The sequence below is a fragment of the Medicago sativa genome, chromosome 7 (genome assembly GCF_051527215.1).
Source record: "Medicago sativa cultivar Bolivia chromosome 7, Bolivia_mono, whole genome shotgun sequence".
In the NCBI taxonomy this organism is placed as follows: Eukaryota; Viridiplantae; Streptophyta; class Magnoliopsida; order Fabales; family Fabaceae; genus Medicago; species Medicago sativa.
In genome coordinates, this window is record NC_140755.1 from 95,571,941 (window position 1) to 95,629,314 (window position 57,374).

The following is a 57,374-nucleotide window of genomic DNA, read 5'->3' on the forward strand; positions in this document are numbered from 1 at the left end:
ACACATTTGCATTTGCTGCAAAAGAATATGGTCATTACTGAAAAATAGCTTCAAAGACAAAAAAAAAAAAAAAAAAAAAATATTGTATTTTTTGCCGGGCTGGCGGGCTGCCCGGAGCCCGAACGGGCCGGCCCTAACGGGCTGCGGGCTTTTTCGGGCCGGGCTAAAAAGCCCTGAAAAAATTCGGGCTGCAATTTTTCGGCCCAGGCCCTACATTTTATTCGGGCTTTTGGGCCGGCCCGTACGGCCCGGCCCATTTTGACAGCTCTACTTGGGTTGGCTATATGAATAATTTGCTTGGTTTGGCTATATGAATAATTAGACGTCATAAAATTTGGTCATGCATTAGGTACAGAAACCATCTACCACCGAGCCTCAGGTTTTATTGCTTGAACTTGCACTTACAGACTCGTTCACAATTTACTCCTCTTCACGATTGATTAAGTTGTAAAGACAGATGCGTTGTGGTTGCACATTATAAGCTGAAAAGAGAACTGTATTGTGGATGCACAATTTGACATCAGACACCGTATAAAATATGTGGTTGGGTGTTTAGGTTTTTTTTTTTCTTTCTCTTATTTGATACGATAAACAAATTAGATTTGGTACGATGTTAGATTTGTTGTATTTTGTGTGTCCTAATAACACAGTTCAGTTGAAATCATCCATTTGGTACTATACTTTTTTAGTAAATGCAATCCTAAAGTACACTCTTCAAAAACTTTTTAACAAGTTTCGTGAGTTTTTTTATTTTTATTTCCATTGTTTCATATTTTAAATACAGTTCACACACTTTCTCATACAATATTAGTAAATGAATATGAAAATGGGGATGTGTAGCTGGCTTGGTTGAGCTAAGAGATTATAGAAGTTAATTTTGGTAAGAGGGAGAATGCTAACATGACAATTCCAACTTGGTTTCAATTGGTTTTCTGAAAACTATAGCTCTCGTGATTAATCAATCCATGGCGGAGAACTTTTAGGGATCATGGGGATGAGAAAAGAAACCTAAAAAAGACTACTCGTGATTGCTACAATCGGATGAGCTCATTTTGCCTATTCTAAAAAAGACTTTTAGGTTCTTTTAAACATGTCTAAATTATTTTAGATGGTATTCTACAATATTCTTCACCATGTTTTTCTAAGCCAATATCTTCAGTCCTTTTTCACTTAAATGACTATATCAACAATGACATAGATGAGCATTATCTTCATTGCAGCTTTGAAACAAAAAGCCATTATCACACTTGAAATTATTGCAAACATTCTGTTATTTGACATTTTTTACTACAAGATTAAGCCTTTCTCCACATGATACACTTTGCACTCATCAGTTTGAAAAATGAAGGTTAGCTCATTTTCTTGTAACTGTCCAATACTTAGAATATTGCTCTCTAGTGTTCTGGAATGTGATAAACTACAGTGATCACTTGCACAATACCCCAAATTTCGAGCTTGATACTACACTTTCCCATAGCCATCATTCTTAAATTACTTCCTTCGTCCCGCAATAGATGACCCATTTGAAAATGTGCAATTTTGACCTAACTTACTTTGACCGTGTTTTTCTACTAATATACAAAGATAAATAATATCATATAAGATGCCGTTAGATTCGTCTCGATGAGTATTTTCAAAATATCAAATTTTCATAATTTTTTCTAATATATTACTCAAGATATTTAAGCTCAAAGTTATACATTGACATGCGTAATAAGGTCAATTGTGTCAAGTATTATGGGACGGAGGGAGTATCTCCTAATTTTACAGACACTATAGATTCCTAGTTTAGATCAAAGAACCATTAAGTATATCAACACATATGATTGCTACAACTTGGATCTAGGAACAATACCTTATTGGAAATAAATGATTCCTCTTGAGTGATAGTCAACAATAAGAGCTTGTCATAATTTGCTTTTTCATCTAAACTGGGACCTTCGTTTTCTGAGATTTTTTTTTAAATTATTCCTTGTTCAACTTTTTTGCCTTGCATATTCATCTAATTCATAATGGATAAGGTTCTTGAGAAATACTCATAAATTGATTCTCCATCTTTCATACCCAACAGTTCAAATTTTCCACTTAAGGCTGGCTTGTAATTATGCTCTCTTCACCTTCAAAAATCATTTGTGCTTCTGCTTTATAGAATCCCATATGTGTTTTGAACTTTGAAGTGGTTTTGTCGAGGATTGTTTCCAAGATCGTTGGATCCATCACTTAAAAGATCGTTCTTTGTCTATAGATTCTTCAATTTGCTTTCTTAAGTCTTAACACCTCTTCATCTCTTACAGCGTTGCTCCGGCTGGAGGAATCAATGCAAACTCCGACTTTGATCCAGTTCCAATGCTCCTTGGAATGAAGAAGATTCTCCATTAAGATCGACTAATGATTGTGTAATGTCCATCAAACTTAGGGATGGTTGCAAAAGAAAATCACTCGATTCCGCCATTGAGACACTTTTTGTAACCTTTCATCTCTTTTCACTTACTTTTCTTCTATCATGCCTCAGTTGGAGCTCTAATACCAATCGTTATCAAGAATTATGTTTAAAGTTTTGATTGTTATTCATTGATCAATTATGCTCAACTCTACAAAGCCAAATAGGTCCATCCCAAACAAATAAGTGCAATGAGTCTTCAACAAGTTTGGCTATGAGTTGCTCTTTTTTTTTTTTTTTTGCCATACACAGCATAATAGTTAGGATTTACACAAGTGATTTCTACATATCTTTAATTTTTCTATTATACTTTTTTATTTTGGGATTTCGTCGGTGCAGTATTGATTTAACATTTTCTTGACCGAATGCTTTGGCTGTTCCTTCAAATTTTATTGACAATTTTCATAACATGGCAAATCTCAATGTGCAATAAAGTAATTTTGTAACATCTCCAAGTCAAGCACGTTTAACTGTGGAGTTCTTATGGAATGAGCTACCAAAAAGAAGATGCATCTTGTTGGTATAGGTAGTACCAAACATTTCTTATAAGTCTTCATTCAACCATGCAGTCCCATACCTGCATGGCCTCGGAATCCCTCTCATTCCAGTGTGATTCGGTTCGTCTAGAATATGTCGGGAGTCGCTCATTGTCGTGCCTTGTGCACCGGCGACCGCTCCCCGTCCTCGTCAACCTTGGGTGTTACAAAATTTCTACATTCGGAACGAGTTTGGGTATGGGTTCAGGGTACTAGATACATATATTCATGTTACTCATCCCGTACATGAGTTTTAAAATCGGAGAAAACCCAAACCCATACCCAAACACAATCAAATCAGGAAAAATCCGTCAACTCAGCATGAATTCGGGCGGGTAGCTGCGGTTACGGATTTCGCTGCCATGCCTATTTTTAATATTGTGATGAAATAGTTATTTATAAATTAAGCTTGAATTTAAAAACAACATGAAAAAATGTGTGTAAGTAATCATATTTGATGTTATGAGCACTTTTAGAGCTGCCACTTCAATGTTAGACGATCCACAATCATTTTTTAATGAAGTTGGTTGAAAATATAGATGATCATGTAAATATTTCAGAACTTAAAAACCAATTTTAAACAATTTTTTTTTGTGAAATAAACAGCTTTTTTTTTAAAAGGACCAATCGTTATAAAAATCTAACTTTAAATATCACAGAAGAAATTTGACATTTTATTTTTAGCCACTTTACATTGTGTTACATCGAAATATTTTATCGATTTAAACGAATGATACGGTTTATTTTTAGTAAAAAAAAAAAAAAAACTAAAATACATGACTTTGCATATGATTATACACATAGCCAAAAATACCCTTAATATAAAAAGGTGAAAAATAATGGTAGAGGGAAACATAATAACAACATAAATAAATCTCGAAAGGGGTTCGTGAGAGAGTGGCGAAACCCTAATAATCGATGGCGGAGCATTTAGCATCGATATTCGGAACAGAGAAAGACAGAGTTAACTGTCCATTCTACTTCAAGATCGGAGCTTGTAGACATGGTGACCGCTGTTCTCGTCTTCATACCAAACCCACCATTAGTCCTACTCTTGTTCTCTCCAACATGTATCAACGTCCTGATATGAACCTTAACTTTATCAATCCTACTCCTAATCAACCTCAACAACCTCAACCTCCTCAACCACCTCAACCTGAATCTCTTGACCCTGATAAACTCCAAGAACACTTCGATGTATGTATTATTATTATTATTATTTCCCCTTCAATTTTTTATTTTGATTTTTTTTAATTTTTTGATTTTTTTTTTTTTTTTTTTTTAGGATTTTTATGAAGATCTATTTGAGGAGCTGAGCAAGTATGGTCAAATTCAGAGCTTGAATATTTGTGACAATTTGGCTGATCATATGGTTTGTATTTTAATTCCTTTCTCTTTTTGATTTATGAATCTGTTTTTTATTTTATTTTGTAACCCTAATTTTTATGATTTTTGTTTTTTTATAGGTTGGCAATGTATATGTTCAGTATAAAGAGGAAGACCATGCTGCTAATGCTCTTATGAATCTCACTGGAAGATTTTATTCAGGTTCTGAATTTTGTAGTTAGGGTTTTAGTCACAATATATATATATATATATATATATATATATATATATATATATATATATATATATATATGATGATTTGGTTGTGGTGCGCTGTTGTTGTTATTCAATTGTTTGTGCTTTGGTTTTAATTCTGTTGATGCATGATCTGATAATGATGGTGCCATGTTTCAATATATGTCATGTGTGTGTGCACTCGCCACTCGTGTTTCAACGTATATATATATTGAAGAACCAACACAAAAATAAATCAAGTGTAGCAAAGACGAGGGTGTTAGCATTTGATGTATGGTAAGACTAGAGAGGATATGATTAGGCATGCCAACTTTAGAGAGATAGTTAGGGTAGCACTTACAGTAGAAAAGATGGAGCAAACTAGGCTTAGGTGGTTTGGACATGTAGAGAGAAGACATGAGGATTAATTAGTGAGGAGAGTCAATCAGATGGAAGGTAGTCAAATCACTAGAGGCGGAGGAAGACTTTTTCTAAGACAAACTATTAGGAAAGATCCAGAGACTAATGAGTTGGATCGAAATTTGGTACATGATAGAACATTATGGTGTTATTTCATCCATTTAGCCAACCCCATTTGGTGGGGTAAGGTTTGGTTGTTGTTTGTTGTGTGTGTTTCTTTGAATCCTTTGTGTAACTAAAGGCAATATTCATATTGGTTTTAGTTCATTAGAATTTAGATTGAGATATTCAATTGGTTTGGCATTAGTTCTCTATGTTTACCTTATTGTACCCACTTTTATTGGCCCTTCTTACTCATTTTGGGAGTCCTTGAGCTTTATCTGATGGAATGATTTTTGGATAGGTACCTTGTGCTCTGTCACACATGGTAGTTCTTATTTTCTTCCAGTACATCTGCTACTGTCCAATGTTGTCCTTACTGCTTGTGTTGTTTGCATTTAGTTTTTTTTTTTTTTTTTTTTCCTTCCTGGTACCCACAATTGTAATTTTCTTTTTCTATAGCAATTAACATTGCTACCGAGTTCAGTATTGTTTGGCTGAGATGAGGCTATTGTGTTATTCATACTTGCAAGTACACAAATATTAATGATTATTTCAGGTAGGACACTGATATATGTTCAAAACTTGTTGTGTCATGTAACACATACGAAAATCCGTGCATTGTCTATCATTGCTTGTTTCTCCTCGCTCATTGCTACTGACATTGTGATTTGGCTGTCATTCTTCTAGGCCGACCAATCATTGTTGACTTCTCTCCTGTTACGGATTTTCGAGAAGCTACTTGTAGGCAGTACGAAGAGAATGTATGCAATCGAGGTGGCTACTGCAACTTTATGCATCTAAAGAAGATTAGCAGGTTGACTTATCCACATAGCCTATTCATGCTTTTCAATTTTTTTACTGTTGCATTTATACTGTTCTTGTGTTAAATCCTTACCTTTGATTTCAGAGATTTGAGGAAGCGATTATTTGGAAGAAGTAGTAGGCGTTGGAATGACCGTAGTGGAAGCAGAAGCCGGAGCCCCCCGAGAAATCGTAACTATGAGGGGCGTTCGTATTCTGGCCGTGGTTCTGGTAGAAGGGATTTGGACAGGTCTCATGGCTCCCATGGTAGAAGGCCAAGAAGCCGTAGTCCTCGGCATAGAGGAAGGCGGAGTAGAAGTCCAATGGGAAGAGACAGGAGTCCGAATCCTATCAGAGGAGAAAGAGAAAGTAGTGTAGAAAGGAGAGCTAGAATAGAACAATGGAACAGGGAGAAGGAAGTTGGAGATTCTGGTAACAAGGACAATAAGAGTAACAATGATTATGAAGAGGCGGGCCTAAAAAATGGCAGCGAGTCTGGCAATCATCAGACATAGTAAAATCAGTGCAATTTGACCCAAAGTGAGAAGACCCTGTAATAATTTCTGCAAGTAATCTGGTTTGTTTAGTTTGCACCTATTGAGTTGGCTGTAGTTTTTTTATATAATTTTATTCTGATTTCTGAATTTTTTATTTAGATGAAATATTAGTTTTGATATAGTTCAGCAGTGGATATTTCATTTCTGTATTTGGATGAATGTTCGATGGTAAACTCTGTTGGAGATTACCTGGGTGAAATAGAGGGAGCCGTGTTTGAATTTCAACTATGCAAATTGTAAGAGATGTGAAACAATTTTGGATCGAATCATGGTGAGTTTTTTTTTCCTTCCTTTGTTCTGTTGCAAATCACTATAAAATAGTTAACGGAAGAAGTGAGGAGGTGAAGAAAATCTGACCCATTATGTGGATCTTCTGAATGAAATTTGGGTTGTGGAATGGATCATGAGGAGTTTGTTTTCTCTTTTCAGCATCTTCTATTGTACGGTTGGTGGTAGTTTTTAGGAGGCCTTTAGTGGGAGTTTATTCACTTTCATGATTTTTTTTTTTAAACTATTTACAATCTAAATTTTTAATTATGAGATTTGAAATGATTATAGATTTTTAGCAAAACTTCAAAGTTAATCGGACAAGGAACTTGTTGATTTTGCCAAAATGAAAATAGTCAGCATAATTAAATTTCAAGCCAATGCTAGTAAATGATATGAGCATTTTATCAAGTCTCCACACATTAGTCCACGTGAGCTTACAAACTATCAATCTGTATAGCAGATCCAACCACACACATCCCATGTAAGTTGCTGCAGATCCAACAGTACATCCCATACAAGTTGCTGCCATCATTGTACACAAGTATTAGCCTCTTCACTCTTCAATATACTTTATGTCAAATTGAAACACTTTTTTATGCTTAACGTCGCCTTGCGATCGAAGCTACCAAAGTTTATAGCTTGAAAGGAGCTTTGAAAATTGCACCATATGCCATGTTTATATACTTCTGCGAGAGTACCCAGACAAAAATGAGCCCCAGTTCGATACTATCCCCTTAAAAAGCCTCACTACATAATAAATAGAAAATGAAAAGATAAATAGCTTGAAATGAAGGATGACAGGACAAAAAAGTTGGGAGAGTACGAGAGTCTCAACCAACTCTCAGGGGTTTGGTTGTTTTAACTTAAAATCTCACAAAATCCGCTTCACTAAAACAATCTTTCAAAATCTAGTTATTTTTAAATACAGATATTTTATAAGTCGTAAAAAATCTCAATTGAATGTCATCGAATTTCGTCATCCTCAATAAAAGGATCATGATAATCTTGATTGAATACCACAAAACATTTCTACATTTTATAAGTCTTTATTGAATACCACGAGATACTTTTATTATCAAAAGGTCTTAAAATCTCTTGAAATCCCAATCCAATACACCACCCAAATTAGTGGCTTTGATGATTCATTTTGATGTGGGACTTACTCCCAAGCATTGGAAGCATACAAGCTGTGAGGTTCTTTTCAAAGAAAAACCAGGGCTCCACCTGAGGATCACCCAAACGCACGAGCAGAATGGCGTACACTCTGCACAACGCGAGACTTAGGCCTTTGCATGCAGCACCTGTCTTCCGCAGCTAAACCTTCTTTTCGGCAATACGCGCCCGGGAGAGAGAGAGAGAGAGAGAGAGAGAGAGAGAGAGAGAGAGAGAGAGAGAGAGAGAGAGAGAGAGAGAGAGAGAGAGAGATACATCTCTCGTTATTGCTGCCTTTCGTACTGCTTTGACACAGGCAGGAGAGAATGTTTGAGGCTAGGAGTCATCACAGTCCATAAAAAAATTCACCACTTGACATAGGCGGTATTGTTGAGTTGAAAGTTGAAACTGCTCCATTTCTTAGGATCTCGTTGGATTATTCAACCCGAGTGTGGTTCTATTAAAATTTGTCTAAAAAAACAGCTCATTTAAGGACCACCAAAAAAGAATCTACAAAGAATTTAAAGCCACTGTATAAGGGACAAGTTCGAATTTATGTTGTTGGTCCAAACATTAGTCATTTCGTAGTGTTCTTGGTATTAGAACTGAAAATATGTTTATTATATCATATTATGTGGTGAGAATGTACATTTATATAGGTAGTAGGAGTCTCCTAGTTAACCCCTAATTAATAAGGAAGATTAATCAACACAATCAATACAATAACTACTGGAGTTAAAACTAAATAGTCACAATCTTTTCAATATCTCCACTAAGTACTTGATTAATTATTCTAACAGTCCCCCTTCAAACCGAGGGTGTCACAAACCCTCAGTTTGTCTCTAAGATAAATGAATCTAGCAGTGGACAAAGGTTTAGTGAGAACATTTGCCCACTGATCTTGAGCAGGCACATGAGAGACCACCAACTCCTTTTTGATAACCTTTTCTCTGACAAAGAAAATATCAAGTTCCATGTGCTTTGTTCTTGAATGAAGCACAGGATTGTGAGCTAAAGAGACTGCACTCAGATTGTCACAAAAGATTTGAGGGACTTTACTTTTTACTTGTAGTTCCTAAGTAAAGACTGTATCCAGATTATTTCAGCAGAAGCTTGTGCAAGACTTCTGTACTCAGCTTCTGCATTGGATCTAGCAACAAGTGTTTGTTTCTTTGCCCACCAAGATACCAGATTAGGAACCAAAAAGATGCATGCCGCAGAAGTACTTCTTCTGTCATCAGGGTCTGAAGCCCAATCAGCAATCACAACAAGGGGCTCAGTAGTACTGGCAGGTGTGAGAAGCAGGCCATGATGCAGAGTTCCTTGTAAGTATCTAAGAATTCTTTTTACTGCTTTCCAGTGCTCCTCCTGAGGTGCAGATAGAAACTGACACACCTTGTTCACAGAGAAGAAGATTTCAGGCCTTGTAATAGTGGCATACTGTAGAGCACCAACTATAGACCTGAAGTAGGAAGGATCAGAAACATTGTTGGAACCAAACTTTGATAATTTTGTGTTGGATGCCATAGGTGAGGCCATACTGTTGGCATTTATCATGTTGGCTCTTTGAAGCAGATCTTTGATATATTTTGATTGGGACAAGAGTAGAGAACCTGATGGTGAATGGTGAACCTCTATGCCAAGAAAATAGTCCAGTTTTCCCAAATCCTTGAGAGAAAATTCTGAGTTAAGCTTATGCACCAGTTGTTGAATGGCAGTGGTAGAATTCCCTGTGATGATAATATCATCCACATATACTAAAATAAAAATACATTGAGTTTTAGTATGTAGGGTAAACAATGAAGGGTCACATCTGCTTGACTTAAAACCAAAGGTAAGAAGAGTTGCTTTGAGTCTTTCAAACCAAGCTCTAGGTGCCTGTTTCAATCCATAGAGTGCCTTATTTAGCTTACATACCAGGTTCTTGTCAGAATCTTCAAAACCAGGAGGCTGCTCCATGTATACCTCTTCAGTAAGTAAGCCATTGAGAAAGGCATTGTTTACATCAAGCTGTTGGAGAGGCCAATGTTGAGTAATGGCTAGAGTTAAAACTGTTCTCACTGTGACTGGCTTAACAACTGGTGAAAAAGTCTCTGTAAAATCAAACCCAGCTTGCTGATGAAACCCTTTTGCAACCAGGCGTGCCTTATACCTATTGACAGTACCATCAGGGTTCTCTTTGACTCTGAACACCCACTTGCACTCTATAGCATGTCTGTTTGCAGGAAGAGATACAAGTGTCCATGTTTGGTTATTCATCAGGGCATTAAACTCATCTTTCATAGCCAGATGCCACTTAGGATCTTTTAGAGCAGTTTTGTATGATGTAGGTTCAACATGGGTGAGTAAGAGAGTAGGATGAAGTGTGGGTTGGACAATACCAAGCTTACCTCTTGATCTCATAGAATGAGTGTTGTTAGGATGAATTCTATGAGGAACAGGAGGAGGAGACACAAGACTAGCAGAGTGAGAGTCAATAGTGGCAGCAGAAGACTCAAGAGAGGAGTTTTGTGAAGGAGAAGGAGATAAAACAGTAATAGGAGTGGGATTTAGCACACTCATAGGCGTGGATGAAAAAGTAAGACTATGAGATGTAGCTGATGAGTTGACAGGAGTATGAGTAATAGGGGATGCAGGTTCAGATTCAATAGATGGAGGGTGGTGAGCAGACAACCCTGAACCAACAGATGAAGAAGAATGAGAGTTTGAACTAACAGTTGAGACAGGTGTAGGTAAGAAGGTAGACAAAGTTGGACCATCTGGTTTAACATGGTAATCTGATTGAGAAGGAAACAGTTCATGGAAAGGAAATTTTGCCTTATTAAACACCACATCTTTGGAAACAAATATTCTACCAGAAGCATCTAGACATTTATAACCTTTGTGATGACTGGAATACCCTAAGAACACACACTCCTTGGAATGAAAATCAAGCTTGTGAGAGTTATAGGGTCTTAAAAATGGGAAACAAGCACACCCAAAACTCTTAAGAAACTTATAATCTGGAAATTGGAAATTGAGTAAAAAGAAAGGTGACTTGTTAGCTAAAGTTGGTGTAGGCAGTCTATTAATGAGGTAAGTGGCTGTGAGAAAAACATGATCCCAGAATTTGAGGGGCATTTGAGCATGGGATAAAAGGGTGAGGCCTGTTTCTACTATATGCCTATGTTTCCTTTCAACAGACCCATTTTGATGGTGAGTATGAGGACAGGTGAATCTGTGTGTGATTCCAAGATCATTAAGATATTTGGTGAAGGGTAAAAACTCACCACCTCCATCAGTTTGAACAGATATGATTTTGTGGTTTAATTGAAGCTCAATCATAGTCTTAAAGTTCTGAAATGTGTGGAGTGTGTGGGATTTAAGTTTCAAGGGAAATATCCAAGTGTATCTAGAGTAGGCAGAAATCTACACAAGTAAGAAAATATGTACATCCACATGAGGACTCAACAGGTGTAGGACCCCATAAATCACAGAAAATTAACTCAAGTGGTTTAGTATATGTCATTTTAGATGCATAGGAAGGAAGTCTATGAACTTTACCAAGACAGCAAGCATTGCAAAAATCTGAAATATTTTTATTTGGTAATTTGACATTACAAAGTTTGATAATGCTTTGAAGCACCTCATGATGAGGGTGTCCAAGCCTACTATGCCAAATGCTATACAAAGAAGGAAAGGACTTAACAGAACTGCTAGTTGAACCATTTGATAAGTGTTCAACATTATTACACTGAACATTACTAGAGCTGAAACTGTGATTGATTCTAAAGGAGTAAAAGTTGAAGAAGTATATTGAGCTGAAACTTTATTGCTGACTCTAGGAGTATGGCAGATAGGAGCAGGAACCTTGAATGACTTGGTGTCCTCAAACTGATAGAGGCCATCAGGTCCAAGAACACCTCTTAGGAGCACCTTAGAAGAGTCCTGTGATTTTACAAAACAATGATTAGCATGGAATTCAAAGTAAACATTATTGTCTTTTGCAAACTGACTGACACTAACAAGATTCTTTGTTATAGAAGGAACAAGCAACAGATTATTGAGTTTTAAAGTAGTAGTAGGGTGTAAGGGAGAAGGAAACTGTAATGAACCAATAGAGGTGATGGCCAAACCTTGACAATTTCCAATATGGACCTGATTAGAACCTGAAAGAGACATGGAATCCATGAGGTTGGATGCATCAGGAGTGACATGATGGGTAGCACCTGAGTCAGGGTACCAGACATTGTTGAATGAATTGTGTGGATCTGAGCCAGTTAAGAAGGCCTGGGGAGCTTGACCTCTCTGATTCCCAACCTGAGACTGTGTAGGAGGCCTAAGAAACTGTCCAGAATGCTGAGGACGTGACATGTTTTGCATCCATACATTTGGAGGTGCACCATAGCCTCCTAGTGAGCCATAGGGACTGTAGTAATCATAATGTGGGGCAGAGAAACGGTAGTGACAATAGCTTGCATCATGACCAGTTTTTGAACATATTTGGCACTGAACATTGGATCTTCCACCAAAACGGCCACCTCGTCCTCTGAATATACCACCAAAACGGCCACCACGTCCTCTGAACTGGCCATTTCTTCCTCCAAAATTAGGGTTAGAGTTAGGAAACTGATTGTTTCCAGTGCCATCGGTATAATTGTGGTTTTGAGAATTAGGACCATGAGATTGGGATTCTGAATTTGCAGTTTCAGTGAGATTAACTGAAACAGGTTCAGCGATAACAGCTTTCTTGAACTTCTCATTTCTAGATTCTTGTGTGAGAAGCTGAGATTCAAGTTCATCTAAAGAAACAACCTCAGATTTCGCATTCACACTAGCAACAATAGGGTCAAACTCTTCAGGAAGTGCTTCAAGAACAACTTCAATTAGGTCCCTGTGAGAGACTGGATCTCCAATTGAAGCAAGGGACTCTGAAATTGCGCGAATTCGAGCAATGAATTCAGCGACAGTGCGTGAACCTTTCGTAATGGATCTAAGCTCAGATCGAAGTTGACGCGAACGCGTCTTCATCTGCGTGAAGCAGTAACTATGAATCTCATCCCAAACCTGCCACGAGTGGCGAAGGAGAACGAATCGTGAAAGTAACGAAGGCGAAATCGTTGAAAGAATCCAGGTGCAGAGCAATGAATCTTGTTCTTGCCATTCAGTGTAAGCAGGATTCTCCGTTTCTGCTTCGCGTGCTGCATCTGTGAGATAAACCGGTGGAATCTCAGGTGAAATCACAAATTTCACCATCTTCGTTCCGCGAAGAACACCTTCGACTTGTTGCTTCCATTGAAGGTAGTTTGTATCATCAAGCTTAACAGAAACTACTTGTTTGAAGGTTTTGGATGCTGCAGCAGTTACGCGTTGCGCATCAGAGGGAGTAGGAGAAGGCGTAGCAGAAGACATGGCTCTGGATCAAGAAGCTCTAGATACCATATTAGAACTAAAAATATGTTTATTATATCATATTATGTGGTGAGAATGTACATTTATATAGGTAGTAGGAGTCTCCTAGTTAACCCCTAATTAATAAGGAAGATTAATCAACACAGTCAATACAATAACTAGTGGAGTTAAAACTAAATAGTCACAATCTTTTCAATATCTCCACTAAGTACTTGATTAATTATTCTAACACTTGGCAGATCGGACAAAATCTATCAACTGAGTTAAACCATGGCTCTCTTTCAGGTCATTTATTTCCATTTCAAGAACAATTTTGCATTCCAACATTCCAACAAGGTTGAGAACGTCTAAGCAGCAGTACCGAAACTTTACTAGACATAGTTTGTTGCATGCACGACTTATTACACCTAAAGATCATGTTCTACAGGACATAGACACCTTAAAGCCTTAATCATGAGACATTGTGCACATGGCAATGACTTGTAATAGCACCCCAAATAAAAGCCACTCACTTTCGATTAATTTCATCACAAAGGGATCTAAGGAAATGGGTTGACTACATTGCATAACTAGGTAAGACGTGTTTAACTGACTTTGCAAGAGTCAAACACTCTGCAACCCAACAAGTTACTCGTCTTGAGTTGCTAAGGGTTGTTTTCAACTCCCAGTAAGGGAATTCCAAGATACTTTACCAAGGTCACCAGTTATTGGGATTTCTATAGCATCACTTATTTTCTTTCACAACATGCCACATTCTTAAAAAAGAAGACCATTGACTGATCTAAGTGCATTTTATTCTGAGTTCTCAAAAACAATATTCTGAGTTCTCAAAAACAATAAAAGAATGAATAAACAGTCAATTTGATCCATAAATTATCATCCTCTCTCACCAATTTAGTCTTCAACTATTAAAATCATGAAAACAACCAATTTGGTTAACTAAGGACGGGCTAGTTTGGATGGAAGAATAGTTTAGTAACCTTTCAGTTAAACATCTAAGATCATCTTGCAAAACGACTCCCCCACCAAATCCCAATAACAATGCTTGAAAACTACTTGAAAGTCATAATCTCAGAGCTTTGTAGCAACACGTTTTAAAGAAGAAAAAAATTACTCATTTTATAAACTATTATTCCTTTTTTTATTAAGAAAAAGCTATTTTTTTGATGGAAAAACTATAAAATTATTATTCTTTAAACATTCATATGGTAATCCTATTCAGTTTTTGCTTCTGGTCTTAAAATTTAAAATTAAAGAGCCAACACATCCATTCTAATATGCCTCAAACACCTAACCATAACCAAACCACCAGTAACACATGACCATATAACCAAAGTCAGGATTCGATCTTAAGTTGATAATCCAAGTTGAATAATACTCTAAACAATAAAAACATCAGCCAGTTTTCCTAAATCAACAACTGTATTTTCAGGTCACCCCAGATCCAAAGAAGATCAAGATGCTCACTTTTCTATCATAAAGCTAAAAAAAACCTTCACTTGGCACTGTGCTTGGCCTTATTATGAGAACCTAAGGCATCTTCAGTCTTAAAAGACCTGCAGTCAAAATAAAATTGTGCAAGAGAATAAGTGTGTATAGAACGATGAGGAGGAGGATAATAGATATAAAAAGACAACTCCAATCACCTGTTACAGGGCTTGCAGCTGTAATCTCCACTAGACTTTGGAGTCTCCTGCTTCTCTGGCTGCTTATTATTTGCAGCAGATTTACCAGCCTGCTTAGGGTAAGGAGTATCAACGTGGACACTACTCCTGCCACCTGAAAATATCATAATTCTCGTCATTTCCTTTCAGTTCTACTTTGTTAATAACATGCATGCATGACAAATTAACGAGTCCAACGAGGTTAAACTATCGGTCTCAATTTTGTTTTCTAATTGTACTTCGGTCTTTCATGTTTTATTACATTTTATTGTGATTCAACCAAAAGACGAAATTGTCACTAAAAAATATAACAATGAGTCAGAAAATATTTAACACGTGGTCAAGTAGTTTAACTCTATTCAAGTCCAGCATAAGTCACAAAGTAGTTTAACCATAAAGCAATAGCTGCTCCATGAATAGGCAAAGTGGTGAGAGAACATTGTGGGGAAAGAGACGCACCACAACAATGCAATTTTATGCAATAACAGTGCAAAGGGCTGTATTGAACCACTGTCAAACCTTATTCATCTAGATGACATTATTCATATCTTATTTTATCAATGTTGGCGTATCCAAGATGAGCAGCATTAGTACCGTATACAACATTAGTGTCGAATAAGGCTTAGGGGTGAAATATCATAGACAATTTTTTCTAAAAAAAACTAACAAACAAAGTACTGGGGAAAAAACTAACCAGTCTTCTCTGGAGTGACAAATTTTGCCTTCTTCACAGGTACAGGTGTTTCCTTGGAAGATTCAGCAACCCTCTTGTTGCTCCCTTCAGTCTAAAACAAAACTCAAAATTAAATTCAAATTCGGAGACAAATCGAAGCACAATATAGTCTCCAGTTACCTTCTTCGGTGTCTCCTCATCAGAATCTTCATCGCTTTCATCTTCACTACTACTTTTAATTTGACCATTCGCCATGAGCTAAACGACACATTACCAAAACAAACTAAAATATGAATTAACTAAAATCTCCTTCAATAAAAAATTCAGTAATCGGAAAAACCAAGTCTACATCGTATATTAAATAATACCACTAAGACACAATAGCCCCCTGATTCAATCATTAAATTAACAAATATATTTAAAATATTTAATTGGTCCACATAGTTGATAACTCTTATCATTATCATGACCGACCATGAAAACAGGATTATGAGGACAATTTGGACAGCAAATAATAAAATTGAACTATAATAGCTGCATTCTATAGTCACAAGCTGTTATCTAAAAACTCATTCACATAAAGGAAGTCAAAACAATTTGGTAAAAATGTATGTGAAAACACCTTCACTTTTAAGTAGGAATGTTTACTTGATCACTTAATCTATGTTATAAGTAGTTGCGCCGACCAGCTTCATCTATTTTGTAAGTGATTGCCACCCGAATCATCACAGGAATGTTTTAGCACAAAGTTGATCTCATATATAACCATTAATTTTTGGTACAAATATGTTTTCTAAAGAAATTTTTTGGAACAAACATTTACACCAAGTATTCCTACCTTCTTCTACCCAATTAGTATTACCAGTGCCCTACATTTGTATTTTTCCGTAGCATTTCATTTAATTCAATAACTGCAGCTGGATATTAGATACCATCGAACAACTTTGTGTATCGGCACAACATCTTTTTGGCAATAAGATTTAAGACAGTCTGCTATCCAATATCCATTATATATTGAAATCCACTTTCTAGATTATACGGTTACCTCATCTTCACTAGAATCCTCATCAGATGAATCTGAACTGTCGTCAGTACTAGCATCCTTCTGATTCTCTTTCTGTTTTGATGCATTTACAACGGGTTTGGCACCATTCACCTCCAACACAGGTTTCCCTACATAAATGTTTAGAACAATATGACACAGGAGAAACTTATTTATGACAATAGAAATGCATAAAATGGATAATGAAATAACTTTACCATTAGCAGCATTAAGTGGAATATCTTCCTCTTCAGAATCAGTATCTAAAACAAAGATGATAGAATAAATTGAGAAGCAAATAATAATAATAATAATAACAACAACAATAGTAATAATAATAACAAAATTAAGAAGAGTATCTCACCATCAGAAGCTTCATCTTCACTAGTAAAAGATAAAAGAATGTAGTTAAGGATGTGCAAAAATGTTAGAAGATATTAGAACGCATTGTTGTTGGTAAAGAAAAAATTAGAATTCAAGACAATATAAAATAGTATTAAAAGGATATGAATCATGTTCCGGTTCGCATTCGATTCTAAATCCAGAAAAGAAGACGGTCCCATATTTCCAGTTATGGGATAGCTCAAATTTCTTCCCAAAAACCAAATCAAAAGATGTCTGAGGAAATTTTTCTGAAGAAAGTGTTCCAAGTTGAAGCTTCTGACCATCAAACTTCACATACAGGGATACCGGGTCACTCCCTTTATCCTTGCTGACCTCCCCCAAACATGCCTGTCATATAAAGATTTGAGACCATTTATACAAAAACATTAACGATTCAATGGAAATAGAATGACTAAATGTTTATTTGACATGATATAAGCATATACCGATGAAATGTGGATAAGCTCGCTATTTTCTGGAACAACCTTGAGTGATTCACCAAGTTTTACCTCAACACCTAAAAGGATAGTGATTTGTGAATATACACATCCAATATTAATTTAGCAACAAGATAAAAAAAATCCAAAGAAGGAAACACAATATTACTTTTGCCGCTGAAATAATTTGATATTGCAAAAGACCCATCTTAAAAACCATGTTATTATTTAACAAAATAACAACCCAGTGATATAAAACTCCTTTCATGAGGGGTACAATGTAATAGAAACTAAAGAGGTTGAAAAAGACAGAAGAGGAGAAAACAAAGAGCGATTAACAGAATTTCTTTTTTTGTAAATTGACCAAATGAAAAACTGAATAACAAATGGTAGGGGTTTTGATATTTAGAGTAAGTGAACTAACTGACTGTGAACTAACAGAACTAGCATTCTGATTTCTAAAATTACTCATTAACTGACTCAGCATGAAGTACAGAAAAAAAATCTGTTACAAAGTCAGAGACATGAGGATCTAATAGAGGCAGCCTTTACAAGCCAATTCTGCGATCCAACCAGTGACCTTTTATAGGTCCAAAACAACGATCCCCGAAAGTGTAATAAAACTCTCATTTAGTCCCTTCAAGATGATTCTAGGAACTAAATTGATTAACTAAAAATAACTAATACGATAAACTATTCTCAGTTTTATGGATCATTTTGATTTTCAGCTTCGCAGATTCTATCAACTAACTGCAAAACAGTGTTGTTAAATTGCAACTACAGCGGCACTATCATAGCGGAATTTGGATTAACCACTATTACTCTGCGATTCACTACTTAGTAGTACAGAATATTGTCAAATAGCGGCTATACTGGCTCTGTAACACTACAGCCTAGCGGAATTTTAACAATCCACTAACTGCAATTACACAACATTGATTTAAACAGGTTTATACTAATACATGCTTAAACAAAATTAGGTAATGTGATGAAGTAATTATAGAAACTTCATAACTTGAAAAAAATTACCAGTGACCTAAAGCACAAAAAGTTCTGTGGAGTTTTCGTGAGGATGATGATAATTAGGGTTTAGTAATACATGACTAAAACAGCAATAATTACCATCACATTTCCACCATTTTTATCCAAAAACTGCAAAACCTAACGATATTTATACATGAAAAAATACGATCGTTTAATATGCGAAGTGAAAAATCAAGTATAGCGATTCTATAGAAATTGAAAAAATGTTTTCGTCAATGATTTTGTTTTTTTCAAAAAGGAAAATCAAGTACTATACGAATATATTTTGTAGTAAAATAAGAAAAAATGTAAAGTGATAGAAAGGAGGAAGAAACGGTGTTACCCCAAAACTCCATGACTGCAGAGAGAGAGTGCAGCGAAAGCTTGATCAGAGAGAAATGCGAAAGAATTTTCTGTAATAATAACTGAATTGCGCTGCGTATTTATTTGAACGAAATTCGAATGGATCTTTTTGGGCTTTTTTTATGATACAATGGGCTTTGAGCATCCACATTTGGGTCTTTACCATTTAAGATCCGGTATCTAATATGTACCTCAACGTGGAGAAAAAAAATTGGGAATCTCTTAAGACCCAGGGTTTAACTTCCCCAATCTTAAGTGGACCTCACACCACTTTTTAATAAAATAATCATTATTTGAATTGTTTTGTTGTTTTTTATTAATAAATAGTTATTGGTAGGACCATTTAGATATTTTGATAGAGGATCTCCATTGGAGTGGTTGAGTACCTATTAGGTACTATTATTAAAAAATAATAAAAAAGTGATATATCTATGTGGGATCCGTTTAAGACTTCAAATGTGAGGGTCTCCATTACAGATGCTCTTAGTCCTCGAGACACTTTTTAAACATTTCAAAACAATAAACTATTTTCCATTAAAAAAAATCAAGAAATTATTCTTAAAAAAGAATATTTTAATTTTCAATTAACAACAACACATATATATTTTCACAAAAACATATTATTTATGGCCTTTAAATAAGGTTCCAGAGACACTCGTTAGTATTTACTTTTTTATAATATATACTTCCTCATGTCCGAAAAGTAAAAAAAAAAAAAAGAATTAGTCCTCATTATAAAAAAAATGTCACAACCTTTAAGGTACAATTATTGATTAAAATAATTTTGTACCCCTCATTTAATGGTTGTCTTTTTAATATTAGTAGATGTACTTAATGTTTCACAACTCCTATAAAGGTATTTTGTAAAAATATTTAAAAAAATTACAACAATTAATGACCGTATTGGTTTTGATGTTTTTTTGGTTTTTTTTTCTAATAAGGAACGGAGGAAATGTTTCACTTAATTTGTGATTATGAAAAAAAGATTTTATCACATTTTATAAAAAAAAAATATTACATAAAAAATAATATTTATTAAAATTGATAGAGCACATCACATACAAACATAAATTCAACATCGCTACAAAAAGGTAAATTTACGAACAAATCACAATATCCAAATTAATTACATAAAATGGCAAAATGCTTAAAAATAATATGACAAATTCAAAGTGATGAGAATATTCATATATTCGAGTTTGCAACTTTGACAACTTAATTAATCATTGGTTAAATTAGAAGTTTATCGAAGCAGATCAATTGAATTGGACAAACATCGCAATAAGACTAGAAATCAAACGAACACTGCACAAGATTAGAAATCAAACAATTGCACATACATTATAAAATCACAAGGAAAAAATATAGGAAAGGAAAATTTGAGTGAGAACCACTTATTTAAATTAAAGAATGGGAAAAGTGGGAATGTTGATAGTTTTGCAATGAAACCATATGAATTAAACTTCTATATTTGTCACAGATTAGACGTCCCTAAGCAATGCTCCCATAAGAAGGGAAGAATGAGCCATCAACATTTATCTTGTAATAACATGGCAAGGTTTTTTCCAATGCCTTCCATGGCACTCAGATAAGCCAATTCAATTTTGATTAAATGTTATTGATGCTTGATGCTTGATAAAAGAGAAGGGAGTATATATACTACCCATGCATGGGGTTTGAGAAAACATTGTTTTATTAATCTTTTCAGAGATCCCAAACCGAGATGCCAAAGAAGATATTCCATCTACAAGGAACATATCAGTCTTTTGGGTGCTCAAATTCTAAGCTATCCAATCATATAAGTACCAAGGTTAGATAGATGTGTCAAATGTCCTGATTAATGTAATTTTCCCAAAAAATTCACGAGCTACTAATAAAGTACTCCCTCCGTTTCAAAATACATGTCCAATTTTTGCAGTGTGCACTATTCACTTGACTTACTTTGACCATACTTTTTTAACTAATCTATAAATACAAATATTAACATGTAAGATGTTGTTTGATTTGTCTCGACAAATATTTTCAAAATATTAAATTTTTATAATTTTTTCATTTATATAATTAAAGATATTAACGGTTAAAATTGTGCATTGGCATATGTGAAGTGATTGACTTGGACATGTATTTTGAAACGGAGGGAGTAATAATTGGTGAGGAGGTTACCATAGGCCAACTGTTGGATTAATTATTTAATTAATCAATTATGGATTGACAATAATCAATTATTATAAGTCGGTGTCATAATATAAATTATGGTCTATTGTGTTAAGCACTAATTATATGATGAATTTGAGTGATTGAGCTTTTGTAACTAAATGGACCGTGATGGGTTGGACCATTTAGATAAGCCCAATGAGAGGTCCCTGCCCTCAGCCGTTTAGCTATTTAAACGTCATCCCATTAGACGGTTAATTATTCTGAATATTGGTGAAAACCTAGAGCTAGACGGAATGAGGGTAGTTACCCCTCTCATAGTTGTCGGCGTTGTCTACGGTTATCCTCATCAACCTAATTCAAAGGTACACAATCCCTTGTTCTTTCTTTGTTATTGATGATATGCTATAATTTGTATCTATTGATCCATGGCTAAACACTAAAATTTTCATCAATTGGTATCAGAGCCAATTAGATACATGTTATAGCTATCGTTATATTGAATCCTAATTAGTTTTGGCTGTTCTGATTTATATGAATTCTGTTCTATCTTGTATGCCAAAACTGATGTATAATATGTAGTACCTATGCACGGTTAGTATTTGCCAACATGTCGAATTTGTCTTCTCTTACGATATGGGGTTTTTCTTTGTTTTTTTTTTTTTTGTGAACTCAATGTCGATGCTATCCTGATTTGCATGATTATTTCATAAAGCATGCGCATGAATTTTCCATAAACCCTATTTTCTATTCGACATGTAAATTCGTTGAAACTGATCAACGATTCTAAAAATAAAAAAATAAAAAAAAATTGGGATTTAAATTAGTTTATGAGATCTCTAAATATTTGATGTATACTAATATGAGAATCTTATGTCCTTTTGAATCATGAATTCTTTAGATTTGAGTCTAAAATATAACACTTATGTAAATTTATTCTTTTTAAAGTGTTATAATTGTGAAAAATTCTTAGACTCAGACTTATATTCTTGCATCAAATATTCTATCTTGCATCAAATATTCTATATTAATATATTTTTTGAGAATTGTTGATATTGTATTTTTTTTTTATGCATGGATTTCAAAATTTTGTCAAATCTTGAAAAGATCATATATCGATTAGATTAAGAATAATTTATTTCAAATCATGTATTCTCGATATTTGAGCTTAAACTGTTTTTGAAAATTCTCTCTTATATTTACTATTGTGAATTTATAGAAGGCTCAATTTTGTTAATTTTAATGCCAAGTATAATTAATTTATATTTTACGATTTTAAATATTCTTGGCATTATAAATATTCTAATGTAAGATATTCTTGAATTCATATTGTCTTAGCACAAAGATCCAAAGTTCACTAATTGATCATTCTTTTGGCGACATATTTAAACTAAGACACTTGTCTTTGATTCTTGTCACAAATTGTTTTGAAGGGTCCTCGTAATATTTTGTTTTCAAAATGAGTATAGTGAGTTGTATATATATGTCATTTATATTAATTGAATATAATATTGACATATTTCTCTTTAATATACATTATACTTTCTGCTATACTCTCTAATCTAGACCCGTAATTTATTACTCTAAATTTTGTGATAAATACTATTAGTGTGTCTTGTCGCAATTAAATATTTGGATCACAATTATGTTAAACTATGTATTTTTGTATATAGTAAATAGTGCATTATTGCATTTTTTATGCTAAAATTATAATGATGAATTAAAATTTGTAAGTCTCTTTGTTGTTTATCTGTTAACTATTATCAAAACAACTTATTAAGAATGGAGGCAATTTTTGAAATATGTATCATCCTTACATCTGAATTCTTATATAAATCATATTGATTTATAATTAGAGTCTCACATATGCTTATTTATAATTGCTTATTCTCCATTGATGAATATTTTTGAGATGACTATATTATAAGATATTCTCGTTAAGTCATCAAAATTCAGTGGCTCTAAGTATAAGGATGAATGTCACACTCTGCGAGGTAAGTTGTTATTTAATTATTTTATCCTCTTGTGACTTATTGCTTATTATTGCACATATGAAGAAATTTAGTTCTTCTTCTCTTTTGTTGTGCAATTATGATATCCTATATAGAAGTGAAATTCTTTTTCAGAATATTCTAAACAGAACTCTGTTGTTATATACTATTTTCTTACTATAATGCTCCATATTGTATTTGTGTTTTTTCTAATTTATAGTGGGAGTATTGAAAAATTTTATTCTAAGAGTTCTATTCTAGATATATTAGAAAACTATTTGACACACTTTTATTTCAAATAATAACTTTTGTTATTATACTACTTCATATAAAAGAAATTCTAAAGTCATATTTATGATGTGCTAATTTAAAATATTGTTAAGCACATTTTTCTATCATTTGAATATGACCGAAGTTGAGTAAATTTAAGTATAATTGTTTATGCATGATATTATTGTATCATATTCTCTTAAGCATAAACATTATTTATTTGTATAATTGTAATCTCACCTATCGTGGGTACAATTATGCAAATTTTGTTAAATAGATTAGTATTATATTGGTAACAGTCATACCCTATCGGTGTGTTGTTATTAATATAATTGTTATTATTCAATGTACCTAAAATGTTTATACTTATGTCAATTATAATTAGAATACTCTATCAATGTTTAAATTTTGTAAGACATAAGAATGGTACATTGTGATGATATAGTTCTTACTTATTATCGTTAAGATCCTTGAATGAGATTAATATAAGTAAGTTACTTTGTTAAAAGACATGTAGATAATTGTATAAATTTTGCAATCCAATATTATTATATTTTGAATTAAATTTCTACCTAAATGTGATTTATATATATATATATATATATATATATATATATATATAAATATATCGGATTGCTACTATCCCTTTGTTATGTGAGTGACGGACATACCCTATCGGTGTGACGTTACTTAACATATCATTTTGTGATAGAGAAATAGTTGAATATTTTATTTAAAATATCTTTCAAACCTTTTTAATTCAACTATCATTGTCTATTCTCTATCAAGTGGGAGAATCATTGCTATGTATTGTGTAACGTGATGGACATACCCTATCGGTATGACATTACTTAACATAATCATCCTTTTGTGGGTAAGATAGTTTAACTATCATTCTTCAACAAGTGAGAAAAATTCTACATGTCAACTAACTATATCTCATAAACAAATATATTTATTTGTTTTTCATATTTTAAATATGAAATTATTGTAGAGACTTATATTGAGGATATTAATTATGTTATTGCTATTCTTTAATACTTATAGAAGCTTATGAATATTTTCTCTTATATCCTCAATGATAATAACATATAAGTCTCGTGTATTTCCGCTGCGTGTAACCTAATTGTTTCTCAAATTTGTGTAAGTATAAATTGTAGCATTTGAGTTTTGAGTGAGTTATTAAAATTGTGAACAGAGTCTTATATCCTATTTTTAGAGACTCATCTCACTCATATGATGATAAATTTTTAATCATCATACTCTGTCATATAACGGTTACTATGTTTATAAAATTCTGTGGAATTTTAATTGTGAAAAGGAGATCTTGTGTTATAAAATTCTTAAATGAAAATTTACGTTCTCCTTAATTCTAAATGCAGAATATGTGGCTAACTACGAAACCCAATTCTTGATAATATCTGCCATTGATAAAATATGTATTTATGGGGTTTCATATTATTCTTGAGTTACCACTTGTGTTAATAATTCTGCTATGCTCATGTGCAAAATATGTGGTTGAGTTCATGAAACTCTATTGGCTAAAATTATATAACCACTTATGTTGATAATCTTGCACTATTAATTGAGTATCCCACTGTTGAATATTACATTATTATAATATTTTGTATCAGTGATCACTAATGAGAATCCCACTTACTCTTGTTTATATATATGTGGGATCAGTGGGAGTGTGTACACAATATTATATATTATGAGCTCAAATGAGAAATCTCACTCTTGTTTATATATATATATATATATATATATATATATATATATATATATATATATATATGTGAGATCAAGAGAAATGTGTACACAACATTATTGTTGTTATTGCCATATACTCTTGTGCACACTATAAAATATGGCATAACTTAAAAGACTTTAAACTTTAGTCTCATTCTATTATATTGAGATATATGTTAAAATTCTTTTTATCTCAATAAGCATCATAATTGGATGCTTAAGTTAATTTTGTTGGAATATGCACAATAACCTCGTAGCATGCAAATATATATTGTGCTTCTGTTTTACCAACATTCCACATTTTATGAGGTCATAAATAGTAAGTACAATGTATAATATCAATACTCCTATCGAGTATGATATTGTGTTTTTGTGGTACTTATAATTTGAGATAATCATAAATGTTCTTTTGTTATTGACATTCTAGTGGCCACATTAATCCACATCCTTTTTCTTCAAACTAAGTGACTATGTTAATCCAATTTGGGGATTCATGAATTTCCTATTTTGTTTTTATGGATTTTCATAGTCACGTTTTTGCTAAAACTTGGATTAATTGAATGTCATAGAACATTTATTGATTTTGACTTTATGTAATTACACTCTCTTAATAGGCTATCCCTATAAGTAATTACTATTCGTGTACCTATGTGGATATATGACTTCTGTAATATTGAAAACTCATTGGCAGAACCACTAACCACAGACTTATATATATGAGTATTGTAACTCATAATGATTTGATTAAGTCTATGTTATTTTGGGTTAGTGGGAGTTTGTTACAGCATTTTTTAAAAATGCTTGGGCTATTCTTTAGTGACATATTCTTTTTAATTCAAACGTGTCACTATAGATTCATCATTTGTTATAAAAGTGAGTCTTTGATCTGTATGATTTGTTTTCCCTATCGGATTCAATTTCTGCAGCATTAAAGCTTACTTCTCTTTTGAATGATTAGTGCTTTGACCATACATGTAATTTTAAATTTTAAATTCTTTATGACAAGTGAATTTTTTATTCTTTCAGTAATTGAGTATTGTCATCCAAGTGGGAGATTGTTGGATTAATTATTTAATTAATCAATTATGGATTGACAATAATCAATTATTATAAGTCGGTGTCATAATATAAATTATGGTCTATTGTGTTAAGCACTAATTATATGATGAATTTGAGTGATTGAGCTTTTGTAACTAAATGGACCGTGATGGGTTGGACCATTTAGATAAGCCCAATGAGAGGTCCCTGCCCTCAGCCGTTTAGCTATTTAAACGTCATCCCATTAGACGGTTAATTATTCTGAATATTGGTGAAAACCTAGAGCTAGACGGAATGAGGGTAGTTACCCCTCTCATAGTTGTCGGCGTTGTCTACGGTTATCCTCATCAACCTAATTCAAAGGTACACAATCCCTTGTTCTTTCTTTGTTATTGATGATATGCTATAATTTGTATCTATTGATCCATGGCTAAACACTAAAATTTTCATCACCAACTTCCAAACATGAGCCTGAATTCTACTTGGCTCCCATGATGTTTTATTTTCTTGTACAATTATGTTAAGGAATCTAAACTTATAGTCTTCCCAGCGAGTATAAATACCTAATTAGTCTTTGAAATTGTAGCATCGTGAAATTCTAGTCCCTCACGCTTGTGGTGTTGATATTTTAAATGACCCCTGAAATTTTTAATCAAATCTCGTCCATCCGTTGGCATTTTGTAGGGACGAGAATGTCATTAAGTTAATAATATCATAAATGAATTTGAAACTAAGTAAAAAAAGCCAGTGATGCATTTGATAAACATTCAAACATTTGGACGAACTTGATTTACATGTTACAATTTCATAGATCAATTAGGATTATTGATAATGTGGAGGACTAGGTTTATACAACCCTACATTTTCAAGGATCAAATTGGGTATTTAATCCTTAGCACATATGTTTATAACAATGTCTTCTTTCAGAAGCCATGGTTTGAATTTATGAACCCAAAATAGTGATTCAATCATTTATAGTATTATGTGAGATGACACTTGAATGTCGTTCATCTATAATTATGAAACAAAAATTGTGGTTAGCGTAACTATATACTACAGCATAAAAGATAATAGTGGAAGATATCCGCAACTTAAAGACTAATGATGCAAATAGATTATAGCAGGAAGTGCTAGTTCTTAAAACAAAAAACTTAAACCAATTTAAAAAAGGCTCAAATTAAAGGAGCGCAACATAATTTCCCTTTTTTTATAAAGTATTTCCCGATTATTATTTTTCTATGTTAACTTTATGGTTTTTAAGGAAATGAGATTTAGTAATTTAAAATTCAGTTGGAAATAAAGAAGGTTTAAAAAAAAATCGTTTCACTTAAAAATCGAACTCATATTTTCTCAAACAATTGATTTAAATTTATTAACCATTTGAGTTCAAAGTTATTGTTGTCTAAGCTTTTTTTTTTTATAAGATTTGTTGCCTAAGCTTTGGAACATATACACTGCTAATGTAAAAAGATGATACAGAAATATGTAAATGTAAATATAATATGTAAATGTAAAAACATGATACTCTTCTCTCCTCCAAATCTAATGTTGGCAACTACAAGCTAAAGAACATTACTTGGTTTATGGTTATTTTTTAAGTCATGATTTTTTTTATTAAATTAAAAAGTCCAGGTTACAAATTAAAAAATTCTACCAACTGAAGCAGAATTGTTAGGGTGGTCAAAAGGAAGCCCTATATAACCGTTGATCTGTTGTATACTTCTGAACCAAAGGGAATGGAAGGGACCACTTAGAGCCAAGTAAGCAGTGTTTAACAATGTCAACCCTTCCTTGTATATAGAGCACATTTGTCATAAGGTTGCTGTTTACACATCATGATGGATGGCATAAACGGTTTCTATAGCATGCCTTTAATTGATAAGATCAGGACAATAAAACAGTAGCCACAGAGGGCATCGCGTGTCACAGGCAAGTGATGCACATATCCATATACTCTTTTGGATCATATCACCTACTGTATTTACTTAAATTCACCCTAGATCATTTGCCACAAGTAGATGGTGATCATAAAATCAAAGAAGCAATGGAGAGGCGGAAGAGCAAGAGAGTGAAATTCTCTAATAATTAGGACAATGAGTGTCAAAGATTGGTGTAAAAAATATTTTATGAAAATTCTATTTCTCCCTTTGGTCTAGTAGAGTAATGACTCAAGTACTTGTATTTATACAATTTTTTCTTCTCTTTGAAAATCAATACAAGTTTAATTTGATTATGTACTAAGGTCAGGATATCAATTGTACTATTTAATTTGAAAATCAATACAAGTTTCTTGTAGTTACACTCCTATCACATTGCATAAATAGCGAAATCCTTACAACAAGTTAATGGTACCGAAAATAACAAGAACCAAAAGAATGTCAATTATTATTTGTTGAGAAATTGAGAATTCAAAGAATTGGAAACAAAAGAGCCATGAGACTTTGATTGAGAAAAAGATCAACATAGAAACATTTTGATCAAAGATCATTGAGATACAATGGAGTGGCTCATTTATAGTTCTCTATGACACTAAATAGAATGGTTAACTAACCATAACCACTTAACTATGGTGGTTAACTAACTATAACCACCTAACTAACTATAACTACTCCAACTAACTCTGCAAAACTTCCAACTATTTTAACGTTATTAAATTTGATGAGTTGTGTGGTAATTTAATTCATAAAAAACTTTATTTTAACGAACAATTTTAATGTCAAATTGATGACAAATTTTGTGTCAAATTAAAAGCGGACAATTTTAGATTAGCAAAGAATAGGAAAAAAGAACTACGTATAATAATCAAAGTAATATGAAAAACGACATTATGCAGAAGTACACATAAGAGATGAACTATGCAAAAGTACACATAAGAGATGAAGTGATAAACTAAAGTACATGACAAAAAATTAGGCGAAAAAGGACATTAAGTGAAAACCATAAAAAAGTAAAGGGTCTTGTTTTTTTTTTTAAACAAAACTAGTTAACAAGGTTGACGGTGCAAACATAATGTAACAAAAATGATTAATTTGGGTAAAATAAATTTTAAAAGATCAATCCGAAAAAATTGACAAACTTAATAGAGAAAATTTTACCATATACCCCTACATCTATACCTTCACCCATGCATTTTACACAAACTTCCTATTATACCCTCTTATATATAAACATAAAAGCATCCAGTTTAATCAATTTTTTTCTCTCAACTTTTTCAAGCTTTCCGGTTTGCCAGTTGCCACGGATATTCTTCCTTTTCTTCTCTAAAAACCCAATAATATTCAACATTCATCATTCGTTTTTCTTTTCGATTTCTACTTTCATGTATCAATCTTTATGAATATTTCATGTAATAGTCTTTATGAATCTAACGTGAAAAAAAAACTATGAATCTCTCGTTTTCTATTTTGTTCATAATCTATATTTATTATCTATTAATTTCTCATCAACTCTTAATTTCTTTCCTTATTTTCGTCTGATTTCTTTTTAAATTAATCCATTCAGATCCGAACAAAATCCGTTGGAATAATGTTCACGATTTTCATTAAGGTGAAATTCATTCACGCTTCGTTGTGAGTCACGGTGATAGAACATTTTTTTCAAAACCGGAAAACAACTTTTGGGTTTTTCCGGTGTCTTTCGTTTCTGGAAAAACAATTGTTCCCGCTCAAGTTTTGTTTTCGGAAATGCTCAAGCATGGTTTCCGGTTTACCTATTCGTTCGGAAAACTCATAGCCTTCTTTTCGGTTAATCTTGTTTGTTCAACAAACTCATATTTGATTTTCCAGTTTCAATATGTTGCTTGGAAATCTCATACTATGGTGATATTTTTGAAAAATTAATGCGAACAGGAAATGTTTGTTAGAGTATTCCTGGAAAAAAAATGGTAGGTAGGGGGTGAACTTGTGCCAAAGTTGTAAAATTGGAAAAAGGGCAAAGGGTAATAAGGGCAACATTGGAATTTTTGATAATTTGTAGGGGTGAAGTTACATAGGTAGGGGTATAGGGTAAATTTTCCCTTAATAGATCACAAGTGTTATTTAGCCAAAAAAGAGTCTCGTCAATTCTTCTTGTTTTTTTTTTTACAAGTGTATCACCAATTCTTAAATGTTAAATTCAAACCCAATACAGTATTTCTTAGTCATTCCATTTTTATGTTGGGCTTAAACTTTATCTTATCAAGTCACGCTCATTTTGTTATCCCTCACATGACGCTCAATCAAGCAGAACAACATATTATTTTAATCATTTGATCGGATGATTTTTTTAATCTAGAAACAATAAAATATAGATTAATACAATGTATCATGCATATAATAATATAAATAAGAATTAACATTTATCTCTGCAGTCATATTTGGTCTGGTTCTATTCAAAAACCAGAATAAAAATTATGTTGAGTAGTTTTTACAAAAGAATGTCGAAATATATTCAATAAAAATTAATTGTTTTCGGCGTTTGTTTTATGGATTTGTTGTTTGGTGGCATTTCACATGGGAAAGGGGAATCCTTTCCCACTATGGGAAAGTTTTTTTAAACCATTAGATCAAAAGGGAACATTAATCTTCCTATAGATTGTCCACACGATATCTTTCTTCTCATTGTCTTCAACCTCTCCTGAAACACCAATAGACCCACCACCACCGATTCCAAGAGCCACCCCTAAACTATTGATTTAAGCCGAAATCTTTTTCGACCAAAAAAAAAAAGCCAAAATCTTTTATGCTCATCATCTTCTTCCTCTTCTCAATCCCCCACCCACAAAAAAAAAAATCATTATCTTCTGAAATCCAAAAGTTAGGGAGCATATATCTTGGCTATTATATTGTCCCTAAATCAAATGAGCTTTAACCCATTTTCTAAATCCAGTTGTCTTTAACCCATTTTCCTGATTCCAACAAGCTTCAATCTTATTTTACGGAAGCTTCGACAATCTTTTACTATTGATGTTTTGGGTTTTTAGATAAATTTGGTACTGAGAGATGTGTTTTTCTTGAGAATTTGGGTTTACGGAATCTTCAACATTTAATTAAAAAATATATTCCAGGATTGCAAAAAAGGGGTCAAATTAATGGAGTAAAAAAAGTGAATTTTTTTTAAGCTTTTAACACATGATGGCGTAGATAATCAAATATTGCATTATATGTTCAATGGAATTTTTAAGGTTAAAACATTTATGATTTTGTCCATTTTTCCATTTTGGTTTTCTGCGGTAAATGTTGAAGATCTCATCTTATCCTTGAAGATGATTTTATCATCTCTATCATTTGCCATTGAATTTGTTGGTTGGGGGTATTGATACTATTAATCTATTATTGTTATTTGTCTCCTGTTGGAAGCAGAAAGCTAAGCCTGTCAATAAAATGAGAGGTCGATGACAGTGAAAAAAAATATAGTGTAGACAATCTATAGAAAGATTAATGTTCCCTTTTGATCTAATGGTTTAAAAAAACTTTCCCAATGGTGGGAAAGGATTCCCCTTTCCCATGTGAAATGCCACCTTGTTGTTTTTGTGAGCTTGCATATGACCATTCATATTTTGTACCTATAATATGGTTATTTTATGCATGAATGAATGATATTGTTAGAAATATGGGAGGGAAACCCGATCCTGTTAGAAGTGATGAGGGGTACTCACTTTCAACCCCAGAACAACCAACTCTAGTTGAAAAACGTAGGACATGAATGGTAAAATCTGCCCTTGATCCACCTTTAACCAGCGTGCCACCATGATCTCTCTCTCTCTCTCTCTCTCTCTCTCTCTCTCTCTCTCTCTCTCTCTCTCTCTCATGTAGAACCCTAAAATACCGCAATTTTGCATTGTAACTTGTCATTGGAGATAATCAAGCAGTTCAATTCTTTAACCATAGTTCGGTTCTAAAAGTCATATTGGTTAATGAACTCGAAGTTATATTTTAAGATCTAGATACTATTCTTCTCATCTTCACGACATTGTAAACCTTGTCGTGCTTCACTAACCACTCTTATGATTGGTCGTGAGTTTATTGAGAATTGTATGATTGGAGTTCTTAATACAATCATTGCCGTATAAGATGATCAATATCAAAGAATGATTGTCAGTATGTAAGGTTGTAATAGAAGACACATATATAGATTAAATGAGTCATCAGTGATGTGGATGCCATATTATTAATAATGTACACCTCAAGTGTTATCGTATGGTGTCATGTAGTAACGTTGAAGAAACAGAGGATTAAGGTTACACAAAAATTAGTAATTATAATAAAGAATTTGAAGCAAACACAAGTTAAGAAGGACTAGTTACACGAAAAAAATATATTGTGGCCTACAATGAAAAGAAGAATGATGTAATTAGAATGCAAAACAATGTTGCAATTTCCCATTTTTTTTACACAACGACAAAGAAAGAAACACATAAAATAATTATGACGTGGTTGGAAAGAAAAATAAAGATGCTCTTCCTCGTTTCTTCACACAACGACAAAAGAAAAACACATAAAAAAGGAAGCGTGACGTGGTCTGAAAGCAAAACAAAGTTGTTCTTCCATGTTTCTTCACTCACCGACAAATAAAGAAACAAATACCCAGAAGAGTGACGTCGTTAGAAAGCAAAACACAACTGCTATTTCCCATTTTCTCACGCAATGATAACGAAGGAAACGTATAAAAAGAAGGGTGATAAGGTCATGATGTAGAGAAAGGATGATCTTCACCGCTTCTTGGTGTAGCGACAAAGAAAGAAACACGTAAAAAGAAGGATGACATGGTCAGAAAGCAGAACAAGAGTGTTCTTCACCGCTTCTTCGCACAACGACAAAGAAATAACACTTAAAAAGAAAGGTTATGACGTGTTCACTGGTCAGGAAGAAAAATAAAGCCGATATTTCCTCGATTTTTCGCATTACAACAAAAACGGAAAGTGTGTGACTCACATTTTTATGTCTTCCTTTCACTTTTCAAATGAGAGAAACTCTCTTTCTTTTTTATCTTTATCTTCCACCAAAGAAAATAAAAAATTATATATTTAATCAAGTTTATTTAACTATCTAAGTACAATTACTTTTTAAAAAACAATATTATGATATGCGAAGATAGTGAGAGAAAAAATGGTGAAACAAAATGAGTGCCTCTTAAAATTTATTGCATCAGCCATGTATAGTCATTAAACTCATAACTTGAGCCATTATGTGACTTCATATTGATCTTAGATTGTTTTTTTTAGAGGAATCTTAGATTGTTTCTAACACAAACTCATAACTTAGTTTAATTATCAAAATAAAATTGAATTTTATTTAATAATATTAAAAAAAATATTCAATTTTCATTGTCAATTTTGGATTATTATTAGTTGTTTTAGTAATATTCTTTTTTAATAAATCGTGTTTTCATCACCTGCTTTTTATGAGATTGAAAATTAGTGATGTTTTTTTTTTAATAAAAATTTTGGTATCCGATTTAAGGATCGACTATATCTAAGTTTCTAATTGCAATGAAATAAAATAAATTGGATTGCAACTACTTGATGGGAAATGAATGATAGTTTAGTTTTATTGCTTGGATATTTTGATAATTATAATAATAAAACTTATTTAATCTTTTTTGTGTTTTGTTTTAAACAGCCTAGTGTCCAACTCGCACATATGAAGTGTTGAGAAGTTGAATATTGTGAGTCCGAACATATGTCTCGACATATATCAAATGTTCATACAATCTCTGAGTTGTTCTTACGGGATGTTTGATCATTTTTATAAGGTGAAGCGTTGTTACTTAAATATTTCATAATATTTTGTCCCTTTTCACAAGAGTATATAATGAAAACTTTGTTGTTGTTGTTGTTGGTATTCTATTACATTGCACCGCTTGTTTTCGTGAGTTTAACTTAGTTGTCAGAGACGTTGCATTATATATGCAGGGATTGAGCTTCGAACTGTGGGCATCCCACTTATTCACTTTAAAAAGTAAATTTCTAGTCGCTATGCTATTTGAACAATTTTTTTTTAAAGCTATCACATGAACAAATTAAAACTAATAAATATCAACAATTAGTAAGATTCTACTAGACAACAACTTGTTTAATTTATCACAAACAAATATAAATTACTACACACATTTGAAAAGATAATATGCAATATTTAATATTATTTTGTCAAATAGTCTAGTGTCATAATTTTATTTTTTAAGGTGAATAAGTGAGGAATTCATAACTCAAACCTCAACCCATGTTTATACAATGCAATGTACATACCAATTGAGTTACGCTTACAAAATTTATGATATAATAAATCAGACCTCAACCCCTGTTTATACAATACAATGTATATACCAATTGAGTTACGCTCACGAAATTTATGATATAATAAATCAGTATGATTTGATTAAATTTTATCCATCACTTCCGAAGTTCGGGTCATAACCGGACATATAATTATGTTAAATTTATTTAAATAGTTAATATATTACTATCAAAATTATGTGTATTTAGACAACTTTAATATTCTGAATGCTTTTAAAAAATTTATAACAAATTCTTTCCAAAAAAATTCTTTCAATAAATGTTTTAAATAATTTAATATTCTCTAGCTCTTAAAATACTTATAGTTTTATTTTTATAATAAAATACTTATAATTTTAAATAATTTATGTGAAAATTTATATTATTTCTTAACTAGCACCTTAATTCTATAATTTAAAAAAAAAACTTAGTCAAAACTAAATATAATATACATAAGAAAAATACAGTGCATTTTTATTTCGTAATCAATGTCATATTATATAATCTATGTGTTCTTTTTATTTCTTAACTTTCATTCTATAATTTAAAAAGTCTTTAGTCAAAACTAAATATAACATATATAAGAAAAATACAATGAATCTTTTTTTTTTTTAATCTTTTATTTCGTAGTCAATATCCTTTTAAATAATTAATGTAAAATTTTATTTTATTTCATAGCTAACACCTAATTCTATAATCTTAAAAATCTTAGTCAAAACTAAATATTAATATACGCAAGAAAAAAACAGTGCACTTTTTATTAAAAAAACAGTTCGTTTTTATTTCGTAATAAAAGCTATTTTACGTCACTTTAAAAAACACTTTTACTAAAACCTCATGCACATATATACGTAAACTCAATTTATAATATTATATGCACATGCAAAACAAATCGTTATTATATTTAATTCGTCAATCATTTCTTTTGTAGTAACAGTTATTGTCAACGTCTCGTAATCGAAACGTTGTACAACACGTGAGAAATGAAAGTAAGAAAAGAAATATATGCGCATGCAAAACAAATCGACGTATCCTGGCATAGTTTCTTATCTCTTGTGTCAGTCACCGGATACTAAACCCCTATATTAAATACAAACAAGCATAAAGTGACAAAACCAAATTACACATAATTAATCAATATTAAATTGATTTCTTGACCGAATCGTGATAAGATTAAGAGTAATTAATTTAGCAGAGGATGCGTATGCATAAAATTTTGTGCCGGTTGTTCCCTTTTTCCTTTTTCTCTTACTTAATCGGTGACATGACTTTATTTATATATTCTCACCCAATTTTGTGATAGAGATACTATATGAAATCATCAGATCTCAAGAGGAGTGATTCATTGTAAACAATATTGCATGAATTTCTCCAAATGAGTTTGGTTTTTGGTGTTTCTGAGACAAGTTTCAGAAATTTTTAGCATAATTGAATGTTCATAGATTCTTCTTCAATCCTTCTTCAATTACTTTATCTTCATTAACACCACCTTCATCACTCTCCCGTTACTGACACAAGGTAATTCAGAAACTGGATCTATGCTTCTGTTTTTTAATTTGTCTTAATTTAATGATGTGTTTTTTCTTCATAAAAGACATTTATGTTTCATATGTCCTGTTTCATCTTTGAAAATGAACCTTAATTAATTAAATTCAGTGTCCTGAAACAGTCCCTGTCGGTTTGTGTTTTATTTTTCATCTCATGAATCATTTTCAACAAAGTTTTTGTACAGGACAAAAATGGAGTTTGGAGAAACAGAGAAAAAAGAGGTTAATTCACAGATTCCATGGCTACCCACTACACCATATAAGCCAATTGCTCAAAGACCAGGGCCGATCTACACTCCTGTAGAGAGAAATCAGCTCAACTCTCATTTCAGTGGTGAATTTGCATCTTTTGAGTCTTCAAGCGGTGGAGATGTTAACAACCGCACAGAATCTGTGGCTTTAACATTAAACATTGGTCATGACAATGCCAGAACTCGGGTACCGATATCGTTTGATAATCCGAGCTCGAGTAATAGTTTTGCTGAACTTTTGGCTCAGGCTGAGGCTCCTTCATCAGCAGCATATTGCAATTCACCATATGGATATTTGGGGGACCAATTTGTTCCTGGTGTGTTGAACTTGAACCCACAGTTCAACCAAAGTTATGCATTTCTTGGCCAGCACAATCTTTATCACCAACAACTCTTCAACAATTTCATCTGTGACAATTACCAAGATCCTAAGGGTAAGAACGATAAATTTTGGTTTTATATTGCCGGATTTATGTTCCCGGAGTTTTGACAGTTGATTAATCAGTTAATCAATTATTGTCTTGCACGCAATGTTTTAAAAACTGAATCGGACACTAACCAGTGAGATGCCAAGTCATGGTTCAACGTTTGTTTCGAGACAAAACGTTGAACCATAAACAATGTCAGATCACGGTTCAACCGGTTGAATAGTCATGCTTGGTAAACATTGTCTATGTGCACTATATTTTCCTATAATCCATTTTATTATCCCTAAGAAACCCTCATATAACTAGTTTTTCACCAAAAACAGTTTTTTTTACCAAGATTTTCCTCACTTTGATAAATCTTGGGACCAAGGTGCCCGGTAGGCACCGGGTCTAGCCCAATAATTTTCAACAGTGAGGCTTAAAACAAGTTTTGATAAATGGACCTTTTTAGTCGCACGTGACCCTTTTGTTTATAATATCTAATAAAAAAAATAATTTTTTGTATGCGGCCCTTTTGTTTATAAAATCTAATAAAAAATAATTTTTTGTTGTTAGCTCGAAGGCTAGAGCTTTAGTAGCCTTACACCAGGGCCCACCGGTGTCGGCCCGGGTAAGCACAGACACAATATCCACTGTTATATTAATTTTTATTTTTTGTTCATTTTTATTTTCTTTTCACATCTTACAATAAGTGATCAACGTCGGACTGTATGGTTCTAACCTCTGCATTTAAATGATGTCCTAACAACAGGCACACCGCACTTGGCTTATTATAACAAGACCAATTCCCAGGTTGCTCTGCCTCCAGAAAGTAACATAACATCAAAAGACAAACAAGTTGTGGAGACACAAATAAACATGGAACAAAGGGAAGATGAGAGTAATGCCTCGGCCGCTATGTGCAACACTTCACACAACAAACTTTATGACCCTGTTGTAGACTTGACTGCTGTTTCTACACCAAGCAAAGAGAATAAGAACCACAATAAGGAGATACACCATGTTATTGATCTTAATGAAATACCCCAAACAAAACCAAAAAGAAGAAAGCATCGCCCCAAGGTCATAAAAGAAAGCAAACCCAAAAAAACTCCAAAGCCAGCCACTCCAAAGCCTGATCAATCAAAAGAAAACTCAACTCAAAAGAGGAAATATGCAAGAAAGAAAGAATCAAACGCAACTCCAGCAGAAGTGACAGGGGAATGCACTGAACCTTTGATGTCAGAGTCTGCCAAAAAGACATGTAGAAGGTCCTTACACTTTGACATTCCAGAGCAACCAACAGATGGAAATTCTGTGTGTAGGGAAGAAAATGCAACTACACATTTTGGTGGAGAAATTAGCATAGAGGTTCAGGAAACACATGTGTTAAATAATCACATGACATTACAAGAAGATGCACAAGCCTCCAGCAGTAACAGGAAACTTTCAAGTACAGGGTCACAAGAAGTTGGTTCCAAGAAAAAGCCGTCTGCTACCACTAAGCAAGCAGACAACGGCAGCATTAATCTGCTTGGGGCACAATATAATCAAATGCAGGCATACCAATCAAAGTATTGGCTTCAATTTCCGAATGTTCAGAAGAAAAAGAGAAGTGAGAAGGGGAAATTTTCAAATATTCCCAATACATCTTCCATGAATGCTGCTCAAGATGTACAACTTCCAACATGTTCTGAAGAAAATGCTAGATCACATCCGGATGCATCAACTTCTAATGTGTGGACTACTGCTTCTGCTTCTGAATATGAAACAGCGCAACTCCTAACCATGCTCAAAGTTACAGAAATAGCCACCCATGACAAATCTCGATCACTCGAGTACAATTTATTTTCAGGACAGAGCAGACCAACCAAAAAAAGATCGAGAGTCACTACCAGAGCTCATGATTACACTTCTCTGAGCAAAATTACAAACTACGATGCCAAACTAACTAATATTGTGAACCCAGGCAGTTCCGAAAGACAAACATTTGAGGATGCAGAAAGACCACAAACAGGCATTGATGCTCTAGTTGCGGAGATGCGTGCATCACTCACAAAAAAGAAACGGAGTAAAAAGAGAAGTACTCCAATCAGTTCGACATATTCTTGCCTAAATGAAATGCAACATCATCTGCCCTTGCAAAACTCATTAGGTATTTTAACTGAAACTTTATTTTTTTTTTTTGGTTAAATATTATAATTGTTACAAAACAAACAATTCTACCATGTAGTTTGTCCTAATTAAGACATTGATTGTTGCAGGTGTTGCTTGCGGAGAGAGCTGGAAAAACATACCTACTGTGGACAGATTAACACAGCAGTTTAGACACCTAAGCATATATAGAGAAGCTAGAGAGCTTGTATTATACGGGCAGAATGCACTTGTCCCTTACAACCGGCAAAATGAAAAACGCAAAGGTCGGGTTCATGAAAATGGCACCATCATTCCCTACGAGGGCATGTTTGATCCCATCAAGAAACAGCGCCCACGACCTAAAGTTGATCTTGATGAGGAAACCAATAAAGTGTGGAAGCTTCTGATGTTGGATATAAATAGTCATGGGGTTGATGGAACAGATGAAGACAAGGCCAAATGGTGGGAAAATGAACGAAATGTTTTCCGAGGAAGAGCAGAGTCATTTATTGCACGGATGCATCTTGTTCAAGGTATTATAAGATTTGAGGGAGAATTGATATTTAATTTCCAACAATTTTTGTATCTAGAATATTCTGTTCTGTAATTCTGTTACAAATGGGGTTGACTAGATATATATTCTGTATGAGAGTAGTATTTGTGAAGCTTGCTCAGCAAGCCAGAACTATTGTTTTAGTTTGTTAGTTGCTTGTGCCAACCTTTACAAATACTAGAAGCTTTACAAACACTATTATCTGAAATGTGCATATCCATTGTGCATGATTTGGTTACATGGTTAGCGTGTTAACAAAAAATAATGGATATTCAACAGGAGACCGACGCTTTTCTCGATGGAAAGGATCTGTGGTGGATTCGGTGGTTGGAGTTTTTCTCACTCAAAATGTCTCGGACCATCTATCTAGGTATAAGTTATGCAAGCTTACTTACAAAGAAACATGCATTAAAACATATGATTCACCACTTTCTTTTTTTCTTTTATGTTGTCAGTTCTGCATTTATGTCCCTCATTGCTCGATTTCCCCTAAAGTCAAGCAGCATGTTCGATACATGCCACGAGGAAAGTGCAAGCATGATAGTCAACACACCAGAGGTGCAAATTGTGGAACCAGAAGAAAATGCAAAGCTGGATGAAATGATATTGAATCAATCTGTTCAAGAATTGAGTTCTATGACAAAAGACATCATTGAACATTCTGAAGAAAGAGAAACTGTTGACAGCAACAGCATTGATTCCTGTGGAACTACTGGCAGCCTAGATAGCTTAAAAGATGTATCAAATTGTAAACTGTCAGAACCAGCTCAAAGAAATATTATGGAACATGGTACAATGGAATTTGTTAATCCATTGACTGGGGAAGGGAAAGAAAATTCATGTCATGGGGGTATTAGGAAAGAGTCCAATGCTTTATTTTCACCCAATTGCTCCATTGTTACATCTCAGTTGTCTGGAGATTTTTCAATTGATCAAAATCCTGAGAAGATAGGATCATTCTCAGACAGCAACACAGAAGTAGAAGATCGGTTAAGCACAGCTGAATACAATTTTTCCAACAGGACTTCTTTCAGTAAGCTTTTAGGAATGGCAAATTCGACCCAGTTACATGAAGTTAACAGTCAGAAAAGCAATCCAACTGAGAATTTGAGAGATTTATATGGTCAATCTGTAGCTATGAGGCATGACAACTTGGAAGAGAACTTGGAAAAATCAAATGTTACTCAAAGCTCCTTAGAAGCAATCATGACGCAATGCAATGGCCATAATTTGAAAATGACCCCCAACTCTGAAGTCCGTGAAGTCAACTTCTATAACCCTCTCAATGTTGAAGCCTCATCAAGTGGCTCCTCAAAGAATACAAATGAAAATAACAAAAGCTCTGGTACTCCAACGGAGTCTGAAAGCCAAGCTGCAATTACCCACTCTCACAGCATGTTATCCCAAGTCCCTCTCCAGCAACATAGTGATCACCAGCAGCACAAAGTTTTCCACATTTCTGGACAAAGTAAAGATCTTATGGAGAAATCAAAGGAATCAGATTTTGGTGACCACAACTATGCCATGAGGAATGAAAACAGTAAGTTAGATTCTGCCCCTGTAAAAAAATTAAAGGGCAAGGAGCGTGGGAAAGAGAAGAAGGATAACTTCAATTGGGATAGTTTAAGAATACAGGCACAAGCTACGGCTGGGAAGAGAGAAAAGACAGAAAGCAACATGGACTCATTGGACTGGGAAGCTGTGAGACGGGCAAACGTCCAGGAAATTGCTGATGCAATCAAAGAGAGGGGTATGAACAACATGCTTGCTGAACGCATTCAGGTAGAACCTAATATCCATGAAATATTTATTTATCTACAATTCTACATTTTGCTGGAAAAAGAAAACCTTTCAACACAGCTTATGTCAACTGATATCTTATGCAGAGTTTCCTGAATCTACTCGTTGAAAAACACGGGGCTATTGATCTCGAGTGGCTTAGAGATGTTCCACCTGACCAAGCAAAGTAAGTCCAGAGATTAATTGAACTGCTTTATTCAAATTGTACTTCTATACATATCATGTTAGCTTGTCATCATTATATAGTTGATGAAACCAACATCCTGATTTCTTACAAATACAAATAGATGCATACTGATCAAGCAGTTAGACCTACTACACCCAAGGAGAAAAAATGCATAATGTTAATTCAATTTATATATGCAGAGAATTCTTGCTCAGCATAAGGGGATTGGGATTGAAAAGTGTGGAGTGTGTGCGACTATTAACACTGCACCATCTTGCTTTCCCGGTACGCTGAAAGTAGAAGTGTGTAGTTACATTAATATGGAATATATTTTAACAGTTATTGTTGTGCAATAGGTGGACACAAATGTTGGGCGTATTGCAGTGCGATTGGGATGGGTACCTCTCCAGCCATTGCCCGAGTCACTACAGTTGCATCTTCTAGAATTGTAAGCAATACAAAAGTAGATCGAATAAGTAATTCGATTAGAAAAAAGCTAACAATATCGATCTGTGCAGGTACCCGGTGTTGGAATCCATACAAAAATATCTCTGGCCCAGGCTGTGCAAGCTTGACCAAAAAACATTGTAAAGATTTATTTTCAGTTTCCAGTTAAAATATAGAAGTTTTTTTTATTAGTGTAGGTTTAGCAAGGCTAGTTTATCTAAGGGTTAAATTTTGACTTATGGCCTGAATGTAACTTTTAAACAATACCATGCAGTCATGCATTGCCATATCGTTTGAAGAGTTGGATTATGGTAACAAAATGGTATCAACAACTTAGTTATGTGGCAATACATGATTGCATGATAATGCACACAAGTTCCCCAGTGACATTAGATAAAAAAATAAACTCTTTATCTACTGATCATTTTTTCATGTTTCATTTAAGGTACGAGTTGCATTACCAGCTGATTACATTTGGAAAGGTAAACCACATTTCTCATGCATCAGAAACTGACCATATTTTAGTAAAATCTAGTTTAAACTTAAACCAATGCATGCAGGTCTTCTGTACAAAAAGCAAACCAAATTGTAATGCATGTCCAATGAGAGGGGAATGCAGACACTTTGCCAGCGCTTTTGCAAGGTATATCTCTGAAAATATTATTTTGCACCCATCATGTTACCGACAAATAATGAGGAAAAAATAACCTTCAATACATGACACAACACCAACCACTACTTGCTTTATATAAATTAGAAGCACTGCATATATTTATGTCAGAAGGATAGAGAACTTGAAAGAGCATTTTATCAAGTTTGTATGTCCCTTACTGAATGACTATTAAGTTTTATACATATGATTATATTGACGGTTTTCTAATTGCATTATCTTGTTGCAACAGTGAACTTAGGGAACACTTTTAACAGCTAAAGATCATGCCAATACCACTTTGAAAATTTAATTATATGCATGTATTCCAAGTTATGATAGACCAATATACAAATGTTAAATGCAGTGCAAGGCTTGCCTTACCAGGACCGGAGCAGAAGGAGCAGAAGAATTTAGTTATCGCAACTGGAAACAATGCAACAGATCAGAACCCATCAACAACCGTCAATCAGTTGCCTTTGTCTCTCCCAGGACTGGAGCAGAAGAACATTGAGATCACAAATGGAACCGATGCAACTGATCAGAACTCGTCAGTAGTCATCAATCAATTGCCCTTGTCTCTCCCTGAAAACAAAAACCAAACAGAAGAACTTCAACAAACAGTAGTGATCAGCCAACTTGAAATGAATTCTGAAATCAATAACTGCCAACCCATTATTGAAGAGCCAACGACTCCAGAGCCAGAGTGCTCCCATGTATCTGAAAATGATATAGAGGATTTTTTCTATGAGGAATCAAATGAAATTCCAACCATCAATCTAGACATAGAAGAGTTCACTTTGAATTTACAAAATTATATGCAAGAAAACATGGAACTTCAAGAAGGTGAAATGTCAAAGGCCTTGGTTGCTCTAAATCAAGAAGCTGCTTACATTCCTACAACGAAGCTGAAGAACGTGAGTCGATTGCGCACAGAGCATTCTGTGTAAGTAAAAAGACCAACTCATCTCCAACTAGTTAATTGGAATGCTTAACTCTAACGTTGAAAAATATTCAAACTAATGAAATGTGGGGGGGAGAAAGAAATGAATGCTACAAAGGCAGGAAAAACAAGTAATATATGATTTGCAACACATTAAACTTGAATCGTGTTAAGGTGGAAATTATGCCCCGAAGAAATAGATAATAATCTCATCCAACATAAGATCTAGTATTTGACGTAGAGCTCTTTGTATCCATTATCATAAAATAGATAAAAGTTCTGACAATTTATGTTGATTTTTGTTTACCTTCTTGCAGTTATGAACTCCCAGATTCTCATCCTCTTCTGGAAGGGGTTAGTGATTGTTGGATCTGTTACTTAAAGTTGTGTTTATGCTTGCCCAAATTATACCCAATTTTTTTTTATTTTTTTATGCAATACAGTGGGAAAAGCGAGAGCCTGATGATCCAGGAAAATACCTTCTAGCTATATGGACGCCAGGTGGGACAAAAAAAAATTGATTTTTTTTTTATCAATAAATAAATTGACTACAATGCCCCTTCTAGATATGAATTTAGTTAGATTGGGTTGTAAAGTTAGTGTCAATATTATATGACATATTAAGTTGGGAAGCTTTACAATATGATTTCTAATTATTTTCAAAATACATTGATATGTACATCAGGTGAGACAGCAAATTCTATACAGCCACCAGACAGAAGATGCAGCGCTCAGGATTGTGGCCAGCTCTGTAATGAGGAGGAATGTTTTTCGTGCAACAGCTTCCGTGAAGCAAATTCACAGATAGTTCGAGGGACAATCCTGGTCTGAATGCTTAACCATGCAATGTTTATTAATTGTTACACATTATGAATATAGAGGGTTGGGTGGGTGACTAATTTTCATATAAATAATTCTTACCCTGACTTGAAATAAATTGGGTGGGTGACTAATTTTTCATATAAATAATTCTTACCCTGACTTGAAATAAATTATGAATAGATACCATGTCGAACAGCTATGAGAGGGAGCTTTCCGCTAAACGGCACCTATTTTCAAGTCAATGAGGTAAAGTGCTCTGAAATCTCATATCATCACATTTCTCCCCCCTTTAATATATTGTATATCTCTCTAAGTCAAGAAATTAAAAAATAAATGTCATTTTGAGGCAGGTTTTTGCAGACCATGAATCAAGTCTTAATCCGATCAGCGTTCCCAGAAGTTTGATATGGAACCTTGATAGGAGGACAGTGCATTTTGGAACCTCCGTAACAAGCATATTCAAAGGTAAACACTTAAAAGTTAAACTATTATAACATATCTCAGACAACGAAGTTGAATATGAGTTTTTTTGTTAAATGCAGGTTTAGCAACACCAGAAATTCAACAGTGCTTCTGGAGAGGTAAGATATAGTTCCCATATTATCTTGTGGGATTGAATATCCTTATTTAAACTCACTTTTACAAGTATAATAACCATAAACAGTTTGCAGACGCGCTAAGTGACCAAAGAACTAAAACTGATAAACTAGTTCAACTACTGGTCATCGTGTGCTAACAGCAATCTGTTGCTCTTTGGTTAAACCATATTCTAATAATCTATAGAATAGTAGGAGAGTATAGAAGCATTTCACAAGATGTGCCATACTGCCACATACTTATGTAAATGCTACTTAATTTGAATCTGCATCATAATTAAGTAACCTTATACAAACAAGGTCAAAAACGTCATCCAAGCCATATAGACTGCATTAACAAACAGACATTAACATAACATGAACGTGAACATATAACCGAACCTGTCTTAACAAATTAGTAAAAATGTCTTGCAGGGTTTGTCTGTGTGCGGGGCTTTGAAAGGTCAACAAGAGCACCCCGACCTTTGATGGCGAGACTGCATTTCCCAGCAAGCAGGCTGGCCAAGAACAAAAAAGACTCCGCTGCGGCTGCGGCCAACTCACAGGGATCAAATTCAAACCCAAATGCAGAACAACAACAACAGCCAGATTTTCTTGCTAGCATTCCCAATCTTCGACAGAATGGTGGAACCTAAAGGCACATCATATTCATTCATCCTGTAATATGTGTATAACAACAACGGGTCATTGCTGACAAAATTTCAGCCCGCCATGTCATGTTAAGAGACTGGGCAAATTTTTAAGACCAGGAACAAGAATGTATCAATGGTAACAGGTAGGTAGGGTTTTAGCTTTCATGAAGAGGAATGTGATACATAAGTACTATTGTAATATTAATATTATGCTCCTCAATTTACCGGTTCCGTTTGCACAATTCACTTATCCCCGTTTCTATGAAGATACAGGAATTTTTTGGTTTTAATTTCTAACCTGTTTCACTTAATTCCTTTGAGTTGTGTGTTTGACGGTAATGATTTTGAATAAGCTTGGTTTTGTAAAACTAACCAATTTTTAACCTAACTATTTTTGTTACTGTTTTCGATCAAAGTTTAGTTTGGAACTAAAATCGATTTGATTAGAGAGTAAGAAATGTTGATAAAACTGCATTTGGAGCAAAATTAAAGTGAATTTAAGAAACGTACCTTAAAGTTTTGGGTTTCGAAAACAAAATGCGAAAAACCATGTTGTAGAGAAACACGAAGTGGATGGGAGTATAGAAATGGTGAAGTCGTTGTTCTTGGCCAACTTGGTAGCTGGGAAATGAATTTCGCAATTTTGCCGCCACAGTGTCATTTTCATACTCTTTCCCTCTCTTTCTCTTCTTTTTGTTCACCGTGTTTATTGTCCTTCACCGATTGGGGTATTTTCTTTTTTGACTTTTCAGTTCATTGGTTTACGGTTTGGGGTGTATAGTGGTAGGGCCACTTGGATTTAACACAGTAACTAGTAACTACGGTTGGCCGTCGCATAAAAAATAAAAATGATGGGTCAAGATTATATACTGTGTAAACTGTCAAATCAACATTGGATATATTTGAACCATTGGATCATAAATTTACGGTTGAGATTAACTATAGAATGAAACTGCGTAGAACCATTACAGCAACCAAACCTGATCCATTTACGGTACCAAAAAGTTTATCGAATTTGAATAAATTTTAAAAAATTTAGTTTATTTTCCTACAGTCAAATTTGGAAATACAGTTTTTTGAAAAACTTGTCTAAAGTTTATCTTATAAGTTTTTCTGAACTTTTGCTATTGTTGGCAACTTGGAGATTTAAGTGTATTATACAACGCCTTGGTTCTAAATTTAGTGAAATGGTATTGTATGCATATGATAGTACTGTTAATTTGATGAAACCAAACAGCTTTTTATTGAAATCAACAAATTGAAAAGGAGCGTGTTGATGAATAAAGAGGAATCGTGGGTACCAGATTTTGGGATATTTATTTTGTTAGTCTTAATATTTTATGTTGTAATGTTAAAACGTTCATGGAAATTTTTTTAGGGATTAATAAGAAATATTATAAGATGTGTTGGTGAAATCAGAGAATCAACTAAAGGAGAACTAGAACTGAAAACAATAAATTAAAAAAAAAAAATACAGGTGGTTATGAGTATTTTATGTGAAAACCCATACAGAAAGCACGGATGGAAATCCACCTATGTTTTTTTTTTTCATTTCGAAAAACTTGACTTAAGTTTTTTATCATGTTTTTGGGTTTACAAATTTAACTGTCGAAAAATTCAAGGTTAAGTTTTCCGAAAATTTATTCAATTTCGATTTTTTTTGGTACCCTAAACATTATGTGGGGGTGGAGTCAGATGATAAAGTGGTACTACTAAAAATTGTTATGGATTTAGGGTGAAGGTATAAATATAGGACTATATAGTATAATTTTCGTAAGATAGGCCTGATCGGATTGATCAAAGGATTCACTCGTCTTTGTTCTACCTCCGATTTGAAAGGACGAATGTTTTACATACCTCTTCGTTTGCTTACGGAACACTCAAATTTTTCAAAGTATCCCTCAAATTTCTTACTTGGTTCCCTCCACACTTCTTTGACAGACACACGTATATTCATTCATACAATATCTTATGATCATTGAAAGAAACCCGCTGTAAATCTTCTTCTTTTAAAAAAAAAAAAACTACTGCAAATCCATTGGGGTCGGCTCCTTCCAAGGTCTCTTACTAAAAAGTGTTATTATTACTTCCTCGTCACTAATTGACAACACAAGTTTCTCTATTGCATCAACACCAAATTGAGGATAAAAAGACTTTTGTTTGAAACCATTTGCCTCTTGTTTCATTATTAGCAGATAAAGTCTCGTAGTATTCATTTACCATTCCTTGCAGGACAATTGGATCGTCCATCCACTGCATCGCACTATTATGGAGCATAACGACGTTATTTCCTATTCTCTTGTTCACAACCTTCAAGTGATAGTATTGCGTATTACGATCCCCGTCAACTAACGATTTCGCCCTTAAACGTTAAAACCACATTAACTCTTTCCATTTCCCAATTTTTGCTAATTCATTCAACAACTTTTTCTCGAGTCGAATAAAACCACTAGAGCAGGGCCATGACGCGAAACTTTTTTGAATACCATCAATCCGCAACATAATATTCCTTTTATGATATAAAAGGGTATCCAACGTGTTACATTTCCACCTCTCGACTTCTCTTTGAAAAACCACAAGATTATGATAAATATCACTATTAGAGTCCCAACAACCATATATCATATATTTGTAAGAATTTTCCAATAATCAAGCACTTTCAAACTTAAATTGTTCGAGAGCATCATGTTGTATATCGCCCTTACGCAAATAAGGAGTGGATGATGATCTGAAAAATTCAAAATACCGGGAAGCGTTGGGAAATCGAAGCCTACAATAATCATTACAAAACGCCATACACAAACATTCAAAAACACGACAACCTTTACAAGTAGGTCCTCGCCAAGTGAACCGCAAACCAACCACATCCATATCCAACAATCGACACGTGCTAATTCTTTCAACAAATTTATTACACGCAACTACACCTCCCTTCTTTTCGTGAGAACTTGTAATATCATTGAAATCCCATACCAACAACCAACTATGTTACTAATAAAACACATGACTTCATCGTCACAATGTTTTATTGATAATCTTGAAAATCGAACACATGCCACCACTTGTTGAATAACATCAGTTTTCATATTAAAATTAGGACTACATTCTCGAACAGTTAGGTAACGATCACAAATTGACCACGCTCCTTCTAATAATGCATGATCTTGATATTCTTTGTTGGAGAAAGTAATAAAATAATAATTATTGATGAGATCGACAATGTTGATTACTCCATTCCTCACCCACATTTGCTTCAATCTTGTCTTTCAAAGCTTTGTATCCAATATCTCATTTCTTCTAGGGTCAAAAAAATTCTCTTATTTTCTTTATTCAATAACAAAAATTTAGGACATTTGCACTTGCCATTCGTATGTTATTCAATATTGATATCTCCACCTCCCTCATTCTTCCTTTCAACCATGACACCTTCCCTCTCATTAGACCAATCAGAATCATCCACAAATTGATTTCAGCTGCCCAAAATCGTATCCTTGAAAGACCTACCCCGTTCAGCAAATGGGTGTTCTCTTTCAAATCTTCTTCATCTTTGTTGTTTCCATGTGCCTCACTGATTTGTCCCAGCAGACCGTTCATAGTCAGACCTTATGAGAACTTTTTTAGATACGTTGTTTACCTTTTTGATGATTTACATTAACCATAAATGCTGAAATATTTTTACCATCGTGGTGTGCATATGAAATAAATTTTACTACAAGTTTAATATTTAAACGAAACAATTTTGGACATACTTTATTTACTTTCCGATCAAATTTCAATCTTACCACAAAGTCAATTTATTGGTAAATAATTTTTGGACAAATTTTAATTACTTTCCGATCAACCCTTTTTCAGAAACAAAATGTAAAGACAAAAAAAATTACTATAAATTACCCTTTGCATCTTTTTCATTTACCTCTTTGGTTTTTTTTTTTTTTACAAACTTTTTATTTACCTCTTATTACAAGCACACCAAATTTTATTTTTCAACGGAATATTTCTGAGAAACAATGATTGTGTTTTTAGTCCAGTGAAGTGATAAAATCTAATCTCGATCCCCAATAGTAATCGCCCATCGCAGCCTTTCTTCTACTCTCTCGATCCCTCTTTTCTCTTTCACCTCTCTCCCTCTCTCTCTCTCTTTCTTTTTTTCTTTTATTATTAATTTTTCCCCATTCATTCATCAATATGAATTGGGGATTAGGGTTTATCTCAATCCTCGTTGTACAATTTTGAATCAAATCTTTATTTCTATTTCATTCATTCACTCTCTCCACACTCTCAATAAAATCCGCACAAGAATCAATAAGCGGAATGCAATTTTCAATTTTCAATTTCATGTTGTAAATCTAGTCTCCAAATTTTAGTGTTAGAATTAGGGTTTTAGATTCAATTTTTCATGAACATGGAAAATTCTCGTAGATCTTTAGATAGATCGAGAGAACCAGGTGCGAAGAAACCTCGATTGATCGATGAGCTACAACAAGGTTCCAATCCAACTTCACGAACGTTTCCTCAACGACAACAACCTACCTCTGGGGTTGCTACGATGTTGTCGTCTGGTAGGTTTCGAATGAATGATAGAGACTCTGAAAGTAGTGATGGTGGCGGTGGTTACCACCCTCAACCACCGCCGCATCAAGAGCTGGTGACTCAGTACAAGGCTGCTCTTGCTGAGCTTACTTTTAACTCGAAACCGATAATTACTAATTTGACTATAATTGCTGGAGAGAATCTTTCTGCGGCGAAATCGATTGCTGGTGCTGTTTGTGGTAACATTCTTGAGGTGAATTATGCCGAGAAATTGTTCTTGTTTTGTTTGTATCATTTATGGTTGATTAAATTGAATTGTATTGTAATTGATTTTGAATTTGGAATGAGAAAGCGTATTTTGATTTGATTTTTCTGATGTGATTATATGCTTGTGCTATTGATAAATTGGGTTAGTGTTGTTCTCGGGTAGAAGTTTTATCATGGAAAAATGGTGAATGCTAGTTAGAAAAGAAGGCGTTTGTGATTCATCCATTTTATAGTTGTTGGTAACGTCTAGGTTTTCTGAAACCCACTTGGGTTGGCCTGATGATGTTGGCTTGGGACCTTGGATTGTGCTCCTCCTCAAGGTCTCTGGTTTGATTCTCCCCAGTACCAACTTGGGTAGGCTAGTTTAGCTTTTTCAAAAAGAATAAATTTCTAGGTTTTATGCGGTCCATGCACACGAGAAAAAAGAAAAACATATTTAGGTTTTTTGTGTCATTATGAAAAGGGAAAAAAAGGACTTTCAATAGACGATGAATTAATATTAGATAGGTCAGTGTTAATTATGATGCATTGCAATGATTCTGTTAGGTACCAGGTTTGGGTACTGGCCCGGTATCCTAATGGAGTCCATATGCAATTTACAAGTGGCGTTATTGAAACGTGGTGCTCTATCATTCTCCTGGTCTTTTGTAGAATTTGTACGCAATAGGGGCTAAGAATCTTTGGAAACGTGTGTGTGTGTGGGTGTTCGTGTGTATGACGTGGGGAAATAAATGTCAGTTTATTTTCTCGAATAGGGCTGATGTCAACTTTTGGTGAAATTTGATGCTAAGTTATAACATAGGGATATACTATTATTGATTTAAATTGTTTTCCTTAATCCTTGTTTACATTTGTTGGGGCAATCTTACTTTTAGCCCATTGCTTGTTTGTCGATTTGTTATAAGAAAGGGCGCGCTTAATTGAATTATGTTAATGACTTTCCAGGTTCCAAGTGACCAAAAGCTGCCTTCGCTTTATCTCTTAGACAGTATTGTTAAGAATATTGGGCGGGATTACATAAAATACTTTGCTGTCAGACTACCCGAGGTCAGATATCTATCTATCATCTTTCCTTCTATTGGCATTACTTCCTTTTATTTGATTATAATAATATACTTGTAATCATTTATGATGAAGCATTCGAATTGTGAAATGAAATCATAGAAATTTACACTGAAATGTTTAGATTTGATTTGGTTACATGGATGATAATGCAATAGTTCCGGCATTGCCATAAAAAATGAATCATCTAACCGTCAATAAATGGAATTTTTCACTTAGCGTTCTCCTTCGAGTATTTTCTAATTTTATACACGCATTTTTAACTAGGTACTTGCCAATTACTCCTTTACATTTTAGGTATTCTGCAATACATACAGACAGGTTGATACTCCTGTCCATTCAAGTATGAGGCATCTTTTTGGAACTTGGAGAGGAGTCTTTCCTCCTCAGACTCTTCAGATAATTGAGAAGGAACTCAACTTCAATCCCGCGGTCAATGGTTCAGCTTCTGCATCTGCTACCCTTAGAAGTGATTCTCAGTCTCAACGCCCATCTCATAGCATCCATGTGAATCCCAAATATTTAGAAAGGCAACGTCTTCAGCAGTCCAGCAGGGTAGGTGAAATGATTTCAAAACCAATCCTTTAATGCAACAGATTACATAATACTAGTATTGCAAAATATTTATTTGATGAAATTGGAATTGCAGTCATGTGTGTTCCTTGAATAATGAAACGGTGCTGGAAAATACATCACTGCCATCAACTTTTGAGCTTGGTTATCACTTATTGAAACAAAATAAAGTACTCTTGCAATTAGTGTATTTAAGTATTTTGAAACTTACAAACAAAATGCGTGAACTGTTCTAATTTTTGGCCTACTATATTATGGGTTTTGGGGCTTTTGTTCATAGTATGACATATGGTACGCACGCCTAATAATCTTTACAGACTTAACTTAAAAATAGTATTTTGAAATTTGAATACTTCATAATATTTTTATTTACATATTTTAGATATCAAAAAAGGCCTTCCGGTTCACAGTACTTATCACGAATCAACAGCTATTTCATACCCTCTATGCCTTTAAATTATCACGAATCAACAGCTATTTCACTTATCACGAATCAACAGCTATTTCATACCCTCTATGCCTTTAAAATTTGACAAGCTATAGCATTAGATATCTTAACTTACATTCCTTTTCTACACCCTATCTCTGGTACTTAATTCTTTTGTTATGTAATTTTTTTGTTTCATGCAGACTAAAGGAGTATTTGATGATATGGCTGGAGTTATTTCAAATGCAAATGAAGACGCAGAGAGGCCAGATCGAGCTTTGGGTGCTGCACGTCCATGGCTGGATCCTAGGCTTAACATGCATGTATGTGAAGTGTTTTTTCTTTTCCTCTTTATACTATTCAATCTGTTAGTTATCATATTTTAATAGAATGGTGTATATTACAGAATAATCAGCATACTCATAGAGGTGCACTTAATGACTCTGTTCCTGAAAAGAGCATCGGCGGAGCCTATGGAGACGATGGATATAATTCTAGTGTTTCAAATAGTTTGGGTTCAGGTGTTGGAAGAACCGGAAGTAGGCTCATTGGCGGTGTTGCAGAGACCTTATCCGGGCAAAGAAATGGTTTCAGCCTCAAACATAGTTTTTCAAATCATGAAGCACCGAAGTCTGTGAATTTGGATGCACATAGCATAAGGAGCAGTGCAACGTCAAAGAACTGGAAAAATTCGGAGGAAGAGGAGTTCATGTGGGATGAGGTGAACCCTGGTTTGTCTGATAATGTACCTAATGTCTCTAACAACTTGAGGTCAGACCCATGGATGGCCGATGAAGACAATTTGGTAAGCTTGCTACAATAAAGGGTCAATTCTACTTTGCTACCCAATTTGTTTGTCCAATTCAGTTTTTTCCCAATTATGAAATGAGGTGCTTTCCAATTTGATCTACCTTGTTTTGTTTTTGGAATGTGTCCCTTGTCCTTCAAGTTAGAAATTTACAAATTTGAGAAGCATCCTGCAAGTAATTTTATGGCAATAATAATCAAGACCCATTCACCCTGGCTGGTTTTGATAAAAATGCTGCACAAGAAATTGACTTGTCGCTTTTGGCACAGTTAGAACATCATTTAGAATCTGTTTCCTGTCTTGAAAATTCATTTGTGTGTGAGTTCCGATTAATTGGAAGAATCAATCCCCAACTTGAAATATGATGACATCGTAGTAAAGCAAACTAAAGAAGAGGGTAACATGACAAAATGCTTGATCGGAAAGTAAATGTCTATCACAATAGGGTGGGAAAGGATAATTGGCAGCAACAAAATTTTTGTATCAGGTTGAAGTAAGACAGAACTGTGACCAAGGAATGATGCATAGAAACGAAAGAAATTGCCAATCACATCTATGCATGACTCTTTCCGTGGGATAATAAATATGCCTAATTTTGTTGACTTAAAAAAATACTAATTTAAATTCTAAATATCCTAATAAACCTAAGACATAATTTCCTAATTTAACTTGGCATAAGATACCCCAGGACTCTACAATTACACCAATTAATGAAATTACTAATAATTAATAAACCTGTAACTAAATCATAATTATCAAATAGTATAGTCGTATAGATGCATTGTAAATTGATGCAATGATATTTTAATATTACATATATATTTCATCTAATCTTCGTGACCAATTTTGTTTTTTGCATGCAGGAAAGTGAAGATCACCTCCAAATCACACACCCAATTGGAACAAAGGTTAATAAAGGAATATCCACTGTTAAGAAACAACTACCATCATCTGGGGGGCATTCATCATTATCATGGGAGTTGCAGAAGCAGGTCCCAAGTGCCAAATTGAATATGAAGCCAGGTCACTCAGAAATATTTGTTTCTGCTCCTAATGGCTTACCCAAGCATTCAAATTCTTCGGCTGCGAGGATAAGAAATCAGTCTTCTATGCCGCATACAACAATAGGAATGTCCAAAATTACGGGACAGCAGCAATTTGATTCTGAGGGGACAGAGTCCCCTTCAGAACAGTCTTCACCTTTGAGACAACAGTCTCCAACAGTGCCAGTAACAATACGCAACCCTCCTTCGATGCGTAATTTGGCTGAGCAAGATTGTCCAACATCTCTTAAAACATCTCAACATTTGGGTGGTCTGCAAAGACAATATATTAGAGATCCCGTGCCTGCCATTCGTTCCAATGTTCAGGTTGGTAACTTGCGAAAATCACAAGAGAAGGATATGCGGGGTCCGTTATCTTTAGCAACTTCTTTTCAGCCAAAACCTCAGCAACAGCAGCTGGGTTCTTCACAGGCTGAAGTTACTCTTAAAGCTAAGCAGCCACTCAAATCTAAAGCTCCTTTAGTCAAAGCCAAAGTGACTTCAGAAAAGTCAACTACAAAGTGTCTTCCAGCTCCATCTGTGAAGAGTGGAATCATTCCCAATAAATCAATTACGAGAAGTCTGGATGCAAGTAACTGTCCATCTCAAATAGGGTTTAAGCCTACTCGGTCAGGTGGTCCTTCCCCGACCACATTAATTTCTTCGGGGTCTCCCGCCGCGTCACTAGGTTCTCCAAATGATTATTCACCTACTCTGCCAAAACTACCGCAAGGGAAGGCTGGAAAGAAGCAAAAGGATTCTACTCAACCATCTACTTCCTCCAACAATCGCGGTGCATCAGCTCCGAGCTCAAATACCGCCAATAAGAATACCTTGAATCCAATTTCAAATCTTTTAAGCTCGTTAGTTGCGAAAGGTTTGATATCCGCAGGAACAGAGTCAGCAACTACAGTGCCAAGTGAGACGGTGATGCGATCGAAAGACCAAACTGAAAGCATTGCTGTCAGTTCCTCTTTACCAGTTGCTTCAGTTCCTGTTTCTTCAGCTGTCCCAGTAAAATCTTCCAGAATTGAGGCAGATGATGCTGCAAAGGCCTCGCTTGCCTTGTCTCAATCAACTAGCACAGAAATTAGAAATCTCATTGGCTTTGATTTCAAACCTGATGTCATTCGAGAAATGCACCCACATGTAATCGAAGAATTATTGGATGAACTCCCACATCATTGCGGTGATTGTGGTATTAGGCTTAAACAACAAGAACAGTTTAATAGACACTTGGAATGGCATGCTACAAAAGAAAGAGAACAAAATGGTCTGATTGTAGCATCAAGAAGATGGTATGCAACATCAGATGACTGGATTGCTGGCAAGGCAGAATGTCTGTCTGAGTCTGAGTTTACTGATTCTGTAGATGAATATGATGATAATAAAACAGACGGGAGTCAATTGGACACTATGGTTGTAGCAGATGAAAACCAATGCTTGTGTGTATTGTGTGGCGAGCTATTTGAAGATGTATACTGTCAGGAAAGGGACGAGTGGATGTTCAAGGGGGCTGTATACCTGAACAATCCAGATAGCGAGATGGAAAGTAGAAATGTGGGGCCCATCATTCATGCTAGATGCTTGTCAGATAACTCAATACTTGGTGTGACTAATACAGTAAGACTCATAGTTAATTGAATGGATGTCTTCTAGTTGTTTTTAAAGCTTCAATTAGTCTATTTGAATTTTGAAGGAGTGTTCAAATTTTTGTACTGATTGGACCTGCTCTTTATGCAGGAACATGATTGATTCATAACTTGTATTGCATTGGAGCCAAGGTTAAGCCAGAAGCTTATCAAGGGTACCCAGGTTCTCGTTGCATACTAAAACTAGATGGCCTTTTCACATTTAAAACCATTGCCTTAGCTGCTTTCCTAAGCAGTCAAACAAATTTTGTTCCCTTTTTGTTTCTTTTTGTTGTACTTGAGGAAAAAAGAGAAATTAAGTAGTAGTCAAAATATATAAATGTGAGATAGTGTTTTTGCAGCTAAATTTGATCTTTGATAACTTTATTTTATGATGGTGATGGGGCGGATTTGCATATTTAACACCTATGGGGATACCGGTACAGCAAGGTCATCTTCATCCAAACGGCGGATAATATTATGCTTGTCATTCTAATATCAAAGATTTTGATCCCCCACTCCTTTGATTTTCTTTTGTCAAATCTACACATTCTTTGGGAGGGAATTGAAAGTGCAATAATAATGATAAAACTTGTTACGCGTGTATTGCTTTCCTTAATTTATCAGCTGCATAAAAACGATAATGATATGCATTGTGTCATTTTTTGCCAACATTTGACCAAATGTTGTGCGCTATGCTACGCCTAAGATGCTTCGGGCCTTGTTTTGAATTTTGATATGTACTGCAGATTAAAGCTAGTATCATAAAAACGAACAGTTTAGTATCAGTATTCTCTATTCTCTCATGAGATTAAAGCTTAAGCTTATAACGTTTTTCGATATTCTACTTCAAGTAACGTTTTAGTTTATAGGTAACATAGTTTATATTCAATAGTAATATTTTCTAAAATATTAACCAAAAATAACTTTATCTTTTAAATTTATCCATTAGTTCAACCGTAAACTTAATTAAACACTTCAAATTTATTCTACTAGTTTTTCTATCCGTGATCTGTTGGAAATTTATCCATATTAGTTCCCCTCATGTCGTTGCACTCCCGGACAACCTTGATGCCACCTTTTTCTATCCTTGAAGCGACCTCTGCCAACCTTCGTCACACTCTCAGGCAACCTCCTCACCGACGTTTTATCCAAACTTCTAAGTTCTAACATCTATACTCATAAGTCTCCGCCACCTCCGCGACTGTTCCAACGTTCAATTCATCCTAATCAACATTTGTCGTTGAGCTTCCCCTCTTCTTGTTGCACTCTCGGACAACCTCCCCGTCGTCGTTTTCCCAACCTTCTCAACCACCAGACTCTCTCCGCCTTAACTCCCTCTCCAATCGTCTTCCCTTCAACCTCGTTGCCTACACCTTCCTTTGTATCCTCGACTTCCAGTAAAATCTTATGTTCGGTGGCCGTGCGTGTGCATGTGAGAGAGAGGTTGCAAGGAAGTAAAATCTTATGTTCGGTGGCCGTGCATGTGCATGTGAGAGAGAGGTCGCAAGGAAGAGAGAGAGATAGTGTGCTAAGAAGAGTGAGTTGGGAGTGAAATAGTTTATCAGCAAATGACCAAATTATCCATGATGTTTGGTAGTATTTGTGTACAAATAACATATGTGAATGAAAAGGCAGTGAATGTATCCTTTAGTTACCATTATTAGCAACTATCCGTATTAGTCAACAAACAAATTTATGTAGCACCCACCCTATTTGGAATTAACCAAGACAGCAAGCAATGACTTCGCTTCTTTTTGAAACGTGAGGTCATAAATACACAAAATCCACTCTCTAGCAATTAATTGTATGT

The 57,374-nt window shown here is 34.2% G+C and overlaps 4 protein-coding genes across 7 annotated transcripts; 3 read left to right on the forward strand and 1 right to left on the reverse strand.

Moving 5' to 3' along the window:
• The first annotated feature begins 3,826 nt into the window (after positions 1–3,826).
• On the forward strand, positions 3,827–6,682 carry LOC146910682 (splicing factor U2af small subunit B-like). The gene is made up of 5 exons (XM_085726400.1): positions 3,827–4,173; positions 4,262–4,348; positions 4,443–4,524; positions 5,746–5,872; positions 5,966–6,682. The coding sequence occupies exons 1-5, from the start codon at positions 3,895–3,897 to the stop codon at positions 6,372–6,374; spliced, it is 984 nt and encodes a 327-aa protein (XP_085582526.1). The 5' UTR covers positions 3,827–3,894; the 3' UTR covers positions 6,375–6,682.
• A 7,844-nt stretch (positions 6,683–14,526) lies between these two features.
• Positions 14,527–18,869, reverse strand: HD2C (histone deacetylase 2C). The gene is made up of 10 exons (XM_085726402.1): positions 18,796–18,869; positions 17,439–17,509; positions 17,117–17,340; positions 16,973–16,995; positions 16,827–16,871; positions 16,612–16,739; positions 15,747–15,824; positions 15,588–15,678; positions 14,876–15,008; positions 14,527–14,785 (listed from the first exon to the last, which is right to left on the reverse strand). The coding sequence occupies exons 1-10, from the start codon at positions 18,806–18,808 to the stop codon at positions 14,725–14,727; spliced, it is 867 nt and encodes a 288-aa protein (XP_085582528.1). The 5' UTR covers positions 18,809–18,869; the 3' UTR covers positions 14,527–14,724.
• A 16,606-nt stretch (positions 18,870–35,475) lies between these two features.
• LOC146910684 (DNA glycosylase/AP lyase ROS1-like) lies at positions 35,476–45,462 on the forward strand. Of its 2 annotated transcripts, none has more exons than XM_085726403.1 (20): positions 35,476–35,789; positions 35,993–36,503; positions 37,249–38,631; positions 38,741–39,145; positions 39,445–39,535; positions 39,621–40,947; positions 41,052–41,131; positions 41,332–41,416; positions 41,488–41,579; positions 41,650–41,718; positions 42,024–42,060; positions 42,139–42,221; positions 42,595–43,173; positions 43,488–43,524; positions 43,614–43,671; positions 43,856–43,995; positions 44,173–44,238; positions 44,343–44,457; positions 44,535–44,573; positions 45,003–45,462. In XM_085726403.1, exons 2-20 carry the CDS (start codon positions 36,011–36,013, stop codon positions 45,221–45,223), a joined length of 5,400 nt encoding a protein of 1,799 aa, XP_085582529.1. In that variant the 5' UTR covers positions 35,476–35,789; positions 35,993–36,010; the 3' UTR covers positions 45,224–45,462. The 2 variants fall into 2 exon arrangements, with proteins under 2 accessions (XP_085582529.1, XP_085582530.1); XM_085726404.1 differs by having other exon boundaries at positions 36,004–36,503.
• Positions 45,463–49,287: 3,825 nt separating this feature from the next.
• Positions 49,288–55,928, forward strand: LOC146910685 (pre-mRNA cleavage complex 2 Pcf11-like protein). Of its 3 annotated transcripts, XM_085726406.1 has the most exons (7): positions 49,288–50,003; positions 50,963–51,064; positions 51,377–51,634; positions 52,283–52,402; positions 52,486–52,884; positions 53,751–55,553; positions 55,674–55,928. In XM_085726406.1, the coding sequence occupies exons 1-7, from the start codon at positions 49,617–49,619 to the stop codon at positions 55,683–55,685; spliced, it is 3,081 nt and encodes a 1,026-aa protein (XP_085582532.1). In that variant the 5' UTR covers positions 49,288–49,616; the 3' UTR covers positions 55,686–55,928. The 3 variants fall into 3 exon arrangements, with proteins under 3 accessions (XP_085582532.1, XP_085582531.1, XP_085582533.1); XM_085726405.1 differs by lacking the exon at positions 55,674–55,928 and having other exon boundaries at positions 53,751–55,628; XM_085726407.1 differs by lacking the exons at positions 49,288–50,003; positions 55,674–55,928 and having other exon boundaries at positions 51,347–51,634; positions 53,751–55,628.
• The last annotated feature ends 1,446 nt before the right edge of the window (positions 55,929–57,374 follow it).

What these genes read in the sequence shown, in the direction of transcription:
- LOC146910682 (XM_085726400.1), top strand. Translation starts at nt 3,895, where the DNA reads ATGGCGGAGCATTTAGCATCGATATTCGGAACAGAGAAAGACAGAGTT. An exon ending in CACTGGAAGATTTTATTCAG is followed by an intron (nt 4,525 to 5,745) that starts GTTCTGAATTTT and finishes TCATTCTTCTAG; the next exon opens with GCCGACCAATCATTGTTGAC. An exon ending in CATCTAAAGAAGATTAGCAG is followed by an intron (nt 5,873 to 5,965) that starts GTTGACTTATCC and finishes CTTTGATTTCAG; the next exon opens with AGATTTGAGGAAGCGATTAT.
- HD2C (XM_085726402.1), bottom strand. An exon ending in AGCTTATCCACATTTCATCG is followed by an intron (nt 17,341 to 17,438) that starts GTATATGCTTAT and finishes TTTATATGACAG; the next exon opens with GCATGTTTGGGGGAGGTCAG. An exon ending in TGTCACTCCAGAGAAGACTG is followed by an intron (nt 15,009 to 15,587) that starts GTTAGTTTTTTC and finishes TGATATTTTCAG; the next exon opens with GTGGCAGGAGTAGTGTCCAC.
- LOC146910684 (XM_085726403.1), top strand. Translation starts at nt 36,011, where the DNA reads ATGGAGTTTGGAGAAACAGAGAAAAAAGAGGTTAATTCACAGATTCCA. An exon ending in TTTGCCAGCGCTTTTGCAAG is followed by an intron (nt 42,222 to 42,594) that starts GTATATCTCTGA and finishes TGTTAAATGCAG; the next exon opens with TGCAAGGCTTGCCTTACCAG. An exon ending in TCTAGCTATATGGACGCCAG is followed by an intron (nt 43,672 to 43,855) that starts GTGGGACAAAAA and finishes TATGTACATCAG; the next exon opens with GTGAGACAGCAAATTCTATA.
- LOC146910685 (XM_085726405.1), top strand. Translation starts at nt 49,617, where the DNA reads ATGAACATGGAAAATTCTCGTAGATCTTTAGATAGATCGAGAGAACCA. An exon ending in TTGCTGTCAGACTACCCGAG is followed by an intron (nt 51,065 to 51,376) that starts GTCAGATATCTA and finishes TTTACATTTTAG; the next exon opens with GTATTCTGCAATACATACAG. An exon ending in ATCCTAGGCTTAACATGCAT is followed by an intron (nt 52,403 to 52,485) that starts GTATGTGAAGTG and finishes TGTATATTACAG; the next exon opens with AATAATCAGCATACTCATAG.